The sequence below is a fragment of the Ovis aries genome, chromosome 23, assembly GCF_016772045.2.
Source record: "Ovis aries strain OAR_USU_Benz2616 breed Rambouillet chromosome 23, ARS-UI_Ramb_v3.0, whole genome shotgun sequence".
Lineage (NCBI taxonomy): Eukaryota > Metazoa > Chordata > Mammalia > Artiodactyla > Bovidae > Ovis > Ovis aries.
The window spans coordinates 61,908,833-61,970,119 of record NC_056076.1 but is presented as its reverse complement, the minus strand read 5'-3'; the positions used below and the strand labels follow the sequence as shown (position 1 = coordinate 61,970,119).

The 61,287-nt window shown below is 50.2% G+C and overlaps 1 protein-coding gene across 5 annotated transcripts; it reads left to right on the top strand.

Moving 5' to 3' along the window:
* The first annotated feature begins 19,913 nt into the window (after nucleotides 1-19,913).
* KDSR (3-ketodihydrosphingosine reductase) lies at nucleotides 19,914-60,916 on the top strand. 5 transcript variants are annotated; one of them, XR_003586743.3, is made up of 11 exons: nucleotides 19,914-20,054; nucleotides 26,258-26,347; nucleotides 28,408-28,464; nucleotides 32,310-32,375; nucleotides 32,567-32,662; nucleotides 37,963-38,154; nucleotides 46,567-46,650; nucleotides 49,541-49,624; nucleotides 53,159-53,260; nucleotides 56,748-58,577; nucleotides 59,813-60,916. XR_003586743.3 is itself a non-coding variant. In XM_027961076.3 (10 exons), the coding sequence occupies exons 1-10, from the start codon at nucleotides 19,947-19,949 to the stop codon at nucleotides 56,865-56,867; spliced, it is 999 nt and encodes a 332-aa protein (XP_027816877.1). In that variant the 5' UTR covers nucleotides 19,914-19,946; the 3' UTR covers nucleotides 56,868-60,916. The 5 variants fall into 5 exon arrangements, 3 of the variants coding, with proteins under 3 accessions (XP_027816877.1, XP_042095084.1, XP_042095085.1); XR_003586744.3 differs by having other exon boundaries at nucleotides 56,748-59,917; nucleotides 60,605-60,916; XM_027961076.3 differs by having other exon boundaries at nucleotides 56,748-60,916.
* The last annotated feature ends 371 nt before the right edge of the window (nucleotides 60,917-61,287 follow it).

Genomic DNA, 61,287 nt, shown 5'->3' with positions numbered 1-61,287 from the left:
TCTCTCGTCCCCTTCTCCTCCCGCCTCAGTCTTTCCCAGCATCAGGGTCTTTTCCAGGGAGTCAGTTCTTCTCATCAGGTGGCCAAGTACTGGAGCTTTAGCTTCAGCGTCAGTCCTTCCATTGAACATTCAGGGTTGATTTCCTTTAGGGTGGACTGGTTGGATCTCCTTGCAGTCCAAGGGACTCTCTAGGCTTCTGAGCCAACAAGTAGCGTTGACTCTCCTTTGCAGTGGCATGGTGCTTGACACTGTTTATTATTTCAAGCTTTTACTTAATAAAGGCTTGGAAAAATTAAGGGAGTTATATCCATATTTATCAACTTCCTAGATTATCTTTGAGAGTTTTCATAAAAGATAATTTGAACTTGCTTTGTTCCTGCTGGTCTCCTGCCGTGGTGGTGAATGTCAGTCTTGATTCTTGGAGCTGAAATCAGAGGTGTGCCAGAGCTGGCTGGCTCCTCTTAGCCCCAAGATCCAGGTTTTCTTCTTCCTGACCGCCTGTGGTCGCTGCCTGGGCAGCTTGAAACCCGTCACGGTGGCTGTGATCTTCACCGCAGAATCGGGCAAGTTTCCATTTACATGGCGTGGCACAAAGCAAGAACCGTAGTTTTAAATAGAAAAGTTTGTATTTACTGTGTTTACAGAAATAAAGGAGAAACGTTATGTCTCTGAAGAGTCATAAAAAGCATTTAATAAAATTCCAGCACCATTTGTGATTTTTTTTTAACTTTATAAACTAGGGATTGAAGAGAACATCTTATTTTAATAAAGAACATCAACCAAAGAAAGAAAACTAGCAAAGACCGTGCTTTATTGTGGATTATTGAGAACTTGGCTCCCCAGGCATCAGGAAGAAGACCAAGGTGCCTGCTGCCACCTCTCCTTTTCAGTTTTGTGCAGGAGATTCTACATAGTTGTAGGAAAATAAAAGTTTAGGGTTAAAAAGGAAGAAACTCAATTGTCATTCTCAGGTGGCATGACTATGTGTGTAGAAAATCCAAAGTAACAGAATCTGAATTTCACACGATTAGAAGATACAGGTTAGTAAGTAAAAACTGTACTTCCATATTGTAGCCACGATTAGAAACGGAAATGAAAACAAGCCCCACCCTGCTTTATTTTTCTCTGTACTTACCATCTCTCACATGGTGTGTGATATGCTGTCTCTCTTATTTGTGATTTCACCTCCTCACGTTTGTTCCAGGAAAGCTGGGGTTTTCTTGTCTGTGTTTTTCCTCTGCTGTCCCTTCAGTATCTGGAACAGTACTAGTGCCCGATGGGTGCTCAATAAATATTTATTGAGTGAATGAATCTTTGTATATTTCGTAAGTCTGAACACTTTACAAAGGATGTGTATAATTTTTGCCCCTCTTTCTCTCCCTGCAACCCTACAATTTTTACTTGTAAAAGAAGAAAATTAGGGATGAAAACACATCAAGAATTTGGTGGTTTAGTTGCTAAGTTGTGTCCAACTCTTGTGACCTCATGGACTGTAGCCCACCAGGCTCCTCCGTCCGTGGGATTCTCCAAGCAGGAATACTGCAGCGGGTTGCCATTCCCTTCTCCAGGGGATCTTCCCGACCCAGGGATCAAACCCAGGTCTCCTGCATTGCAGGTGGATTCTTTACCACTGAGCCACCAGGAAGCCCACATCAGGAACAATGGCTAAATCTGTGTGATAGAAGTATGGATACTTATTCTTTTCTTTGTTTTTATCTTTACAGATGTTAATTTCCCCAAATTAAAAGTCTTTAAGAAAGAATTGCAGTCAGCTTGTCAGCTGGTGACAGGAACTTGTCTCCTCTAGAACCTGATGAAATAACAAAAGGAAAGATTTTAAGGAAAAAGGGACAGGAATGATATTCACCAAACAGACGTACTTTGGGGGAGTGTTCATCCCCATCGCCTACAAGGTTGTGGGGATGCCCCGCCTCTGGATCCAGGGACCACAGTGAGGACACCCTCCTCTCCTCCTCAGGTGGCGGACCCCGCCCGGGCCCCGATCCAGGGAGCACAGTGAGGAGGTCCTCCTCAGGTGGCGGACCCCGCCTGGGCCCTGATCCAGGGAGCACAGTGAGGAGGTCCTCCTCAGGTGGAGGACCCCGCCTGGGCCCTGATCCAGGGAGCACAGTGAGGAGATCCTCCTCAGGTGGCGGACCCCGCCTGGGTCCCGATCCAGGGAGCTCAGTGAGGAGATCCTCCTCAGGTGGCGGACCCCGCCTGGGTCCCGATCCAGGGAGCACAGTGAGGAGGCCCTCCTCAGGTGGCGGACCCCGCCTGGGTCCCGATCCAGGGAGCACAGTGAGGAGGCCCTCCTCTCCTCCTCAGGTGGCAGACCCCGCCCGGGCCCCGATCCAGGGAGCACAGTGAGGAGGTCCTCCTCAGGTGGAGGACCCCGCCTGGGTCCCGATCCAGGGAGCACAGTGAGGAGGTCCTCCTCAGGTGGAGGACCCCGCCTGGGTCCCGATCCAGGGAGCACAGTGAGGAGGTCCTCCTCAGGTGGCGGACCCCGCCTGGGTCCCGATCCAGGGAGCACAGTGAGGAGGTCCTCCTCAGGTGGCGGACCCCGCCTGGGTCCCGATCCAGGGAGCACAGTGAGGAGGCCCTCCTCAGGTGGCGGACCCCGCCTGGACCCCCAATCCAGGGAGCACAGTGAGGAGGCCCTCCTCTCCTTAGGTGTCGGACCCCGCCTGGGTCCCGATCCAGGGAGCACAGTGAGGAGGCCCTCCTCAGGTGGAGGACCCCGCCTGGACCCCCAATCCAGGGAGCACAGTGAGGAGGCCCTCCTCTCCTTAGGTGGCGGACCCCGCCTGGGTCCCGATCCAGGGAGCACAGTGAGGAGGCCCTCCTCTCCTTAGGTGGCGGACCCCGCCTGGACCCCCGATCCAGGGAGCACGGTGAGGAGGTCCTCCTCTCCTCAGGTGGCAGACCCCACCTGGGCTCCTGATCCAGGGAGCATGGTGAGGAGATCCTCCTCTCCTCAGGTGGTGGACCCTGCCCGGGCCCCCAATCCAGGGAGCACCGTGAAGAGGTCCTCCTCTCCTCAGGTGGCGGACCCCGCCTGGGCCCCTGATCCAGGGAGCACAGTAAGGAGGTCCTCCTTGCGTGGCAGACCCCGCCCGGGCCCCAATCCAGGGAGCATAGTGAGGAGGTCCTCCTCTCCTCAGGTGGTGGACCCCGCCTGGGCCCCTAACTGGCTTTGGCTTTTCAGGCTCTGCTGCGCAGTCCTTGAGTCTTGAGCACCGCAGAGATGGCAGGACTTTAGAAACAAGGTCACAGCGGTATCAACAGCATCTAAGTAAGTGGATGGGACTCTGGTAGCTAATTATTGTCTGTGACCTTATGGACAGAAGTGCCCAGTGAGGGGAAGACATTGAGAAACTGCAGGAGACGGGGGTTCCATCCCTGGATCAAGAAGACCCTCTAGAGGAGGCAGTGGCTCCCTACTCAAGTCCTCTTGCCTGGAGAATCCCACAGACAGGAGCCCGCGGGGCTACAGTCCATGGGGTCACAGAGTCGGACACGACAGCATCTAAACAACGATAGTACTAAACAGAGTGAAGGCGTAAGAGCTTTGAAGGCTGCTAACTGGAGACCGGGGCCTCCATGGCTGTGCTGAGAGACAGCCGCAGCCACAGTACTGAAGTTATCAAAAGCAAAAGCCAGCATTTGATCCTGCAGGCTGCCAAATGATATGCTGGAATACACAAATGTCATCAAGATTTTTTATGTGACGGTAAGGAAATTGACTCGATGGACGTGAGTCTGAGTGAACTCTGGGAGTTGGTGACAGACAGGGAGGCCTGGTGTGCTGCGATTCACAGGGTCGCAGAGTCGGACACAACTGAGCGACTGAACTGAACTGAACTGAAGGAAATTTAGTCGAGTTGGAGCCATACTATTGAAATACTTAGATTTGTGAGGCTTTGGAAGATCCTGAGTATCAGGCAACATGTGGAGGGCTGTGTGGGAATGGATGATGTTGGTGTAGCTAATTACTGAATTTATCAGTATGGGTTCAGTTAACACATTCAGGATTTAGAATTTTGGTTTGAGCAGCTGAGAGTGATTTCAGTTGTTTGCTAGCCTCGTTGAAGAAACTGAACTTGACCGTCAACTGCTCTGAACTCCAGTAAGGTGATCCCTGAGTTGGGAAGATCCCCTGAAGAAGGGAAAGGCTACCCACTCCAGTATCACAACTGAGCAACTTTCAAAAAAAAAATGTTGTAAAAGAAAAAATCCCATATCTAGGAGACAGGAGTGCTGGAGTAGATTCATCATGTGAGAGCCACTCATAAAACCACATGTTCCTGGAAGAGACCCAGAACCCAGCCCCTTAAGAGGGCCACTGACAGGTGAGAGGCGTGCATTCCAGAGTGTTTGCAGGGCCTTCACTTTCATCGGGGCTGGAGCAGTCTCGGTTGCAGAAGTCAAGTAGTAGCAGTTAGCACAAGCCGGGGGGACTTGGTCACCACATTAAGCAGAAGGGCTGGAGTGATAATCAGGCTGGACTTTCCTGCAGAGATCGTGACCAGTGATTCGGTGATGGCAGGGTCCTTAAGACCATCACTAAGGTGCTGCAGCAATAGTATGAACAAACAGCTCCTAGCCTGGTGAGCAGAGGTCTGGCCGTCGCAATTTCCAGACCTGAATCAGGTCATAGAATCTGTGCCACTTGAAAGAAGTGGAGACTGTGTCTTCTGAGTCTTCTGCCAGAACATATCAGGTTCAGTGGGAGCTTTGCCTTCAGCCTTCCCCAAAGAGTGTGGGGCTGCTTCAGGCTGCTGTGAAATAAAGAAGGAATCCTCGGGTTATTGGACCGTGACTCTGAGCTAATATTCTTCTTCTTCTTTTTTTTTTTTTTTTAGTGTTACAGCTCTATTTTATTTAGAAGATAGCAGGAAAATCCATCTTCAAGGCATGAGGGCAGGTCGATCCAAAGATGCGAAGAGAAGAACGCCGCAACACGTGGGAGAGGGAGAGAGCGAGCTAGCTTTGGCTCCTCTCTCTATATGTTCCCCCACCCCCCACCCTGAGCCTGTCCTATGTAAATTGGGCCAGCGGGAGTGTTGTTTTACCCGAGGTCCTCACTCCGGTCCTCGGGCCTTCCTTTGTTCTATTTTCGTGGGCTTTTCCCTTCCTTGTCTTTTGTGAAGTTGCTCAGTTGTTGCCGACCCTTTACGACCCCCTGGACAGTAGCCTGCACCAAGCTCCTCTGTCCATGGATTTTCAAGGCAAGAGTACTGGAGTGGGTTGCCATTTCCTTCTCCAAAGCTAATATTCTTTACTGGAGAATCAGGAAGCCCTTGTGGTCCACTGTTCAAGAGAGAACTTATGGGGAGCAAGGGATAAGTGCAGTGGAGTTTTGACCGGACGCTGCACCATAGCAGGCCCAGGGGGACTCTGAACAAGTCAGTCGTGGTCAGGGTCATCTTGGCCGTTCGCTGGTCCAGGGAGTGAAGGTTACTGGAAAAAGAAGGGCCCCTGGTGCTCCACCCTCCTGAGAAAACAGCAGAGTAGTATTTACAGCCCTAGGAGAAATCCCACAAATTTGTGCCACCGTTCAGGACAGGAAGCAAGCTGGTGTGGTGGTGTCCAGCGGGGCCCATTTAACTCCTCAGGGTGGACAGTGCAGAAAAGGAGTGAGCTTTATAGAACATCAGGGCCTACCTGCTTACATGCTCTGCTTGTCTAATGTATCATTAAGACGTATCTGAGAGGGTTGAGAATTGAAAGAGGTGTGTTAAAAAGAGTACAAGCGCATGTTCCTTGGTGGTCCAGTGGTTAAGATTGGTGTTTTCACTGCCAAGGGCACAGGTTCAATCCTTGGTCAGGGAGCCAAGATCCCACAACGTGATGTGGCCCCCACAAAATAATAAACTATTCAGAAAATAAAAATCCTTAAAGGGATACAGGTGTTATATAAGCTTAATCTTACAAAATGGGTAGTAATGCCAGGTTTCAAAAATTGATGGAACAAGAAATAGAGATTTTTACAATGGTGAGAGTTTCAAATGTAACCAACAAGAATTCTAAATGGTGATATTTACTATGAAAAACTGGGAGTGAGAAGAGAAAGGTTAATGTAAGTGAGCTAAAACATCTATCAAAACAGGAAACAATGATGTCTAAGGTCAACAAATCAGGATATAATACAATAAGCAGATACGGTAATAACCCCCCCAAATGACTTCAGTTCTCTATTACTGCATTAGGCATTCCAAAACCTCATGGCTTGAAACACGACTTTCTCTCTCGGTGGGTCAAGAGCCTGGGGGAGCTTGGCTGAGCAGCTCTGGTCAGGAGCCTCTTGCACAGCTGGGGCCAGTGGCTGGAGCTGGGAGCATGGCTGGGACAGTGGATACCTCTCTCCAAGTCTCAGGTTCTCTCCAAGCGATGGGCGCAACACCAAACACACTCAGGAATTGTGCCCACCGGAAGTGTGTAATCTGAACCCAGCCAAACCATAGACCTGACTGCTGGTTACAGGAAATTCAGGGGAGAGTGAAATAAAGCACATCATGGGGAACCAGTCCAGCCAAAGAGCCTGTAGGACGTCTGCTAGACAGCTGGCCCGGCCTCCAAACAGTCAGTGTCACTACCAAATGGAAGGTTGAGGGGATTTTCTAGGTTAAAAGTGTCGTCTAGGCCAGAATACTGGAGTGAGGAGCCTTTCCCTTCTCCAGGGGATATTCCCAACCCAGGGATCAAACCCAGGTCTCCTGCATTGCAGGCAGATTCTTTACCAGCTGAGCCACAAGGGAAGCCCTAGGTCAAAAGAAATTGAGGACAACCCAGAACCTAATGCACGGTAAGAACATTGATTTGAATCCTGGTTTGAGGGAAAAACAGCTGTAAAAGACACTGGAGGTAATTGAAGAAATCTGACTACAAACTAGATATCAGATACTGTGGAATTACCATCATCTTGGATGTGATTGTGATATTGTGATCACGTTGGTGTTTGTGGGGCCCTTGTCTTCAGGGGACACACCTGAACGCTGCGCACACAGAGATGGGGAGGGAAGCCCATGACGTCTGCAACTGCTTTAACGCTGGGCCCACCCACAGTCACACCCCACACAGCAAATGTGCCTGAGTGAGCAGGACGGAAGGGTGAAGGGTCATTTCTGAAGGAGATGAAATTGAAGAACTTAACACAGACCCAGGACTCCCCTGTAAACAAAGTCAGGAGCTGTCCTGGTTGTATACGACTGAGCACAATCCCGGTTGAAATGGTGAGGTACTTGAGTGTAGGTACTCCTTGATATGGGAATAGTTGTGTCCTAGAATGCTGTCAAAACTCTAAGACTTATATCCTACTTTTCCAAAGACTTCTATAAAATTGCCAGTGGCTTCTTGAAAGATTTATGGCCTAAGACACCCTGTGTTGCAACATTAAAAGGCTTTCCTGTACTGGTGAAAGAAATCAAAGAGGACACTAATAGATGGAGAAATATACCATGTTCATAGATTGGAAGAATCAATATAGTGAAAATGAGTATACTACCCAAAGCAATCTACAGATTCAGTGCAATCCCTATCAAGCTACCAGCCATATTTTTCACAGAACTAGAACAAATAATTTCAAGATTTGTATGGAAATACAAAAAACCTCGAATAGCCAAAGCAATCTTGAGAAAGAAGAATGGAACTGGAGGAATCAACCTGCCTGACTTCAGGCTCTACTACAAAGCCCCAGTCATCAAGACAGTATGGTACTGGCACAAAGACAGAAATATAGATCAATGGAACAAAATAGAAATCCCAGAGATAAATCCACACACCTATGGACACCTTATCTTCAACAAAGGAGGCAAGAATATACAATGGATTAAAGACAGTCTCTTTAACAAGTGGTGCTGGGAAAACTGGTCAACCACTTGTAAAAGAATGAAACTAGAACACTTTCTAACACCATACACAAAAATAAACTCAAAATGGATTAAAGATCTAAATGTAAGACCAGAAACTATAAAACTCCTAGAGGAGAACACAGGCAAAACACTCTCCAACATAAATCACAGCAGGGTCCTCTATGATCCACCTCCCAGAATACTGGAAATAACAGCAAAAATAAACAAATGGGATCTAATTAAAATTAGAAGCTTCTGCACAACAAAGGAAACTATAAGCAAGGTGAAAAGACAGCCTTCAGAATGGGAGAAAATAATAGCAAATGAAGCAACTGACAAACAACTAATCTCAAAAATATACAAGCAACTCATGCAGCTCAATTCCAGAAAATAAACGACCCAATCAAAAAATGGGCCAAAGAACTAAACAGACATTTCTCCAAAGAAGACATACAGATGGCTAAAAACACATGAAAAGATGCTCAACATCACTCATTATCAGAGAAATGCAAATCAAGACCACAATGAGGTACCATTTCACACCAGTCAGAACGGCTGCAATCCAAAAGTCTACAGGCAATAAATGCTGGAGAGGGTGTGGAGAAAAGGGAACCCTCTTACACTGTTGGTGGGAATGCAAACTAGTACAGCCACTATGGAGAACAGTGTGGAGATTCCTTAAAAAATTGCAAATAGAACTGCCTTATGACCCAGCAATCCCACTGCTGGGCATACACACCAAGGAAACTAGAATTGAAAGAGACACGTGTACCCCAATGTTCATCGCAGCACTGTTTATAATAGCCAGGACATGGAAGCAACCTAGATGTCCATCAGCAGATGAATGGATAAGAAAGCTGTTGTACATATACACAATGGAGTATTACTCAGCCATCAAAAAGGATACATTTGAATCAGTTCTAATGAGGTGGATGAAACTGGAGCCGATTATACAGAGTGAAGTAAGCCAGAAAGAAAAACACCAATATAGTATACTAACGCATATATATGGAATTTAGAAAGATGGTAACAATAACCCTGTATGCGAGACAGCAAAAGAGATGCAGATGTACAGAACAGTCTTTTGGACTCCGTGGGAGAGGGAGAGGGTGGGATGATATGGGAGAATGGCATTGAAACATGCATAATATCATATAAGAAATGAATCGCCAGTCTAGGTTCGATGCAGGATACAGGATGCTTGGGGCTGGTGCACTGGGATGACCCAGAGGGATGGTATGGGGAGGGAGGTGGGAGGGGGCTTCAGGAGTGGGAACACATGTACACCCGTGGCGGATTCATGTTGATGTATGGCAAAACCAATACAGTATTATAAAGTAAAAAAAATAAAATTATAAAAATGAAATGGCAGTGAAAAAAATAAAAAATACAAAAATAAAAGGCTTTCCTGTATTTAATTGCAAGGTATGTTATCTTAGGCCATAAATAATTCCTTTAAGAATTCACTGACAATTTTATAGAAACCTTTAAACATTCCATATTAAAAAGCAGTAACAAAGTATCACAGGAGTTCTAGGTTATTAAATAAAAACTTTGAAAATGGGAGAAATTGGTGGCAGCCACAGGTAAGTGAGGGTTTCCCTGGTGGCTCAGACAGTGAAGAATCTGCCTGCAATGCTAGACCTGGGTTTGGTCCCTGGGTTCGGAAGATCCCCTGGAGAAGGGAAAGGCTACCCACTCTATTCTGGCCTGGAGAATTCCATGGACTGTATAGACCATGTGGTCCCAGAGTCAGACACGGTCGAACGACTTTCACTTCACTTCACTTCACAGGAAAGTGGGAAGGATGATGTTAAAAGTGTTTAACATCAGGGATACTGTGGGCACAGCACTGGCCAATCAGAATAGCCGTCTGTTCTCAGCACGGTCAGTCTCCAAGGTGACAGGTCTAGAATCTTCGTAAAAGTACACACACACACACACCTTTCCAATAAGAGGTAGAACCTGTGTTCTCACAGATTCCTTCTGCACAGGTTTGACTACAGAGTAGAGAAAACCCTTTGACAATTTTTTCTATTTCTTTAGGGGATGCTGAAATTATGGGAGCTCACTAACAGGAAGTCTAAATTTCAGTTCACAGACTCCAGACAGAAGCACCATATTTCTACACGCTCAGTAAGTCAAGCCCGAATCTGCTGTGCTGCCTGGAAAATCACTGTTGGTCTTCGCTAGACGCTTCCTCCAGGGATCACACTGAAGTTCCCTGGAGCAGGAGGTAGACCTCTAGTCCAGAACCGCTGCGGCCGTTTTCATGCCTCAGGTTCGCTGACGTCCCTCCGCTCTGGTTTCCGAAGCAGCAGGAGGCCGAGAATCTGCTCAGGCGGGAACCCGGCGCCGCCCGGTGTGAGGTCCGGCCCTGGGGCAGGAGGTAGGCCGGCCCCAGGTCTCTGGGCAGAGGAATCCCCCTCTCCTGCCCGCCCGGAGCCTGCAAAATCTCTTTCTCCTGTTGCCCCCGAGGGTATTTAGCTTAACCTCCTCAGTGACGTGAGGTTAGGGTCTCTTGGTGGGGGAGCCAGAAGGAAGGAGAAAATTGCACAAGATACTGTGTTTCTGCCTGTTTGCTCGACGTGAAGGAAGCCTGCCATCTTCAGACACCAGGGGAGGAGAAAATAGAAAAAATGATAACCCTGCCACACAGGATTAGGTCATCCCAGGAAGGTGTCTCCAGGAAAGTCTGGAGCTAAAAACAGCTCCCTTTGAATTGTGGAATTGCTAATTAAACATTTTTCTTTGTGCTCTTATTTTCTAAGTTTTATGACGGGAGCATTTTTCTATTGAGGTAAAATATGCATAACGTAAAATTTACCATTTTTAATATTTTTAAGTGTCATGCAATTCAGTGACATGAAGTACATTCACAGTGTTGTGGAACCATCAGCACTATTTCCAGAACTTTCGACCCAAATAGAAACTCTCAGCCTCACCTCCCCTTTCTCCCTTCCCTCCAGCCCCTGAGAGCCACGATTCTGCTCTCTTCCTCTGTGAATTTGCTTATTCTAGGTACCTCATATAAATGGAATCTATAGCATCTTCCCTTTGTATCTGGTTTGTTAATGCAGCATGTATTAAAACAAAACATTCAAATAGTTTCAGTAAAGATTATCCCTTATGAGTTATGCTGTTGATAACTCAACCTACATTAGATGAATCAAGGAGAAAGGATCAAGCTCATGCCTCATAATAAAAATGCTACATAGTGTAATTATAGGCGTGTAATGAAAGGTTGAAGGCAGGAGAAGGGGAAGACAGAGGATGAGATGACTGGATGGCATAACTGAATAACAATATGAGTCATTGCTAGTTCACTCATAATTTTGTTATGAAAACAGAATAACAGAAAGCCGTCAGTGTAATTGTCTTTCATTTACTGTTGTTCAGGCACTCAGTCGTGTCCAACTCTGTGTGACCCCATGAACCGCAGCATGCCAGGCCTCCCTGTCCATCACCAACTCCTGGAGTTCACCCAAACTCATGTCCATCAAGGCGGTGATGCCATCCAATCATCTCATCCTCTGTCGTCCCCTTCTCCTCCTGCCCTCAATCCTTTCCAACATCGGGGTCTTTTTTAATGAGTTGGCTCTTTGCATCAGGGGGCCAACGGTTATTACGAACTGTTGCTTCATAATAACTCCAAAATTCAGTGGCTCGAAACAATTTATTTTGCTCATGAAATAATTTATTTGACGACCATTTATTTTGCTCATGAAACTGCCAAATGTATGGGCTCCATGCGATGTCCCTGTGGGCAGAGGATGCTCTTTGAAAATGGCTTATTCACACAGCTGGCAAGTTGGTGTCAGCTACTGACTGGGAGTCCAGCGGGACTGCAGGCTGGAGGCCTCAGCTCTTCTTCGAATGGACCTCCCCATAGACAGGCTGAGCTCACTCAAAGGACAGTGGATCACTGCAAGGGCGAGTGCTCCAAGAAAACCAGGGGGAAGCTGCGGGCCTTTTCCAGGTTGCCACTACAAGCCCCGCCGGGTCACTTTGGCCACAGTCCTTTAAAGGTCAAGGCAGTCGCAAAGGTCCACCTGCGTTCATAGACCCCACCTCTCAGTGGTGGTCACACTGAAAGAACATCTGGGATTGGAGAGATTGTGGCCGCCGTCCTTGGAAAACATAGTTTGTTGCAAAAATAATTCTCTGTATTCACCACTTTTATGCATACTTTCCATGAACAGCCCGTACAATTGTGTCCTTTTCCTTCTCAATGATTGTTCAGATTACATTTATTAAAATGCATTTTTAAGTCTGTGGACTCTAATACTAAATCATTAAAGGCTGTATTTTGCAAGTCTGTTTTGGTTTGGTTTCATTTTTCTAATTGGTTGGCCACAGAAAGGAAATCAAAAAGGAAACTGGACGTGCAACACAATTGAGAAGCACTGGTCTCGTTGAAGCGTGGAAAGGGCAGTGCTGCCTGGGGGTCGCCCGTGAGTCCTGCAGAATGCGGGGATGCTGGGGACTCGGAGGCAGCACGTGCGGGGAGAGGCAGCGGCAGAGGCGCGCAGTGAAGGGTGCTGGTACTGCCCTCCCTCCACCTTCTGATTTCGCTGTTTCTCTTTGGCTGTGTGGGGTCTTCCCTGATGCGCAGGCTCTTCTCCAGCCGCAGTCCCCAGCTCCTCTCTGCGGCGCATCCCTGCTGTGGGGCACAGGCTCCAGGCTCATGGGCTTCGGAAGCGGCACCTCCGGGGCGGGCTCGCGAGGGCTTAGTTGCCCCATGGCCTGTGGAATCTTCCCTGATCAGGGATCGAACCTGTGTTCCCTGCGTTGGCAGGCGGATTATTTACCACTGAGCCACCAGGGAAGCCCCTCTCTGCCTTCTTTTTATAACCTCTCGTTAGCATAGTTTGTGGTAGTGCTATTCACCTGTATAATTACACCTCATTTGGCCCTGGATCCACTTCCTTTGATGGGATGAGTCTCTACCATAAACAGTGATAAAGTTTGCACACTTCTTTTGAGCTGATGATATGTTTCCGTTTTCACTTATTTGGCTGTGTTAGGTCTTAGTTGCAGAACTCTCTGTGGCCTCTCTGGCTGTGGAGCTGGCTTAGTTCCCCCAAGGTCTGTGGGATCTTAGTTCCGAAACCAGAGGTCGCACGTGGGTCCCCAGCATTGCAAGGCAGCTGCTTAACCACTGGCCACCAAGGAAGCCCCAATAATATATTTCTTAATGTTTACGGTGGTAAACATGTATCCTTCTGTGACTTGATTTGTCAACATTAACCAGTATCGTTGGGCATCAGGTTCAAATGAGGCGGTTAATAAAGTCATCCTACCTTCCAAGTGTTTTCCTTCTTCCCCTCCCCAAACGTTCTATTATTTCTACCTTGTTAAGGTATAACACTCATATAACGTCTTTACCCTAGACGCTACATTTGTTTTAATCTTCATTATACAGTTAAACTTATTTCATTTGCCAAATTCTCAAAGGACACTCCTTTCCCTCTACTCTGCTCAGTCACCGTGTGACTGGCTGAAGGTTCTGCTGGAAACCAAATGTCTGAGTGCCCCAGACTCACATGTGAAACCCTAATAATACCCAAGGTGATGGTATCAGAAGGTGCAGGCAAGAGAGGTGGTTTTGGCCTCACGAACACGATCAGCAGCCTCATTAGAGAGAGCTCCCTGCCCTTTCCAAGTGAGGCCACAGTGAAACCATGGCCTCCGGGGACCAGGAAGTGGACTCTTACCCAACACCCAACCTGCCAGTCCGGGGGTCCTGGACTTTCAGCCTCTACAATGGAGATAAATGGATTTCTGTTGTTTATAAGCCACCCAGTCTATGGTCTTCTGTTATAGCTGCCCAGACAGACTAATATAATAACCTTAATGCTTTTCTCAAGAGGCACTCATGGGAAAAGTATTGATCATTACATGTTCAAGGGTGAAATACAGATTAGCTGGATAGAAAACTTTGGCTCAACGTTTCCTTCCTGGAGAATCTTATAGACATATCATTGTTCTCACACATTGAATGTCATTGTGGAGAAATCTGAAACTAGCTGGGTTTTTTTTTAACAAGTGACCTGATTTTCTTTTTGTTTGTTTTTTGGCCTGATTGGCCAAAGTTTTCCTTCTTTTAAACCCAATGTGGTTTTTTTCCCTACAGTTTTACATTTTAGCCCATGATCCATTCTGTATTAGATTTCTCCAGAAAACCAGAACTGACAGAAGACATGAGCATGCATGTGCATGAAATACGATCTTGGCTCCCGTGATTATGGAGGCTGGCATATTCCACGATCTGCAGGGTGAGCTGGCAGGCTGCAGACTTAAGAAGAGCTGATGTTTCAACTCAAGTCCAAAGGCAAGAAAAATGGGCAGCGTCCCAGTTAAAAGTTCATTAGGCAGGAATAATGATCTCTTCCTTGGAGGAAGGTCAGCCTTTCGGTTCTTTCCAGGCTTTCAGCTGACTGGATGAGACCCACCCACACTGGGAAGGCTAACCTGCTTTACTCAGCCTTCTGACTGAAATGTTCTGCCTCATGAGATACACTCTCACAGAAATACCTGGAGTAAGTTTTGACCAAAGAGCTGGGTAGCAAGTGGTCCAGTCAATTTGACACATAAAATTAACTATCATATTATGAGTCAATTTTTGCAGAAGGTGTAAAGTTGAGGTTGAGTTTCATTTTTTTGTCAATGGATGTCTAATTTTCCCAGCATTATTTCTTGAAAAGGCTCCCTTTCCTCCATCAAACTGCTTTCGCAACTTTGTCAAAAGTCTGCGGCATGCATCGTGGGTTCTGGGTTCGGCTGGGCTCTGCTCTCTGTGGCTGCCGCACTGTCTTTGTTATTGTAGCCGTATAGTAAGTCTTGAAATCACGTAGACGGATAACTCCCTCTTTTCCCGCATGCTTTAGATATTTTGGTTCCTTTCCCTTTACATATAAATTCTAGAATAATCTTGGCTATAGCTACAAAAAAATCTTGCTAAGATTTTGATTGGGAAAACACACTTTATAATAAAATAAACTTTAAAAATTGAAAAAATAACAGCAAAAAAGTAAAACTAAGCCCATGACGTCCAACAATGGGCAAGCAGCTATCCCAGAAGGGGGATGTCTCACGTGGCATTCCGTCCTCAGAGTAAAGGTCTCAGAGAACTGGAATGGGGATTGGAACGGCTGTGATGGGGAGTGAGGCAGGCTCACATGCTGTCCCGAGTGTGTGCAGACGTCAGCGTGAGGAAGCCCAAGAAAGGGGCCACGAGATACGCTTCTCCCCTTTTCTGGGGGTTCTGGAAGAGAAGGGGTGCGCGAGAACGCTGCCGAGATTACGCAGCGCTTCTCGTGGAAAGAAGACGGCGGTGCGACTATGGTTTGCTCTTTTTTCCTCACAGTGCCTCAACCTTCTCATTTTCCCACCTGACGCAGTATTCCCAAGGACCAGCGCTTCAGGTGTGGGTGCCGAATCAGGGATCACGCCTAAGCGAGGGACTGTGGTTCCACCTTGACACCTTTACAGCGGAATCCCTAAGAGGCTTATGGGTGGACCACACCTTCACTTTGCCCGGCAAACTCACGAACCGGTCCGCCTGACTGACCGTGAGTGCAGACATACAGCCTACGCCGTGTTGTGCGCCATGCTTAGTCCCTCCGGTTTGTCGACTCTTTGCAACCCCAGGGACTGCAGCCTCCAGGCGTCTCTGTCCACGGGGTGCTCCAGGCAAGAGTACTGGAGTGGGTAGCCATTCTCTTCTCCCGGGGATCTTCCGGACCCAGGGGTCAGACTCGGGTCTCCTGCATTGCAGGCAGATTCTTTACTGTCTGAGCCACCAGGGAAGCTTAGTGGTTGCCAAAAGCCCACTAGGGGTATGCCTGCATCACTCTACTATACACAAATCAGAGTGGACTGAGAGGGGGTTTTTTCTAGATTAATATATGCGCCAGCAATCTGGAAAAGCAGAATACTAGGCTGAACACAGGGTCCCTTCCAATGTGTTCAGTACTAGGTTGAACAGTGTCCCTCAAGCACAATGATTTGAGCAAAAGCAAATCATAAATCGGAGAAGTGGTAACCAGAGAAAATCAATCAATGGATTATGTGACAAGGAAAAACCAGTGTTCACGAATTCCTTGAGGGAAGCTTGGAGCCCAAGATGACAGTCTCTGACGCCCGCAACCCTGAGCGGTGTGCTTCGGGAGACATTTCGGTGAGATGACGTGTTGTAAGCTGGACCAAGGGCTGGTAATCGAGTGAAGCTCTAGCAAGGGTGGCACCATCTTTTTAAACCTGGGGCAGAGCTGCTTTGCAATGTGCTGGCAGTTTCTCTTGCACAATGAAATGGATCAGTGATGCGTGTACACACAGCCTTTCGCTCTTGGACCTCCCTCCTACCTAACCCCATCCCACCCCGCTAGGCCGCCACAGAGCACCAAGCTGAGCTCCTTGTCCTATACAGGGGGCTGCGTGCCCACTAGCTGTCTATTTCACAGGCGGTAGTGTACGTATGTCAGTCGCAACCTCTCAATTCGTCACTCTCCTTTCCCCTCCCAGGCCCACACGTCTGTTCTCTATATCTGCGTATCTGTTCCTGCCTGGAAATAGCTTCACTGGACCATTCTTCTAGAGTCCACATAGATGCGTTAACACACAACATTTGTTTTTGTCTTTCTGACTTACTTCACTGTGTCTGACAGTCTCTAGGTCTGTCCACATCTCTACAAATGATTCAGCTCCACTCCTTGTCATGGCGGAGTAATATTCCACTGTGTATACATCTTCTTTATCCATTCCCATGTCAATGGACCGCTAGGCTGCTTCTGAGTCCTGGCCATTACAAATAGTGCTGCAATGAACATTGGCGTGCATATGTTTTTTGAATTATGGTTTTCTCAGGGTATATGCCCAATAGTGGAGTTTCTGGGTCACATGGTAGTTTTATTTTTAGTTTTTTAAAGAACCTCCATACTGTTCTCCATAGTCATTGTATCAGTTTACATTCCCACCAGCAGTGACAGAGGGTTCCCTTCTCTCCAGACCCTCTCCAGCATTTATTATTTGTAGACTTTTTGAGGACAGCCATTCTGACCCGTGTTTTGCTTTGCATTTCTCTGATAATTAGTGATGTGCCTCTTGGTCCTCTGTATGTTTTCCTTGGAGAACCGTCTGTTTAGGTCTTCAGTCCGTTTCGTTGTTCTTTTTCAGGCTATGTCTGCCACTCACACCCAGACAGGGCTTCCCGGGGACCCACCGGCAAGGAGCCCACCTGCCAGTGCAGGAGGCACAGGTTCGCTCCCCGGGCCGGGTAGGTCCCCTGAAGGAAACGGCGGCCCACTCCAGCATTCTTGCCGCGGTATCCCACGGACAGAGAAGGCTGGCAGGCTACAGTTCATGGGGTCACAAAGAGTTGGACAGGCCTTAGCAACTAAACAACAGCAAGAAACACACCGGGATATGACGTAACACTGGCATCATCTCAGCAGCAAGATTGCAATATGGATACCGGTAGTTACATCTGTTGTGAAATTGAATGAAGAGCCTCCTACTTCACATCGCCTCCTCCAAATACTAGGCATATGTTTGTTCTGTTGTAGAAGGGCACTGGATGGCCTGGACCCCAGAGAAGTTCTTGCCGTTTCCTTTGGCTTCTTGGAGGTGTTCTCCCTCAGACCTGCCTGATGGAAGCGTCCTTGTTCAGATGAGGGCTGGCGAAATTGGACTTTAGGGTGGGGCCTGCCCATTCCAGAAAGACCAATCATGTGATTTAGGTGGGAGTTCTCTGTTATCTGCTAACCTGGAGACTGCCTTCAGCCACAAAGGCAGTCAGTCAATTCTATTACGAATGAAGCCCCTATTAGTAATGAAGCCCCAGTATAAACTCTGGATACCAGAGGAGTTTCCTTGGTTGACCTGCCCTAGTTGGCAACTCTCCATGGGAACTGTCACACCCAGGGTTGGGAGGTCCACGTCTGGAGATTTCCAGACTGTGCCCTTGTTGTTTAGTCGCTAAGTCAGGTCTGACTCTTTTTGTAACCCCATGGATTGTGGCCTGCCAGGCTCCTCTGTCCATGGAATTGCCCAGCAAGAATACTGGACACTTCTCGGGAGGATCTTTCAGACCCAGGGACTGAACCTGCAGCTAAGTGTCTCTTGCATTAGCAGGCATATTCTTTACCACTGAGACACCAGGGAAGCCCAGACTTCGCCCTGTGTACAGCTTCTCTTGGCTGACCCTCATAAAGCATCATCATGAGCGTAACAGCTCTTACTGAGCTCTCTGAGTCCTTCTAGCAAATAATCAAACCTGAGGGTGGCTTGGGAATCCCTCCTCCAAACATTCAGTTGATGTCAGAAGTCTTGGGGACTCAAAGCTGCAGTTTTGCTAATTCTGGGCAATAAATTAAGAAGAAAAACTCAAGATCAATTCCTTTGTTTCTGAGCTGTCTAGTATTTCTAAGAATAACTTCAAAAAAGTAAAGCACATAAGTGAACAAAAAATATGTGCCTTTTGCAAACTAAAACCCTAACAAAATGTCACCTCACACCCACAGTGGAGGCTGTAATTAAAAAGACGGATAAAAACAAGTCTTGGTGAAGACGCGGAGAAACTGGTACCCTCATACACTGCTGGTAGGGACTGTAAAATTGGGCAGCTGCTTTGGAAAATGCTCTGGCAGTTCTGGTTGAACAGTTATAAGATCCAGCAATTCCACTCCTAGGCATACCACCAAGAGAAATGAAGAACTTTTGCATGAATACTCACAGCAGCATTGTTCATAATAGTCCCGAAGTAGAAGCAACCTAATGTCCATCAATTGATGAATGGGTAACTGAAATACGGTTTCTCCACACAATGGAATTTGGTCATAAAAAACACGAATTACTGATACACTGAAACACATGGATGAACCTTGAAAACGTTATGCTGACTGAAAGAAGGCAGCTACAACACGCTGCCTATTCTATAATTCCATTTATATGAAATATCCAGAATAGGTAAATTCATGGAGACAGAAAGATTAGTGATTACTTAGAGCCCGAGGGGGTGGGAGGGAATGGGGAGTGACTTACCGTGTAGGGATTTGTGTGTGTGCTTCCGGGTGCAGCTAAATGACGGTGGTGATATTTGCACAACTCTGACTATATAACGCACGTTAAACAGGTGCATTATACGGTTAGGCGATTAGATCTCAATGAAGCGTTTGGCTTTCTTAAACCCTGCCCTAGTAAAAGGTGAACTCTGAACTCAAGGAAGCTGAATGACCTGAGCGATTCTAGAACTCCCTGTCTAGGCCTTCCCGGTCCTAGGCAAGCGAAAGTGCGCTGTGACCCTTTTCTAAGCACGAAAGAAAATACGAAATGGAGCCCGGGATTCGCGGGCCTGATGCCGGGCTTCCCGCGCTGGAGCGACACCGGGAGGTCCGGACCGGCGCGTAGACAGCCCTGGGCCGCCGCCTCCGACATGGGGGAGGCTCGGAGCCCGGCCCCGCGGCCCTAAGGAGGCCCCGCCTCCCCGGCGGACGGTGCTGGGCCGGTCTGGGCGCCGGGGACGTGGGGAGCCCAGGGTACTCCCGCCTCCGCGCCCCGCCCCGCGCACGGAGCCGACGCCCGCCTGCTCCGCCACCGGCCGCGCCCGGGGCCAAACACAGGCTAAGGCTCCGCCCACTACCCGCCCCTGCCCCCGCCTCACCCAGGCCCCGCCTCACCCAGGCCCCGCCTCACCCAGGCCCCGCCTCACCCAGGCCCCGCCTCACCCAGGCCCCGCCTCACCCAGGCCCCGCCTCACCCAGGCCCCGCCTCACCCAGGCCCCGCCTCACCCAGGCCCCGCCTCACCCAGGCCCCGCCTCACCCAGGCCCCGCCTCACCCAGGCCCCGCCTCACCCAGGCCCCGCCTCACCCAGGCCCCGCCCCAAGCGCCGCCGAGAGCCCACCTCGACCTGTTTCGCCGCCGGCCTCGCCCGGCGCCAAATACCGGCTTAGGCCCCGCCCCGCCCCGCCCACGCCCCCAGCCCCCGCCCCGCGCGCCGCCGAGCCCCGCCCCACCCCGCCCCGGCCCGGCCCCGCCGCGCGTGACCGCCGAGCCTGCGCCGAGCTGCGCCCCGGCCGCCGGCCGCGCGATGCTGCTGCTGGCCGCCGCGTCGCTCGTGGCCTTCGTGCTGCTGCTCTACATGGTGTCCCCGCTCATCAGCCCCAAGCCCCTCGCCCTGTCCGGGGCGCACGTAGTGGTGAGTGGCCCCCGAGGCCGCGGCGGCGCCGTCCCCGGAGCGCGGGCCCCAGGCCGCCCCGCCGCCCCGCGCCGTCTCCTCCGCGGCCTCTGCTCCCCCGGGGCCGGCGCGGGCTCGGGGGGCGCGCGTCCGCGCCCGGGGCCTCTCCGGGGTCCGAGGGTCTGGGGGTTTTTGTGCTCGGGCTCCCCGATGAGTCCGCCGAGGGGCAGAGAGGCTGCGGGACTCCGCCGGGACCCCGCGGTCGCTGGCGGCCCGCGCGCGGCGCGCGGCCCTGGCCGGGGCCCGGGGCTCCGCCGGGGCGGCCCCCGGATGGCGGCCTGCGCAAGTGACAGCGGGCAGAGTCTCTCCGGCGGAGCGGCAGCCCTCGCCAGCGGCGTTGGGGCCCTTCTGCCCGGTCTGCACGGCCTGTCCCTGCTGGACTCGGCCTGGGGTCGGCGGGTGCCGCCCCGGTTCAGAGTCAGACGGTTGAGCCAGAGAACCTGGCTTGTGCGTTGGGAATGAAGGGGTCTGTGGGTTGGTTTGTTTCTTACCAGAAACTCCTGTCTTCGGCGATCCCTTTTCTGCAGGTAGACCACCTCACTTAAACAGAAAGCCTTCTTTTCTGCGCCCAGTATGCTGCCATTTACTGTGGCTTTCTGGGCTCTTTTCTTACTTGAATTTTTTTACAAGCCCGAGGCACGTAGAGACGGGAGCTTATGAATAAGAAAAGTTAGTTACTAAGCAGTTATCGCAAATCCTCCTGGTGTGGGAGGTGACATTTGGGTGTCCTGGCTAAGATCCGAGCATCGCTGAGATGAGATGGAATGGGATGGTCGTTGCTTTCAGCGTGTCTGACGTCCCGCGGAGAGTTTGTGAATGGAAACATATATTTTGTTTAATTTCTCTCGTCAAACTATTTAGTGTACTTCCACCTCCTGCCATTCCTGATGCAGAAGATAGATAAGGAGGTGACTTGCTAGTTCATTAGCAGGGAAGAGAGGAGCAAAATTTTACAATCATGTTACCTTCTGAAGGGGTCACATCTGCAAGAGAGCTTATGCCTCAAAAACTGTGGCTTTAAAACCTGGGTTTTTTAGCAGCGATGTTTGCAGAGCATACCTTGTAGTGTCTGTAAGGGACTCTCACTAAATGGTGACTCTGGTCCTACCAGCCCCATCATGCTTCTGCAGGCGGTGGATAAGATAACGAACATGTCTGCTGGGGTAGGTCCCACAGAATTTCTTACTCTCACCATCTCATTTGGCTGTGCCACTGTAAATAATGTGAGGACGACATGAATAGTTGACATGGTGTCACCATCTGTCTTCTTTTTTTAATGACATAAAAAGAGTAAAAGTGTAATTGTTTTTCTTGAGTTTTGTTAGGACCAGACCCAGTCGTGTCAGGAAGGGGGCCAGTGTTCAGAATGTCTTGCTGATGGGGAAGCATGAGCAGGCTTAGGTCAGAGCTAGTTATTCGTTTGTTTTTAAAACACTTCTGATTGACCAGTGTTAGCTCTCTAATGACAGTGGTAAAGCTGTGCAGCACGTCTTACGCAGTGTGTGTGTGTGTACACACGCACGTGCAAACACTTGGTCACTCAGTCGTGTCCGACTCTTCGTGACCCCCTGAACTGCAGCCCACCAGGCTCCTCTGTCCACGGGATTTCCCAGCAAGAACACTGGAGTGGGGTGCCATTTCCTTCTCCAACGCATGAAAGTGAAAAGTGAAGTCACTCAGTCGTGTCCGACTCTTCGTGACCCCCTGAACTGTAGCCCACCAGGCTCCTCTGTCCACGGGATTTCCCAGCAAGAACACTGGAGTGGGGTGCCATTTCCTTCTCCAGAGGATCTTCCCGACCCAGAGATCGAACCTAGGTCTCCTGCCTCGCAGGCAGACTCTTTACCATCTGAGCCACCAAGGAACCCCTCTTACACAGTATACACTTATTTAAATCAGCTGTTTTTTAAACAAAACTGTTAAACTGATTTGGTGAGAACTAGAAAATCAAACCCACCCTTTTGGAGAGATGGATGGAGAAGCTGTTCTGACTGCACAGCGCCCTCTCTTGCCCTTGATAAGAGGTGTGTGGTGCAATTGGAGAGATACTAGCATTTAAAACAGTAGTGGCAGAACAGTCAGAGCGAGTGATAAAGAAAGGCATTAAACTGTTATCTTTAGGGTCTCATGTCTCAAGTTACCAAAGGTCAGGCTACTCAGTGCATATTTACGGTTTTCTCAGCCATTAAGAAAATCTCTTAAGCTTTCTTATACCACTCAAGGGTAACGTAGCCTGGATTGACTTACGCCTGTTCTTAGATACCTTCTATGAATTAGCTGGCTTGGACTGGAAGGTCAGTTTCCCATGAACCATGACTCAGAAGCTAAGGTCTTATTCTTGTTTTTATGGACAAATCTTATAAAATTACACCCTGCTCTTTGCTGTGCAGCAGTTTGACACAGCTTGCTTGCCTGTTTCAGTCTAGAAACAGGACGGTAACAATCATAGTGTCTACAGAGCGCTTGAGAGCATATACATTTTCTCAGTCACCTCATCACTTCAACTTCCATGTAGTCATGGAATAACAGGGAATTTACTTACAGGCTTTTTTGGCTTTTTTTTTTTTTTCTTTTTTCACGGAAATGGCATCGTACGCCACTTTGCAAATTAATGGTAGGCAAGTACTTATTTAGCAACTGTTTATGCAGAGTGCTGTGCTATGAATGAGGATAGTAGCTCAGACTTGACACTCCTCCTCAGCGAACTCAGAGTCTGACCTGGAAGCTCAGGCAGGCGCAGAATGAACTGCGGAAGGTGCAAAAGTGGCAGAGAGGACAGAGGGCGGAGCCCGGAAGGCCTCTTGGAGGAGGAGCTGTTGGGACCCGCCTCTGCAGGTTCCATGGGATTTGGAAATGCAGGTGTGCAGGAGATGTTGGGTGAAGGGACCTGTAGGCAGCAGTGGCAGTCAGGGACGTTTTTAATGATCTTGCTAATTGGAATGATGAATGATAAGCCAAAACCGCCTGTGAAATATATATACTTTAAATATCTATCTACATTGACTCAATGGACACGAGTTAAAGCAAACTCAGAGAGATGGTGAAGGACCGGGAAGCCTGGCGTGCTGCAGTCCATGGGATCGCAGAGAGTCGGACACGACTGAGCAACCGAACCACCACGTTTATTTACATGGGTGGTCTGGGTCTTCACTGTGGCAGCCACATTGTTTCCTTGGGGCAGGTGAACCCTTAGTTGCAGCAGGTGGGGTCCAGTTCTCTGACCAGGGGTAGAGCCCAGGCCCCTTGCGCTGGGAGTCTTAGCTGCTGGACCCCCGGGGAAGCCCCCCTGCAACATATTTCATAGCAAAGAGCTCTTCAGAGGTGGCTCTGAGGCGGGATAGCAGATGTATCTTTACAGTAACTGGTAGATAATTGGTTAATTAACCCAAAGAAATCCCTTCATTAGTGAGAAGCTGAGGCTCAGGAGAGACTGGGAAGTTGCATGGAGATAGGTACATTGTGTAGGAAGGAGTCTTGACCTTTAAAGTCATGAGATGCGATCAGAGATACTCTTTACAGCAAGATTTATATCTAACAATAAAATATTCAGAACAATCTAGATGTCTGACTATAGGGGAATGTTAACTAAGTTTTGATATAGCTATCTAAGGCAATATTGTGTGTCCTTTTAGTTTTTCGACTATACATTTTTTTTTTTAAAGTAGGATACACAAATGTGTGAGGGCAGATGCCTGTCTGACTCGTCTCTTCCTCCTTCACCTGCTCCCCTGACCTGTGTTATATAATGTGTGTAGGAAAAATGAATAGAAAGACAATGTTACATTTGTATCATTAAGTTAAGTATATTTTGAGTCCTTTCTATATGCCAGGCATTATACTGAGGGCTGGGAGTACCGTGTGTGTGTTAGTCACTCAGTCGTGTCCAACTCTTTGCGACCCCATGGACTGTAGCCTGCCACACTCCTCTGCAGGAGGAGAATTCTGCAGGCAAGAAGACTGGCATGGGTTGCCATTTCCTTCTCCAGGGCATCTTCCTGACCCAGGGATCGACCCCAAGTCTCCTGCATTGTAGGCAGAGTCTTTACCATCCGAGCCACTAGGGAAGCCCAGGATATAGTGGGGAGCCAAATGGAATTGGTACTTTTAGGGAGAAGGCAACGGCGCCCACTCCAGCGCTCTTGCCTGGAGAATCCCAGGGACAGCGGAGCCTGGTGGGCCGCAGTCCATGGGGTCGCTGAGAGTTGGACACGACTCAGTGACTTCACTTTCACTTTTCACTTTCATGCATTGGAGAAGGCAATGGCACCCCACTCTAGTGTTTTTGCCTGGAGAATCCCAGGGACGGCGGAGCCTGTGGGCTGCCGTCTGTGGGGTCGCACAGAGTGGGACACGACTGAAGCGACGTAGCAGCAGCAGCAGGGAGTCTGTGGAGTGGCAATGGGAGAGATGATTGGGAATCCGATCGTCACACAGATAAATGCGCGGCTGTGTGGCTGTGGAGTGATGGAAAAGCAAGGGGAGAAAGGCTGCCGTGCTGGAAAGCGGGCTGGGGCGGGGAGGCGGCGCCGAGGGCAGCCTGCGAGGCTTTCCCAAGCTTGTGATCATTTGAGCTGAGATTGACTGGGTGGATAGATGCCAGTTAGATGAAAAGAGGGGAGGAGGGCGTTTCTGGCAGGGGAAATAGAATGTGCAAAGGCCCGGTGGCTGGAGAAGGCATGACTGGGAGCCAGCCAGTATGCTGAGCTGTGGACGGTGAAGACGAGAATCGTGCCAGAAGAAAAGCTTCACTGCTTAGTGTTTCTACGTGATCATGTATTACTTTATAATAAGCAGTCATTTGAAAGATCATAAGATATAGGCTGGTGATTATTCTTTTCATCTCCTGTAGAACTGGTCATTCATAGAAGATATATAGAAAGACAATGTTCATTTGGACGCAAAGCCAAAGTAATGTGTTTATTTTATTTTTTAATTTATTGAAGTACGGTTGATTTACAATGTGTTAATTTCTGCGGTATAGCAAAGTGATTCAGTTATATATTGCATATAATATATACACATACGTCCTTTTTCGCAACGGTTTACCACAGGTTGGATGTGATTCCCTGTGCTGTGCAGTAGGCCCTTCTTGTCCATTCATTTTGCGCATAGTAGTTCGCATCTGTTAAACCCGAACGCCGAGTCCATTCCTGCCCCCGCCCCGCGGCCGCCCTGGAACCGCAAGCCTGTTCTCTGCGTCTGTGGGTCTGTTCCACAGACAGGCTCATTTGTGTCATATATCAGATTCTACGTACCGCGGCATCATGCGATGCTGATACTTGTCTTTCTCTGTATCGCTTACTTCACTTGGTACGGTAGCCTCTGGGCCCATCTGTGTCGCTGCAAACAGCACTCTCTTACAGCCGGTGGCGTTCCGCCCCAGTCCATGCGTGCACGCCCGTCCAGTGCGTCCACACGGCTTATCGGTTCGCGGGCGTTTAGGTGGTTTGCGCGTCTCGGCTGTTGTGACTGGTGCTGCCGTGAACATAGGGGTGCACGGATCTTTTCGGATTATCAGACTGAAATGAGACTCATCAGCTAGATGTATAGGGCTCTTTCCCCGCAGTGGACTCAGAAATATATTACAGGTGTGCAGTGGACAGTTCAGCACTGGAAACAGTCAAACCCGCACGCCCTGCTGTTCTTAAACACCGTTCATTCGGTCTGGGATGACGATGCTACAGCAGCTGAAGATTTAGTTCCTGTAGGTTAGATTTTGGAGCCCATCATAGTTGTTTTATTTGTTTGCGTTGGGTCTCAGTTGCGAGGCGCAGGCTTCGTTGTCCCGGGGCGTTTGGGATCTCAGTTCCCCAACCGGGGATTAAACTGCCTCCCCTGCCTTGCAAGGCAGATTCTTTATTTATTGTTATTATTTACTTACTTTTGATGGAAGGGTGATTGCTTTACAGTATTGTGCTGGCTTCTGCCAAACAGCTTGAGTCAGCCTTAGGGAACCCACTTCCCCGCCCTCTTGACCCCGCCCCCCGTCGGTTGTTCCAGAGCCTGGGTTTGAGTTCCCTGCGTCGGATGGCAAATTCCCATTGGCTGTCTATTATCCATATTACATATGGCGGACCACCGGGGAAGCCCCCTGTCATAGGTTTTAAAAATTTCCCACAGAAGGGAAGTTTCAAGTGCTAAGATCTCTTCCTTTCTGCCTTTAGGTTACAGGAGGCTCTAGTGGCATCGGGAAGTGCATTGCTATCGAGTGCTACAAACAAGGAGCCTTTATAACTCTGGTTGCACGGAATGAGGTAAGTTCCGGTTGCGTTCTCAGGTGCTGAGTCAGCATGATGTGAGTCACAGAGGCCGTGCGAGCCTCGCAGTGTTCACCCTCGTCTCTGCTTGGAGCTGTGATTCCTGCGCTGTGCTCAGTGGTGTCCGACTCTTGGAAACCCCGTGGACTGTGGCCCGCCAGGCTCCTCTGTCCGTGGGATTCCCCTGGCAGGAATACAGGAGTGGGCTGCCATGCCCTCCTCCAGGGGATCTTCCCGACCCAGGGATCGAACCCAGGTCTCCCACATTGCATGTGGATTCTTTACCATCTGGCTGGTTATTTGTGTTCTGGGCAAAAACTCCCTGGTTGGAGTCAGGTTAGCTCCACAGATGTTTATTCAGGGCCAGGAAATCTGAGGCAACACTGCAGAGACTGCAGGCCTGGGAGAAGCAGAGACTCAGGTGTCCCCCGCCCCCCCCCCCCCCCCACCCCGGCCGGAGGCAGCCAGCCCCCTGCCCGGAGCCACCGACGGCGGCGCAGGGCGGATCTGAGTCCTGAAAGATGACTGTAGGCGTTCCTCTGTAATTTGCTTGCGATGTAATCGCCATCTGTAGTGAGACCCAGACTGCACGGGGGAGTCTCCCTCCTCCCCAGAGTCCCACAAAGCAGGGGTTTTTCTGTGCCGCTTCAGCACCAGATCTGGTTCCTTTTCTGCTCAGTGTCTGTTTCCTTGCCAGAGCCCAAGGTGGGGCGCTCTGTTCTCCCCCATAGTCCCGCATCCTCCTGCTCCCTGGGTGGGGGACCACGGCGGGCCTTCTGGCTTGGCCTCGAGCTCGGGTCACAGTGGGCGCTCAGGACATCTCTGTTGGCTGAAGACAAGAAGGGAGGACGATGGACCGAGGGGCACATGCAGCGCAGCGTCGTTGATGGGGTTTGATTCACCGGTGAACAGGGAGGGCAGCGGGGTGGTAGCTGCCCTGGGGCGGGGGCGGGGGGTGGCCACAGCTGGGCAGTGCCCCTGGGGGATGGCTGGCCACGGGGGTCCCGGGGGACCGCGCAGATCAGGCTCTGGGCGCTGTCACCTCTTTAAAAGTGAAGAAAGGCAGCATCAGCTCCTTTTATTTGCCCCGGGACTGCTCCAACAGCGCATCTGCTGTGGCAGCGAAACCACCTTCCGCGACTGAAAACCCGGCGGTGGTGACACGGCGTCCTGTGAGGTTTGTCCAGTGCTGGGGCGTGCCGGAAGACGCAGGAGACGGGAGGCAGGGCAGGCCCCGGCTTTCCGTGGCTCCTGGCGCTGCTGGGGCTGAACGAGCCTTCCGGCACCGAGAAGGCCTTCACTCTCCAGTGTAATTTTATGCTCCGATTCTGGCAAAGTCAGATGGTGCCCCTCTGTATCAGTAGAATAATGCGACTTTATTACAGGCGCATTCTTGTTTAGAAAACCTCCGCGTCTTTTGAAAGGACTCCCTTCTCCTTTTGTTCATCTCTGCCGTCATGCTGTATTTAAATTCTAGCCTTTATAGCAGATTGAGGCACTGTAAACTGATCTCCATCTTCTTGAAAATGACTAAGACAAGCACCACTGAGACCTTGGGAGAATCACTCAATTACCGGACAGTTTTGCTTGTCCTCAAAGCATAGGTGTACCTCGTCCATCTCACGAGTGATTTTTACTTTATTTGCTTTTTTGGTGGAGGAAGGGCTCTTTAGATGATCTTGCAGGAAATCACTATGCCGTGAAATCACCACACCCTTCAGTTTGGGAATATGTTTCCTGTCTCCGTAATGACAATGGAAACATTTATGAGAGTTGATGGGAGACCCTTAGCGATCAATACTGATGATTGGGACTTTGAGGTTCGTCAGTTTCTTAAACTGTCTTTCTCTGCAGCGAATGTAAAACCTCACTGTCCCTCAGTCACAGCTCAGCCTACTTCACAGCCGTGTGGTCCGTAGCTCTGCACACACAGGTGATGTCCCGTGTGCTCTCTGGCAGTTAATAAATCCTCGTACAAACTGCTTTTTCTCTCCTTTTAAACAGACAAGTGGACAAATAGACCATCACCAGAACTAATTGTTCTCTGTTGCTTTCAGGACAAGCTGTTGCAGGCAAAGAAAGAAATCGAAAAACACTCTATTAATGATAAACAGGTAAAGTCGCTGTGCTCGTGATGTATTTTCTGCCTAATCAGCACAGGTGTGCAAAGGAAGAGACCATGACTTCATCTGCGAATAGTTCGCTGAAAGCACGCCAACTGTTCCTAATTATATTGTTTCTAAAATCGTGAAATTGTTTGAGTTATCTTGGATTTCAGGTTATTACCCGAGCAATGCATAAACTCTAACACACACACACACTCAAGTGATCCAGTAACAGGATGCTTTCCTAGAAAATGATTTCATTTCAGTTATTTATTCAAATTAACATAAAGGGAAGGAGGTATTAAAAATATTTTTTGATTATGCAATTTTTTGATGAATGCAATGGTATATGTCTTATACAATATATATTTTAGGCTAAAACATAATGATAAATTAATAGCCACACACTCATCACCCAACTTCATAAATGGCATTTTCTGGGGCCCTTGAAATCTCCTCTCTTTGCCCACATCAGCCTTATCCTTCTGTCTCATTCCTAGAGGTGACCCCCAACTTGATTCTATAGTTTTTTTCTTTCGTTTTTTAGTGTTTTGGCTGTGCCGCACTCAGGCAGAACCTTAGCTCCCTGACCAGGGAGGGGCCCCCGCCCCTGCACTGAGAGTCGCAACCACCGGACCTCCAGGGAGTTCCCTTCCACTGTGTTTAAATAATTGGACCATGAGTGCCCGTCACCCCAAGAAGAGTGTTTGCTTCTGCTGCCTTTTGAACTTCATGGCATCATTCTTACTTTGATGGCTTTGTTGAGATAGAATTTCACATACTGTTTAGCTCACTGATTTAAGGTGTACAGTTCAGTGGGTTTTAGCATATCCACAGAGTTGCAGTTATCGCCAGATGCAGTCATGGAACACTCTCATCCTCCCGTAAAGGAGATCCATGTTCCTTAGCAGTCAGTCCTGGTTCTCTTCCACGCACTCCTGGCCCTGGGACATCGCTAGCCTGTTTTCTCTAAGTTTATACAACATCATTCTTTGTGTATTCTTCACCTGATATTGTTAAAATCCCTCAGTTGCTGCATGAAGTAATTGCTCTTTTTTTTTTTTTTTGCTGCTGTCTAGAGTTTTCTTGTCTCTATAGACTGTCCTCCATCCATCAGCTCTCTGTCTAGGGTTTTCTAGTCTGTGTAGACTCTTCTCCATCCATCAGCTCTCTGTCTAGGGTTTTCTAGTCTGTGTAGACTCTCCTCCATCCATCAGCTCTCTGTCTAGAGTTTTCTAGTCTGTGTAGACTCTCCTCCATCCATCAGCTCTCTGTCTAGGGTTTTCTAGTCTGTGTAGACTGTCCTCCATCCATCAGCTCTGTCTAGGGTTTTCTAGTCTGTGTAGACTGTCCTCCATCCATCAGCTCTCTGTCTAGAGTTCTCTAGTCTGTGTAGACTCTCCTCCATCCATCAGCTCTCTGTCGAGAGTCTCTAGTCTGTGTAGACTGTCCTCCATCCATCAGCTCTCTGTTGAGAGTCTCTTGTCTGTGTAGACTGTCCTCCATCCATCAGCTCTGTCTAGGGTTTTCTTGTCTGTGTAGACTCTCCTCCATCCATCGGCTCTCTGTCTAGAGTTCTCTAGTCTGTATAGACTGTCCTCCATCCATCGGCTCTCTGTCGAGAGTCTCTTGTCTGTGTAGACTGTCCTCCATCCATCAGCTCTCTGTCTAGGGTTTTCTAGTCTGTGTAGACTCTCCTCCATCCATCAGCTCTCTCTCTAGAGTCTCTAGTCTGTGTAGACTCTCCTCCATCCATCAGCTCTCTCTCTAGAGTCTCTAGTCTGTGTAGACTCTCCTCCATCCATCAGCTCTCTGTCTAGAGTCTCTTGTCTCTACAGACTGTCCTCCATCCATCAGCTCTCTGTCTAGGGTTTTCTAATCTGTGTAGACTGTCCTCCATCCATCAGCTCTCTGTCTAGAGTTCTCTAGTCTGTGTAGACTCTCCTCCATCCATCGGCTCTCTGTCGAGAGTCTCTTGTCTGTGTAGACTGTCCTCCATCCATCAGCTCTCTGTCTAGAGTTCTCTAGTCTGTGTAGACTCTCCTCCATCCATCGGCTCTCTGTCTAGAGTTCTCCAGTCTGTGTAGACTGTCCTCCATCCATTGGCTCTCTGTCGAGAGTCTCTTGTCTGTGTAGACTGTCCTCCATCCATCGGCTCTCTGTTGAGAGTCTCTTGTCTGTGTAGACTGTCCTCCATCCATCGGCTCTCTGTCGAGAGTCTCTTGTCTGTGTAGACTGTCCTCCATCCATCGGCTCTCTGTCGAGAGTCTCTTGTCTGTGTAGACTGTCCTCCATCCATCGGCTCTCTGTCGAGAGTCTCTTGTCTGTGTAGACTCTCCTCTGTTAGCTCTGCTGTGGGTGGGTATTCAGGGTATCTCCATGTTTTCTGTCAGTTTGCTCTCCTTGCTGTTGCTAGGGTTTGTCTCTGTGCATGTTGTACAAGGGTGGAACACACCTAGAAATGAAACTGTCGAGCGCATGCTTCACCAAAATGGTTACACTCCTGCCAGTAGTGACTCCTTGCCAGTACTTGGTATTAACAGACTTTCTAAGTTTTCTGATGGGTTTTAAATGGTGTTTCACTGTGGTTTCAATCGCCTCATTTTTCCCCTCCAGAAATTCATTAGAGAGCTCTGTTGTCTTTTTTGTTGTTAAGTCGCTAAGTCATCTCCGACTCTTTGCGACCCCATGGACTGCTGGACTGCAGCATGCCACGCTTCCCGGTCCTTATCTTCCAGAGTTTGCTCGGACTCATGTCCATTGAGTCGGTGATGTTAAGATGCTAGGGTAGTGAAGTGGAGAGAACGTTGCATGTCAGTCGGATAAACCTGCCTCGTCTCTTCAACAGCTGTGGCGTGACCCTGGGCGCCGCAGCGTGCCTTGGATCCGTTCTCTTACTGGCTGTTTGCATTGTCCTTCCTCTGCACTCTGTCCTGCAAGCAGATGTCCTCATCCACCTCTCTTTGTGTGTGTGGGGGGGTTTCCACCTCTCTTTGTGCGTATGTGGGGTTTTCTCTAGTACTGGCGCCTCTGTCTGTACCCCCTTCTCTGAAGCCCACAGACATTGGAAAGCACCAGCTCGGCGGGTCCCCCAGCGTCGCTGCTTCAGCTCGGCGGGTCCCCCAGCTTCGTTGCTTTGTTTTCCTGTCCCTGTAGCTCTGGTAGAGAAGGGCACCGTCTAGAGATCTGGAGCGTCCTGGTGAAGGCCAGTCTCGCTGACGCCGCGGCCGCCCCCTCTCCCCCTGGTTAGTTAGCCCTGCTCTTCACCTGGCAGAAGCCTCAGGCCGTGTGAATAGTCCTTGACTTGCACGTCCAGGAAGGGGAAGGTCCTCAGGGCTGGGGCGTGCACGAGGGGCCAGGGCAGCCTCCCGTCCCAGAGCTGGCGCGTCTCTCTGCATAGCATAAGCAGGGCCCTGGCGATGTTTTTTCCCTGGTAGTTTGAACAGTTTTCCCCGCCCTGCCAAAAATTGCCCGTGTATGCAGGCTGAGTTGCTTCAGTCGTGTCCGACTCTGTGCAGCCCACCAGGCTCCCCCGTCCCTGGGATTCTCCAGGCAAGAACACTGGAGCGGGTTGCCGTGCCCTCCTCCAGGGGGTCTCCCAGACCGAGGGATCCAACCCCCGTCTCCCACATCCCCTGCCTTGTGGGCGGTGTCTTTCGCCGCTGAACCCCTGGAAGAGCTGCCCGCCCGTCCCCCATCTGCCTCCTAGTTGCATCGGCAGCGGCTTCGATCCTGGAATTGGAGCGTCCAAACTGGGCTCCTTATCTGCTGGAAAGAATTGCCTTTAATTTTTAAAGACAGCTCTTTTAAAGCTCTGCATTTAAAGCCTTGATCACTCTTCCTCTCTCTAACAGGTGGTGCTTTGTATATCAGTCGATGTGTCCCAGGACTATGGCCAAGTGGAGAACGTCATGAAACAAGTAAGAGGGCGGGGCGGCTGAAGCTGGCCCACTCGCCTTTTGATCGGTCCTTGCCATTTTGATGTGTGGCCTGCAGGTGGCATACCTTCCCTGTAGGTCTAATCGTTCTATGGATTTTGTTTATCAACTTGATTGGCTGCTAACGGGTTCTTTGTTTCTCTTCCTTGATGCCCAATTTGATGAACTTCCAGGCACAGGAGAAGTTGGGCCCGGTGGACATGCTTGTGAACTGTGCAGGGACGTCACTTGCAGGAAAATTTGAAGATCTTGAAGTCAGTACTTTTGAAGTAAGTAAAAATTTGTTCATTTTCTCACTGTGGTAGCCCATACACTAAAAGGGAGAACTGCTGCTGCTGCTGAGTCGCTTCAGTCGTGTCCGACTCTGTGCAACCCCATAGACGGCAGCCCGCCAGGCTCCCCCGTCCCTGGGATTCTCCAGGCAAGAGCACTGGAGTGGGCTGCCATTTCCTTCTCCAGTGTATGAAAGTGAAAAGTGAAAGTGAAGTCGCTCAGTCGTGTCCGACTCTTTGGGACCCCATGGATTGCAGCCCACCAGGCTCCTCTGTCCAGGCAAGAGTACTGGAGTGGGGTGGAGGGAGAACTAGTTTATGGCTAAAAGCTTTATGAATGAAATAGGTGAAATGCATTCCAGTTTAACAGAAGCTTCAGCAAACTAGAGGAAGGCTGGACAGGGTCTTAGTCCCAGTGACCATCCAGCCTTAGAAGTTTACGCAAACCGCTGGACCTTGGCTTCCTCAGCTGTAAGATGGGAATGCAACCTCCAGCCTGACACAGATTAGTATTGACTTACTGAGGTCGTATTATCAATAGAGCTCTTTGTAAGCCAAGAGATGCTGGATTGTCTTGTCAAGTATCCGTGTTTTTAACAATGAAAACCCGAAGAAGCTGGAGAGCAGACTCTGGCATTCTCAATCCCAGAGAGGAAGGCAGCGCGCCACAGCGTGTCATGGTTCTGAAGTGTCGGCTGCAGGAGTGCACAGCAGCCTTGAAGTCCTTCCGTGCACAGCGTGCTTTTCTTCACTTGCTGTCGCGTCAGCTGTCTCTCTCCTCCTGGTCTCTAGAGCCTTCATGGTGGTGATGGGCTTTGAGTGATCTTCTCAGTGACGTTAGAGCGCACCCGCTGTTATGGAAGAGGAGCCTCCCAGAGCAGCAGTTCGGACGTCCTGCTCTGACAGGCTGGGGGAAAGCACTGTGAGCTCTGCGATTTCAAGTCAAGCTGGGCAAGGCCAGCACAGGCAGACGCAGGGTGCTGCCTTAGCTGGGATTCTGGTATTGTGAGGCTTCTTTATCAGCTCAGCAGAAAAGGTAGCTGTTGGGTCAGGACTTCCTGGTGTCCAGTGGTTACAACTCTGCCTTCTGAGGCAGGGGCTGTGGGTTCAATCCCTGGTCTGGGATCTAACATTCTACATGCCACTCAGCACAGCCAAAGGGGAGGGGAATCAAGAGATAGATGTCTTGACCTATATGCCCTTATCTCTAGGTACTGGCAGGGACATTTTGAAGATTATGTCAACGGCTGTGTAAAGAATTAGTTGGAGGAAGTCGCTGTAGTCTAGGCATGAACGGATGAGGGGAAGGACTTCAGAGGTGGCCGGTGAGAGAGAAGTGTGAGTTGTGTGCCTGTGTGTGGAAGATGATATGAAGGGAGGTCGGCAGACTCCTCGGTCGACCGTGGATGGTGAAGAGGACCAGTGTGCAAGGGGCTGTGTGGTTGCAGCACGTAAACGCAGAGCTGTGCAGCCGGGCGCCGGGGAGCAGGGTCTGTGCAGGGCAGAGGGGGAGGGCCCCCGCATCTGTGTCTAACGGAGGTCTGGAGCTCAGGGTCAGAGATGTGTGGGGGTCATAACTGAGCAAGAGGAGCAGGAGCTAAGCACATGAGACCGGGTGACTGTGCGGGCCTGCCCTGGCAGTCCTGGTCAAGGCTCCGTGCGCCTGCCGCAGGGCTTACGGGTTCAAGCCCGCCAGGGGACGAAGATGCTGCCTGCCTTGTGGTGTGGCATTAAAGAAAAAGTTCGGGCAGCGGCGGGTGGGTGTCAGTGGCAAGGAGAAAATATGAAGCGGGTGAGATGAAGGAAGAAATAAAACGCACGTATAGAATATGAAGTATGTGGCAACATTTTAAAAATGCATGAATCTAATCCTTTTAAAAAACTCACGTATTCTCAGCCTGTCTCCCATCACACTGTCTCCTTCCTCTGTCTCTCTCACTTTGCTTGAAAAAGCAGTCACAGTCCATTTCTTTTGCACGCCCCCCGCCGAGCCCCGCACCATCTCCACACCAGCACCCGCCCTGCCCAGCCCCGCACCATCTCCCCGCCCAGCCCCGCACCATCTCCACACCAGCACCCCCCCTGCCCAGCCCCGCACCGTCTCCCCGCCCAGCCCCGCACCATCTCCACACCAGCACCCCCCCTGCCCAGCCCCGCACCGTCTCCCCGCCCAGCCCCGCACCATCTCCACACCAGCACCCCCCCTGCCCAGCCCTGCACCATCTCCTCGCCCAGCCCCGCACCGTCTCCACACCAGCACCTCTGCACTTGGACCGCTCGTCACTGTGTCCCAGCAGTGGTGTCGTTCGTGAGGCACGTGGGCTCAGGCACTTCACACCATGTGGGATCTTAATTCCCTGAGCAGGGATCAAACCCATGTCCCTGCATCGCAAGGCGGGTTCTTAACCATTGGAACACCAGGGAAGCCCCAGTTCGTCTTGATTGGGATTTTGCACTGACATCATAGGTACATGTGAGGGAAACTGACATCTTAACGATATTTGGTCTTCTGACCCGTATAACCCGAGAAGGCGACGGCACCCCACTCCAGCACTCTCGCCTGGAGAATCCCACGGTCTTCTGACCCATATAACCCGAGAAGGCGACGGCACCCCACTCCAGCACTCTTGCCTGGAAAATCCCACGGAGGGAGGAGCCTGGTGGGCCACAGTCCATGGGGTCGCTAAGAGTCGGACACAACTGAGCGACCTCACTTTCACTTCTCACTTTCATGCATTGGAGAAGGAAATGGCAACCCACTCCAGTGTTCTTGCCTGGAGAATCCCAGCGACGGGGGAGCCTGGTGGGCTGCCGTCTATGGGGTCGCACAGAGTTGGACACGACTGAAGCGACCTAGCAGCAGCAGCAGCAGCAACCCATATAACATAATATATATCTCCGTTTATTTAGGTTTTTAAACAAAATCATCTCAGTCGTGTTTCATAATTTTCAGTGTGTGGAGCTTGCATGTTTTTTAGTATTTTATGTTTTTTGATGTTTGTGTAAGTGGTTTTTATATTTCAATTTCTTGAGTTTTTGTTGCTCATGTAGAAAAAACTACAATTGATTTTTGTGTATCGATCGTGCAGTGTTGCTGAACTCAACTATTAATTCTAGTGTTCACTGGACTTTCTACAGCCAAGATCATGTCATCTGCAAGTCTTAGGTCTTCCACTGCCATCTAGATACACGTATTCCGTGGGCTGGAACTTCCAGTGCCGTGCTGACTAGAGGTGGCCAAAGTAGGCGTTTCTGTCTCGCTCCTGACTTTAGGGAGGAAGCAGTTGGCCTTTTACTCTTAAGCCTGATGTTAGCTGTAGCTTTGTTTGTTTATTTTTGGTAGACACCCTTTTCCGAGTTTAGCAGTTTATCCTAATTTGCTGAGAGTTTTTTGTGGAATGGATGTTTAATTTTGTCAGGCGCTCTTTCTGCCTCTACTGGGCTGATCGAGTCCTTTTCACCATCAAATAGTGAGTTAATGTGGTGACTCACACTGATTAGTTTCCAGACGTTTCCAGCCTTGTGTTCCTGAGATAAGCCTCCTTTGGTCAGGATGTGTTATCCTTTCTGTGTTCTTGAGGGATATTAGCTGTAGCGTTTTGTAATGTTACTTTTTGGTTTTGTGTTACTTTTTGGCCTCATAACATCAGTAGAGGAATAGTCCGTCCTTTTCAGTTTTCTGGAAGAATTTGTGTAGGATTGATTTATTTTCCTTAAATACTTGGTAGAATTCACCAGTGAAACCTGAGATTTTCTTTGTGGGAAGGTTTTAACTTTAATTTCTTTAATAGATGTAGTGTGTGCCTGCTAAGTTGCTTCAGTCGCATCTGACTCTTCACGACCCCACGGACTGGAGCCCGCCAGGCTCCTCCGTCCATGGGCTTCTCCCGGCAGGAATACTGGAGTGGGCTCCCATGCCCTCCTCCCGGGATCTTCCCGGCCCAGGGATGGAACCGCGTCCCCGGGTCTCCTGCCTTGCAGGCGGGCGCTTCCCCTCTAGCGCCACCTGGAGGCTCCCCTGATAGCTCAGCAGGACACGCAGGAGGCCTGGGTTCCACCTGGGGGCCTCTGTTATTTTTCTGTTTTATATTGTGCATGGTGATAGACCTAGTTTTTCATAAGACTTTTTAATGTATAAGCATTGTGATAGTGTCATGAGACTTTCAGGTGGAAAATTTTAAAGTTTTAAGAGTTCCCAGGATGAGGGGGAAGGAGACCCTTGGTACCTGTGCCTTTCCCCCCGCATCACGAGAACCGACGTGCACTGGGTGGTTGCTGCGGTGGGGCGGGGAGGGCGCGTGCCCTCTGCTTCCTCCCTCAGTCCTTGCCGCAGGCCTGTGAGATCACACTGTGTGAACCCACTTTCCGCGGAGGAATTACGTAGAGTGTCCAGCTTTTTCACCAAATAGGCGTGAATGGTAGAGCCCAGCCCCGCAGTCCACGCTCTTAACTCCTGTCCTGGCCTCTCTGTCACTTAGAACTAGCAGGGCAGGAACAGTTTGGAAGCTCTTTGCTCAGACTGTCTCTCAAGAGGATTACCGGCACCGTGCAGTGTACTTTTCTAAGGAGAAGACTAATTTTGTCCCGGCTTCAGCAAAGACCCGAGTGCTGTCGTGAGAACGTGAGGCTAGAGACCGGAGATTGAAACAGGCCCTCACAGGCGGACACGGGAGGGGGTGAACCGGGAGGCTGAGACGGATGTTTACCGCACCGCCCTGCGTAACCAGGGAGTGGCAGGCTGTAGGCCAGGCAGTGAGCTCGGCGCTCTGTGATGACCCAGAGGGGCGGGGTGTGCGTTTGCACGGAGCTGATTCCCTCTCTTGTACAGTAGAGACTGGCGACATTGTGAAGCAACTGTATGGCAGCAAAGAAGAGGGAGAGAGAAAGAAAAGAAACGGGCCCCCAGCGGGGAGCCCTGTCTCAGTCACTTCTGGGACCCTTTAGTTCCGGTTTGTTTAGCAGCTCCGCTGAGCGCCCAGTGACCCGGGCTCCGGCTCGGGGTGGGTGCCCGTGGGGCGCACCGGTGACCCGGGCTCTGGCTCGGGACGGGCGCCCGTGGGGCGCACCGGTGACCCGGGCTCTGGCTCGGGACGGGCGCCCGTGGGGCATACCGGTGACCCGGGCTCTGGCTCGGGACGGGCGCCCGTGGGGCGCACTGGTGACCTGGGGCGGGTACCCGAAGGGTGCGCCGGTGACTCGGGGCGGCGTACCCCAGGGGCGCGGGCGCACGGGTGACCCGGGGCAGGTGCCTGTTGCGTGCGCCCTGCTCAGGCTCCAGGCCTCTTTGTTCCCTGCAGAGGCTGATGAGCGTCAACTACCTGGGCAGCGTGTACCCCAGCCGGGCGGTGATCACCACCATGAAGGAGCGCCGCGTGGGCAGGGTCGTCTTCGTGTCCTCCCAGGCCGGGCAGCTGGGCCTCTTTGGTTACACAGCGTACTCTTCATCTAAGTTTGCCATCAGGGGACTGGCAGAGGCTTTGCAGATGGAGGTAAGAGCGTCTTCACTTTTGCGTTGTTCCTTTCAACCTAGGGGAACACGTTCCCCTTTCAGTTCGGTTCAATCACTCAGTTGTGTCCAACTCTTTGCAACCCCATGGACGGGAGTTTGAGTAAGCTCCGGGAGTTGGTGATGGACAGGGAGGCCTGGCGCGCTGCAGTCCATGGGGTTGCAAAGAGCCAGACACGACTGAGCGACTGAACCTAACTTAGCAGCACCAACATCTTCATGGTATTATGGGCAGACGGCAGAGCTCTTGTGTTTCAGACACCTGCAACAGAGAGAGTATCACACTAAAGCGAGTCACAGGAACGTTTGGTTTCCCCGTGCACGGGAAGGCTGTGTCTCTGCTGTGCTGTGCTGTGACGTGTGCAAGGACGTTGAAAGAAACAGTATACGTTCTTAATTTAAAAATACTATATTGCTCAAAAATGTTAACCATCTTCTGAGCCTTCAGTGAGCCCTTAGTAGTAACAGCAAAGGCCACTGATCTCAGATCACCGTAACAGATACAGTCATGACGAAATGCTTGAAACACTGGGGGAATTACGAAAGTGTGTCACAGAGTCATGAAGTGAGCAACTGCTGCTGGAAATCTGATGCCGGTAGACTTGCTCAGTACGCGGTTGCCACAGACATCCATCGGGTAAAACATGCAGTGTCTGTGGATGAGTGTGAGTCACTCCAGTCGTGTGTGACTCTGTGCGACCCCGTGGACTGTAGCCTGCCAGGCTCCTCTGTCCACGGGATTCTCCAGGCAAGAACGCTGGAGGGGGTTGCCGTGCCCTCCTCGTGGGGATCGTCCTGACTCAGGGATCGACTCCTCGTCTCTAATGCCTCCTGCATTGGCAGGTAGGTTGTTTACCACCTGGGAAGCTCAAACCTGCAATTAATAAAAAATGCAGTGTCTACAAAGTGCAGTGAAGTAAAACACGAGAAAATAACTGTGTCAGACTTCCTCGGTTTCCCAGTGGTTGAGACTCCAAGCTCCCACTGCAGGCAACACGGGTTCAGTCCCTGGTTGGGGAAGTTCCACATGCTTCACAATGCAGCCAAAAAGTAAACAAGAAAGATGCACCTTGATTAAAAAAAATAATAATAAGTAGATAATTTTAAAGATCCCGTAAGCTGTGACTGTATTGACCTGATACCATGTGAGTATGCGTAAGGGTAACCAGATACTTTATCCCCTTCTTTGTCATTGTTCTTTAACATTCTTTAAAGATGTTCCTTTAACGAGAAGATCCTTCCTTCATGCATGTGTATTCAGGTGTTCAGTTGTGTCTGACTCTTTGCGACCCTGTGGACTACAGCCCGCCAGGCTCTGCTGTCCATGGGGATTTCCCAGGCAGGAATGCTGGGGCGGGTGGCCATTTCCTCCTCCAGGGGATCTTCCCGACCCAGGGATCGAACTCGCGTCTCCTGTATCTCCTGCGTTGGCAGGCAGATTCTCTGCCACTGAGCCACCTGAAAGGAAAGGAAAGTGAAGTCGCTCAGTCATGTCTGACTCTTTGCGACCCCATGGACTGTAGCCTACCAGGCTCCTCTGTCCATGGGATTTTCCAGGCAATAGTACTGGAGTGGGTTGCCATTTCTTTCTCCAGGGGATCTTCCCGACCCAAGGATCAAACCCAGGTCTCCAGCATTGTAGACAGACGCCTTACCGTCTAAGCCACCAGGGAAGTCCTGACTAATAGAATGCAGATGTGTGTGAGGGAAGAGCTACTGTGTAGCTCTCAGTTTTTAGACAAATCATTTAACTTGATCTCATCATCCTTGTTGGTAAAAATGAGAATAAGACTTGGACTAAAAATTGCACTTGGCCCTCCTGATACTTACGGTTTAATACCCTAAAGAAAGACTGATGAGTGGGCGTGGTCACGAATCTGCATGGTTACTGAGGGTGTCGTGGCAGGAGGGTGCTTGGGGTCAGCGTCCAGTCGGCGCCTGCCAGGCGTGTGCAGCTCCGTCCTCCTCTGCGCTGCTGCCACCGGGGGTGCTTAGGGAGCACCTCCTGGCCCTTTCCCAAACCGTGTACTTTAAGGTGAAATTCCTTCTAATTCTATATATAGTTGCCCTTGAACGTCACGGATTTGAACTGCACGGGTCCACTTGTGAATGGCTTTCTTCCAGTAAAGATGGTAGAGCCACCTGACCTGAGGGTGGTTGGACCCTCTGATGCTGCACCGTGGGTGTGGTGGGCGCCTTGGAAAGCTAAGTGCGGATTTTAAAATGTGGTCACGCAGGGAGTCAGTGCCTTGACCTCCATGTTGTTCAGGGGTCAGCTGTGTACTGAAATGTAACACTACCTCATGATGTTAAAAGCCCAGAAGAAAATTAACTGTGGCCGTTTCTCTTACTGGAGAAGGAAGCCCACTCCAGTATGCTTGCCTGAGAAATCCCATGGACAGAGGAGCCGGGCGGGCTGCAGTCCGTGGGGTCGCAAAGAGCCGAACATGACTTAGCGACTGAGCAGCAGCAACCCGCTCACAGCAAGTGTGGCTTCAGGCGCTCATTTCATGGTTTAGGAGTGGGCACTTTTTTATCCCCCCCCCCAAAGCACCAGAGTGAATATTTTAGCCTTTGAGGGCTAGATGGTACCTGTTGCGACTGCTCAGATCTCTCATGATAGCAGGAGAGCAGCCTTGTGAGTGGTTTAAATAAACAGGTGCGAATGTGTGCCAGTAAATCTTTATTCGTGGAAACAGGTACAGGGCCAGATTTGGTCCTCAGGCCGCAGCTGGCCAACCTCTGATTCAGAAGCCTGCAGAGAGCCCTGTGTGGTGCTGAGCACAGTGCCACGCTGCCCTAACACTGGAGGAGCTCGTGTAACGCAGACACGTCCCGGGCCACTGAGAGTCCCCACCGGCCTCTTTGGGACCAGCACTCTGTGCTCATCTCATCCCGCAGGAGTCAGCCGCAGATTTCACTGTCATCAACGTCCTTGATACGCTTAGTTGATAACAAGTCTCTGTAACATATGCTTAGCCAGTGGGGCACATATGGCTGTGAAATTTCCAGCAAGAACACCAGTAATTTCTTTTGTAGCTTTCACTTCCATACATCCCTCTATGAATAACCACCTTCTTTTATAACAGTTTCCCGAAATAGATGAGGCAGATGGCCTTGTGTAGCTTTCTAGGTAATAAAGCTGAGTTTTCCAAAATTCTGTCCAGTTGCTGAAAGCTGCATCATGACTTTGTAACAGAAATAGTAGCAAAGTCTGTGCCTTTTGGTCCTGCCTTCCCGCTCCCTGTCTGTGCTATGATGTGTCTGTAATTTAGGTCAGAGTTGCCTCAGCTCTTCCCTTTGGCCTCAGAAACACAGCAGAAGGCACATTTTGGGATTGAAAGGCATGTACGACAGCTTTCTGTCCCTAAGCCTGTCTCGTAGAAGGACTCCAGGAGTCACTCAGGGCACATGTTTGATCTGTGCGGCCTGTTTCCCTTTTGGGTGGAAGGAAGATGCTAATAAATAAGAGGGAAGAGACCGGAGCTGCCCTTCTGGGCGAGTCCCCGAAGGCTCTCAGTGACATGTGTGATTCACAAGCTGCAAGTGGCCGGTCTGGGCTTGCCAAGTGGCTTAACTTTGCTCCATATTTGGACTCTATTAAAATAAAATGTCCTCATGTAAGCAAAAGCTGAAATCAACATGTCCCATGGAAAGTAGAGTTGAGGGGAAGTAAGTTCAGTCATCAGGATCGAGCATGTTCATAGCAGAGCTGCCTCCGATGCACTTGTTTCCTCACCAGCTTGCACGGCTCTGTTCTTGTTGGTCTGTTTAGCCAAGGTGGTTTGTGTTTTCTGTGAATGAAACGTTCTGTACTTAAGACTCTAAGTGCCTGTGATCATTGTTTCTGGTTTAATGAGCTCTTCAGTCTTCCTCCACCGCACTCTTGCTCCCTAGACGAGAGCTGGATCTAGAAATGCTCTATGTGCAAGGACTAAATTGGAAGATGCTCTGTTGGCATTTTTGGCTTTCTTTTCTAAACCCAGTCTTTTAGGTATAAAGACATCACTTGAAGACGTTAGAAGTTGTTCTTTTAGGAAAGCAGGCTTTGGCGGTGGGAGTGTAGCCAAAGATACAGTGGCAGAGACCAAATAAAAGAACCCTAGGTGCCTGCTTTGCACATCCCTGCTCCCGATCACCCCCACCCCCTCCCTCACCTTTTCCTGCTCGGAAAGAAGCTGAAGCTGAGGTTCTGAGCTTCACTGTCAGCAGCTCTAATGCTTCCTCCAGCTCCTCGGTCTTCGTCTTCACTTTTCTTCTTTAATGGTTGGTTGTTACTTTGTTTGGCTGTGGCGGTTCTTCGTTGTGGCACGAGGGCTCTCTGGTTGGGACCCGCAGGCTCAGTGGTTGCAGCTCAGGCTCATTGCCCCGCAGCATAAGGGATCACAGTTGCCCGAGCAGGGATGGGCCTGAGACCCTGCGCTGGAGGCAGGGTCTTCACCCCGGACCCCCAGGAAGCTCCTCCCTGCTCTCTGCCCCCTTGTCTTTGCTTTGATGGGGTGAGGAACAGCACGCCTTTAGGTGAAATTGTTTGGGTAATAAATTAGGTCCTGAGTAAGTGGGCATCTCTGCGACTGAGGCCAGGTGGAAGGGAGGAAATGATGGTAGGCTGGGACCAGGCAGACCTGGGGTGGAAGGGAGAGAAGAGTTGGTCAGCAGGACCAGAGAGACGCAGACTGTAAGAGACGCCGCGGGAAGAAAGCGCCACCCCTATGGACCGTTGATCAGGGCCTTTCATTGGGCGGTCGCTCTCGGGCAGAACTCCCCGGGGCGGGTGAGCAAGGAAGCGAAGGGGGTCTGCGAAGCAAAGGGAGTCTGCGAGGTATGAGGGGGTGGGGAAGGGTTTTATAGCCCGGGCTGGGCTCCCATATAAGGAAGAAAACGCGGGCTCAGCGGTGATTGGTGTCCAAGGGCTCCGTGTCGGCTCCTGATTGGACGGCTTGGTTGTTGGCCCGCCTCCGGGGCTTGTCTGCGGCTCTCTGCCGGGACAGGTCCCGGCATGCCTCAACACGCCCGACCTTGCCCTGACCTTTCACAGACAGTGGCTAAACCAACAGAGAGTCAGTGCGGTCCTGGCTTGAGTTCTTCGCAGAGGTGGTCCTGAGGGGCCGGCACTGTCCTAGCGAGAACCAGTACCCTCATTTCCTTTTCTGCCGGGGCCAGGGGGTTGATGTGTCCCCACACACAAACCTTCAGGCTGTGAATTTTCAGAGACGCAAACGTGTCTTTGGTGCACCCGGTCCGCACGCCGTGAGCGAGGCTGTCCCTGGCCCTCTGTCCCCTCCTGCTGACGATCCTTCCGCCCTGCCATCTCCTGCCCCTTCTCCCCCCTCTAGTCAGAGATGCTCCTTGCTGTTCACGCAGCGCCAGCCCCTGCATGCCACTTGAGTACTTTCCAAGGTACTGTACTGTAAGATTTAAAATGTCTTATTTTTTTATGCATAATTTTTGAAAACTATTCTATACCTGTTACAGCGCAGCACTGCATAGCCGATTGTGCTGGTTGGGTACCTAGCTAACATCGTTGGACTTAGGGACAGACTGCACTTAGGCGGACTCGCTTAGAGTGGAGCTCACCCGTATGCAGGGGACTCACCGTAGTTAATTGGATCAAGATGTGGAGTTAATTTTGGGGGCTTCCCTGGTGGCTCAGAGGGTAAAGAATCCACCTGGAGTGCAAGACACCACCTCCAGCACAGGAGACCTGGGTTTGATCCTGGGTCGGGAAGATCCCTTGGAGGAGGAAATGGCTACCGTCTCCAGTGTTCTTGCCTGGAGAATCCCACGGACAGCGGAGCCTGGTGGGCTACAGTCCAGGGGTTCGCAAAGAGTTGGACACGACTGAGTGACTAAACCACAGCCAGAGTCAGCTTAGTTAGATTTTCACAGACTATTTAACCGGGAGTTTCTGGCGCCTGTAAGCTCCATGAGGGCATGGAGATAGTGCAGCAGCTGCTGGGTTGCTGCTCTTGCTGACTCGCTCAGTCGTGTCCAGCTCTTGCGACCCCACGGTCGCGATGCGCCAGGGCCTCTTGTCCTCCATCGTCTCCTGGAGTCTGACTCACGTCCGTTGAGTCTGTGATGCTGTGTAACTGTCTCACTTTCACTTGTTGGATAAATAAATACAGTGGGGACATCCCCGGTGGTCCAGTGGCTAAAACTCAGAGTTCCCAGTGCAGGGAAAGTGTGTTTGTCTCTGTCGGGTCTGACTCTTTGCAACCCCATGGACCCTAGCCCGCCAGGCTCCTGTGCCCATGGGATTTTCCAGGCAACAACACTAGAGAGAGTCGCCATTCCCTTCTCCAGGGGATCTTCCTGACCAAGTGATCAAACCCATTTGGTCAGGAAGTGGGTTTCCTGCATTGCAGGCGGATTCTTCACTGTCTGAGTCCCCATGGAATCCCTGAGATTTGGCACAGCCAAATAAATAAACAGCCATTAAAATAAATAAATACAGTGGTTAAGTTTGTAGCCACAGGAGTTGCCCAGCCATAGGCTGAGAGGGTCATCTGGCTCCAGGATTATACCGAGGATACCAGTACTCAGAAAGGGGTTGGACTGGTTTCTCCCAACCCCACCCCCGGGAGAAAGCTGTTCTGAAAAGTGGTAAGCTCTTCTGGCAGCTCAGCCGTAACCTTGAGTTGGAGAAACGCCACTCTGACGTCCTGCCATGAAGCTCACAGCCCCACCATCCTGGCCCATGGCGGGGGACAGGAGCACTATCCCTGCAGCGGCCTCGTCCGAGCCACCAGCTTCACGCTTCAGGTGGGCGGTCTGATTCCCACTTACTGACTTTTGTTTTTTGATGGCGGTGGTGTTTTTCTTCTGTCTGTGCCCAGCGAAGGGCAAGGCTGTGGGAGACACTTTCTAAAATTGCTATCATGAGAACAAGTGGAAGAGAAATTGCTTGCTCATCAGCCTCCCTGCCTGGCCTGAGTCCAGAGCCGTTATGAGCTGGGCCTTGGGGCTGCCTGCCCTGTGACGCTGAGCAAGTGCGTCTCACACCTGGGTGTCTGGGGCCCAGCCGCTGGGGACCGCGTCCCCTGCTGGTGCCCCTCCCAGGCTGAGTGGTTTGGCGCCCCTGCCCCTTTAGCTCCTTCCTCGGCCTCCAGGGCTGCGCATCACGGAGGGAAGCAGGGGGAGAAAAGACCGGATCAGACGGGACCCTGGAGCGCTCCAAGGTGTCGTGTGACTCACCTGTCGGCCTCCTTGAAACGCGCGGGGTCTCCCTCAGGACCAGTGCCTGTCCGGGTCCCCTCGGTGTTCCCGTGGGACTCAGCAGTGAGCCAGGAGCAAGCAGAGTCGTGGCTGAGGCTCCGAAGGTTTGAATCACCCCCCTTAGCGTCACTGAGCCACAGGGGTGCGCAGCAGGGGCCCGTGGGGTGCTGCGTTCCAGCTGGGCAGTGTGTTCTGAGTGGAGAGGTTCCAGAGGGGACACGCGGCAGAGAGGGAACCAAGCCTGGGATCCTGTTCGAGATAGGGCAGGGTTGCTGGAAGAGGAGCTGGGGAGGAGTTTCCGTGCTTAGAATCGGGTGAGGTGGTCCTGGTCTGACCTGGGGGAAGCCCCAAGGAGCACCCTGTTTGCTGAAGAAGTGAGCCCTGAGCCCTCCCTGGCGCTGGGCACTCCTGGGCCAGCAGACTCGGGATGGGGTCACTCTCCACGTGGGTCTGGGGCAAAGGGGAGGGGTTTGAATGGTCTCCGCCTGTATCGTAGGTGAGATTAGCAGAGCCGGCAGTTTGAGAAGCACCGTGAAGGAGAGCAGCTTTGCAGCCGGATGGCCAAGGCACAGACTTGCCTGTGGCTGTGGCCGCCGTGCTGAGCGGTTGGGGTCGGGGTCGGGGGACAAGCGGGCTTCCTTTTAGCGCCATTTGCTGTCCTCACTGCAGCTTCCAGGCTCTGGTCAGTGGGAGCAAAAGAACCTTAGAAGGAGGCGAGCGAACCTCTGTAGCTCAGGGCCCGATGATTTCTAGAATAGAGGCTCGGGTGAGCTGTTTATTTCTAAATGATCTTCACGGCCAAGGGTTTCCTGATTCAGCCAGTGGTAGGGGCTTCTCTGGGGTCTCAGTGGGGAAAGCACCCGCCTACAATGCAGGAGACGCCAGAGACACAGGTTCAATCCCTGGATCAGAAAGATCCCCTGGAGAAGGGAGTGGCAACCCACTCCAGTTCTCTTGCCTGGAGAACCCCATGGACAGAGGAGCCTGGCGGGCTGCAGTCCACGGGGTCCTGCACACACAGCACTCCTCTACAGAGCCAGCCTGTTGGTCTCACCATCTTTTGAGAAAATCAGGGCCACGTGCAGAATGTCTGCCTGGCAGCAAGTGCGGGTTGATACGGGAGGGTGCGAAAGTGTCTTGTTTTACTAAAGGGCCCGATGTTGTCTCTGAAATGCAGGTGAAGCCTTACAATGTGTACGTCACAGTTGCCTACCCACCAGACACAGACACCCCTGGGTTTGCAAAAGAAAACCAGACCAAGGTGAGTAGGCCTCTCTGTGCCCTGTTTCCAGTCTTGAACGCTGGAAACCCCTTTTCCTGTTTTCTCTCTTTCCGTCCTTCAGCTTGCAGGCATTTTCGTCAGAAAATTGAGCTTCTTTGAACTTAAGTGCTTGCAAGAGGCCTCAGAACTTTCTGGAACTTTCACTTGAAATCTTGGGGGCTATAGCCCTATTTTCTTCGTTATTTTTTGGTAACGACACACGGCTTGTGGGAATCTTAGTTCCCAAACTAGAGATTGAACCCAGGCCCCCTGCAGTGGAAGCGTTGAGTCCTAACCACTGGACCAGGAGGAAAGTCCTGGTGTGACCCTGTTTTCAAAGGCCGTTTTTGCTAAGTCTTCAGGTTTGATGTGATGAATAAAGTGTTTCCTTTCTGATGGAGAGTATAGCTTGTATTTCTAACTAACAAGTTAATAGTCTTCGGCTTCCCGGGTGACACTAGTGGTAAGAACTGGCTGCCGATGCAGGAGACGCGGGCTCGATCCCTGGGTCGGGGAGACTTCCATGGACAGAGGAGCCTGGCGGGCTGCAGTCCACAGGGGCCCCGAGAGTCCGCCGTCACTTCCTGACTCAGCATGACACATAGTACTCTTCAGTGATCGTCTCCTCTGGACTGAATTTCATTTAAGGACTTGAAGTGGTTGCTGATCCATTGTCTCTGCCTGGAGGTCTAATGGGCGCCTCAGACGTAACATTTCAAAAACAGCACTTTTGACTTCCCTCTCGTTCCCGCTTACTAGTTTCCATCTCATTTCTGGTGCCCCCTATTCCCACAGCTGCTTAGGCTGGAAACCCTGAAGCCAGCCTTGATGCCTCCTCTCACACCACCCTGGGCTCTGCTCTCAGGACCTATCCCCAGTCTGACTTTTCTAAAAAAAGGGCAGGTGTCACTACCATCCCAGCAGTGTGAGTCACCGGTATTTTCTCCTGGACTGTTGTAATGGTCTTCAGCTTGGTCTGCCTGCTGCTAGCTCTTACCCCGCTGGAGTCTCATAGCTGCTAGCTCTTACCCCGCTGGAGTCTCATAGCGTAGCTAGTGATCCTTTCAAAGGACAAGCCAGCTCTTGTCACTCCCCTGTGCAAACCCCTCTTGTGAGTAAAAGGCCAAAAGGCAAAACTTAAACCCAAACCACAAAAGATGAAAAGCTCCTGTGCAGCATGGTCTGATAGAATGTTCTAGAATGGCGGAAACGGTCTGTGTCTGCAGCTCTGTGATGCAGGCCCATTGCGGCTGTTAGACACTTCCCAGGCAGCCAGTGGGACCAAGACATGGAACGTCTGATGTTATTTAACCTGAAGTTGGAAGTAAATGCCGCATGTTGGTGTTGATAGCATTCTGCGGCATGCGGCTTCCCGGGCACGCTGGGAGTAGAAGCCAGGGGCCTTGAGCCGTTTGGGACCCCGTCTGGACCTCGGCCACCCGCCCTCTGCAGTTTCTCCCCTTCAGGCCTCAGCCGCGCCGGGGCTCCGGCCGCCCCCACGTGTGGGCTGCACTCTTGCCGCCCTCTCTCTGGCTGTTCGAGTGGGTCTTCCTCATGTGTTTCTTTTTGTTGCTGTGCAGCCGTCATCCTGGAGAGGACTCCCCTGACTTGCTGTGTCTCAGCGTCCCTCCCGCGGGATGCTCACCATCCTCTGCCCTGGCCTCATTGTTCTCCGGGGTATTTTCTCGCCTCTGGACTTTCACAGTAACACAGTGACTGTCAGTCATCCCGAGCTGAAAGCAGGCCCTGTGCTCTGTTCACGTGAACCTGCCTTGACACGTAGTAGGCACTCTCTGAGCAAGCAAAGTGGGGAAGAAAGGAATCAGTCAGAACTTCCCCTCTTGAACTTGGCGTTGACTGGTTTTCTTCTTTTTTGTAGTGATTCTCACTAAGTGTGAATCTGTGCCTCATAAAACTAGCACTGATGCTCCATGGGCTGTATATTTTCAGAAAGATGTCTATGGTTTAGAAGCCTTTCCCCCTATTCATTTCGTTTTGACTCTGCTTCCTAAAATGACTACTATTTGAAAGAAATAAAGGTAACCTGAATGCTCTGTCTTAGAAGAAGGGAAACCCGCTAAGCCGATTTGCAGCATCTGATAAGTGATCTTTTAGGTAGAAGCAGAGCTGGCAACAGGCGGTGATTTCCCGGCGAAGATTTGATTCGCTGGTGAACTGCTGTTTGTCTTTCCTTGGCTGGCGTGTTGGGCTGACTTCTGCGGGTGGATGGCGTTCAGCCTTGCTCCGTGAGCCCTGTAGAGGGCGCACAGTGCTCCGCCTCTGCTGTCCGTCTGGCCACGTCTGGTCGTGTTGGCCTGGGGACGTGGGAGACTGGTGGCACCTTCAAAAGGACTTTTCTCTTAATTCAGGTTCATCAAGAAACACTTTTATGAGCTCTACGCTTTTCTGTTTTAAGGAAATGTGTTCTGGTTTTTATTTTATTTTTTCAAGCCCACATGGTAAACAAAGTTTATTGTTTCATACCATTTAAGGCTTAAGTTTTGAAACTTCTAACTGAAACTCCCTTCTAAAGAATTTTTGAGCACATGGGTTGCATGTTGCTCCAAAGATTTAAAAATAAAAAAGACAAGGCAGGGTCTTTTTTTTTTTTTTTCCATATTTTAAGTGAAGTTCTGATGGTTCTCACTGGAATTAGGACTCTCGTCCCACAGAGTAACTGGGGTGCTGAGGGGCTGAATTTTACATGGTAACCAGGTAGAAACTGATCTGGAATCCAGACGGACTTAGTTCTAAAAATAGGAATCTGTTCAAAGGTAGAAAACTAGAATTATGTAAAATTAGGGGAGGAGGACTCTCAAAATTACTTACTTTTTAATGCAGTGGATAGTAATGGTATCGATAATGTCTCTTTTTTTCCCCACCTTTTTAGCCTTTAGAGACACGTCTTATTTCAGAGACCACATCGGTCTGCAAACCAGAACAAGTGGCCAAACAAATTGTTAAAGACGCCGTAGTAAGTAAAACCCTTGTTCCCTTGTGAATAGTTACAGTACTGTATTTCCAAAAAGGTATTTGTCCCAGGGTTTATTTCAGAATATAAAATGACTAGCATTTGCGTGTGTGTGTGCATTAAATTCAGCATATCTAATAGCATAGACTGTTCTTTTCTTCCCTGGTTAATTCCATATTAATTAATAAGTTCTGGAAACTCGTTATATCTCTTATTTTTTTCCACAGTAAAATTTAAATTTATTTATTTTTTAATTTTATTTTTACTTTATTTTACTTTACAATACTGTATTGGTTTTGCCATACATCAACATGAATCTGCCACGGGTGTACACGTGTTCCCAATCCTGAACCCCCTCCCACCTCCCTCCCCATACCATCTCTCTGGGTCATCCCAGTGCACCAGCCCCAAGCATCCTGTATCCTGCACCGAACTCTTTTGAATCTAACTTTGTGGTTGCACTGGGTCTCTGTTGGTGAGCACAGGCTTTCCCTGGCTGTGGCGAGTGGAGGCTCGTCTTCCTCGTGCTGCAGAGGCGCCTCACCGCGGCGGCTTCTCTGCTGAGGAGCGTGGATACTGCAGGCGCCCTGGCTTCTCTCGCTGCGGCCCCCGGCTCTGGAGTCTGGGCTCAGCAGTCGTTGGCACACAGGCTTGGTTGCTCTGCAGCGTGTGGGGTCTTCCCGGACCTGTGTCCCCTGCACTGGCAGCCGGGTCCTTGCTGGACCACCAGGGAGCCCCATGGCTGTGTCTCTTAATCTCAGGAGCAGGTTGAGCAGTCTGAGAGCCTCAGCTCTTTGAAAGGAGGCCGAGGGCTGCCCGTGGCGTGTGGGCAGTTCGCACCACGGCCTACCTGGCATGCTGCCGTCTCCCTTCTGCGCCGCAGTGTTTTCAGTCCTGGATTATTTCAGGTGTCCCACTGCCACACTGGTTTAAGGACTTTCCTTTCCCTTTCCTGCTTCCCGGTATAATTTCCCAAACGTTTACCAGCAAGAAAGTGCTGCCAGCCCCCTCGGCCATCGTCCTGGTGCCCCTCCGCGTTCCAGAGTTTATTCAGAGTCCAGAACGGTCTTTCTGGAAACCAGGTGCTGCTCTGTAGGATGACGTGTGGGCCACAAGCTTTTTGGCAGCGTTCCTGTTAACCCACATGCAGAAAAATATGCATGTCCAGGGGACAAGTAAACATACATGCAATCCTTAGGCCCACATTGGATTTAGGAAACCTGGGGATGATCGGAATGAGAAGTGTCGGCTGGCTGGACCTCGGCCTTGAAGTAACGTCCGTTGCGTGTTCAGGCCGAACCCAGCAGAATACAGGAAGCCTTGAAGACTATTGAAACATCTGCGGAGGTGGGAAGGACTTTGCCCTGATTGTGTTCAAAGGCGTAGGAAGATGGCACCAGTGGACTGGGCGGACTTTGTTTTTCCTGGTTATCTCAAGTCAAAGCAAACACGCTCCATGTTTTTAACGATTCGAAGCAGCTCTTTGTATTTTGGCAGGATTCCGTTAATCTGGAGGTTCTCACGCTTTTTTCATCTCTCGAGCACTTTCCACCCTAAACTTGTCCAGGGCCCCAGAGAACTTTTGGTTCCATGGCTTATCGTTATCAGTATTTGCTGCATCAGAAAGTGAAACTGTATCATTTAAAAAGGACTTATTCATTTAAAATGACAATGATAAATTCAGTGTATTTTACTGTAACATTTTTATAACAAAAAGTATTTTTCAAAACAGAACCTAGCGGGAAGGGGGGCATTGTTTCTCGTCCGCCCAGCCTCTTTAACGTCTGTGCTGGTGGAGAGCAGCTGCCCCGTAGCCACTCCTGCACGCCATCCGTCAGGTCATTCTGCATGCAGGGTGCAAAGTGAGGCTGGCTGCGCAAAGACTGTGGCTGGGAAAGGGAGGGGGATGCTCCAGGCTTTTCAGATGATTGTGGACATTCCTTTTTTTTTTCGATATAAACCTGAACTGGATGAACAGTAGTTTCTTAAAGGTGAGTTGCGACGTGAAATTGGGAATTCTGGCAGCGAACTCTTCGTCCTCGGTTCTGTGCACGGTTTTGTACCCATTCATGATTTTGTAACATTATGTATTCATCCTTGGGAAAACATGGGTTCCCTGAGTTACCCCCCAAATCGCATTCATTCATATCACTGCTGATCTTACGATAGAAGTCTTTCTGTGACTGAGAAGCTGACAGCCTCAAAATGGCAGGCGCACGTTTTTCCAATTCTGGCTCAGACTTGCACACGTACTACAAAAGCTACCCGCCTGCCTTGAAGCGACAGTCGTTTCATTCATTTTCTGCTGGGACTCTTCCAAGTCCCCCCGTCTGAATGACCACAGATCGTCAGTCCTGGTTCTTGCTGCAGAAGCGGTCTGCGGAGCAGGGGGATGCTTCCTGACGCGCACGGCGGGCGCAGGGCTCGCCCGAGAGGCGTCCGTCGCCTTCCGCTGGCGCAGAGCGCGAGGGGGCGCCCGTTGCTCCTCTTCGTCGTGCAGAGCTGTGAGAAGCCGCGTCCCGAGTGCGTGCAGTGGGCTCCCGTTGGTGTTGAGCAGCGTCCTGTGCGTGCACTGGGCTCCCGTTGGTGTTGAGCAGCGTCCTGTGCGTGCACTGGGCTCCCGTTGGTGTTGAGCAGCGTCCTGTGCGTGCACTGGGCTCCCGTTGGTGTTGAGCAGCGTCCTGTGCGTGCACTGGGCTCCCGTTGGTGTTGAGCAGCGTCCTGTGCGTGCACTGGGCTCCTGTTAGCGGTCTCTTGCCTCACAGCAGGGTGCGCATGTCAGTCCTGACATCCCCGTTGGTCCCACGCCTCGTTTCTCCCGTGGTCGTCTGTGCGTTTGTTCCCTACAGCTGTGTCTCTATTTCTGTAAATAAGTTCATCTACCATTTTTCTAGATCCCACATACATGCATTAATATGCGATGTTTGTTTTTCTCTTTCTGGCTGAGTTTTCTGCGGGGACCTAGATGGGAGGAAACCCAGGGGAGGAGAGGGCGTGCGCACGCGTGTGGCTGAGGCACTTGGCTGTATAGCAGTTGGCGCTGTAAAGCAACTATACTCCAGTTAAAAAAAACAGGAAAAAGAAGTCCTCCAGGGTCGTGATTGAACAGAACGATTCATTCTACTGCTAACGAGTGCAGTTTTAAGCAAAAGTTTTGGAGATTTGAGCAATTAGTTTTCTTCCCGTGTTTACTGATCATTATAAGCGCTGGGGTGGTCCGGGCCAACCAGACAGCGGCATCTCCCATCAGTGCAGTGCCCCGGGGTGAAACGAGGCGATTCACGTCTTAGTGTTGGCATGACTGCGGGTTTGTCTTCGGGGAGGGTCTCCCGACACTCAGGGTCCGTGGCTCATATTTTGAGAAGTGTCCGTCCAGCCGCCCCAGCCTGTCTGCCACAGCCACGTTCATCCCGAGCTCGCGCGTGTGCCCGTGACCGCTCCTCCCCTCGACGTGGACGGACACGGGACATCATTTCTGGCGTGCTGAGCTGATTCCTTTCCATGATGCTACCACTGCCTCTTTCCTTTCTATTTCAGCAAGGAAATTTCAACAGTTCCATCGGCTCCGACGGGTACATGCTCTCATCACTGACCTGTGGAATGGCTCCAGTAACGTCCATCACTGAAGGGCTCCAGCAGGTGAGCCGTGCCTGGGCCTCAGGACAGACGGACACCCAGACAGACAGCCAGGCCCTTCACTGAGCCTCACTGGGCAAAGGCTGAGGGGAGACAGGGCAGCTTTGTCTGGGGGTGTGAAGAGTTGTTACTGGAGTATCAGCTTGTGTCTTCCTCTACCTGGGAGAAGTAAACAGGAAGCATTTTAAAGTCGTTTAGTCGCTAAGTCACAGCCCTCCAGGTCCCTTTGTCTGCAGGCTTCTCCAGGAATACTGGGGTGGGTCGCCGTGCCCTCCCCTAGGGGATCTTCCTGACCCAGGGATGGAACCCACGTCTCCTGGGTTGGCAGGCAGATTGTTTACCATCTGAGCCCCCAGGGAAGCCAGGTTAAAGATGTAGCGTGAGGAATTTAGACTGGGAAGAAGTCTTCCACGTGGCGCTGCGGGTGTAGAGAGAAGGTACCTGCTACTATTAGGGCGTTCATCTAGTTTTTCTCTGAGAACGCGTCCTTGTCTGGAATTGAAAATTGGAAATCTCTGTCTTTAGGGGGTGCGTGCATGATGAATTGCTTCAGTCATGTCTCCCTCTTTGTGACCCTGTGGACCATAGCCAGCCAGGCTCCTCTGGGATTGTCCATGGGATGTCCATGGGATTCTCCACGCAGTAATACTGGAGTGGGTTGCCATTTCCTTCTCCAGGGGATCTTCCCCACCCAGCGTTCAAACCTGGGTCTCTTAAGTCCCCTGTACTGGGAAGCAGGTTCTTTACCATTGGCGCCTCCTGGGAATCCTGGTAGGTCTCTAGGGGTTAGAGGTGGTCCTGCCTGAAAGTCCCAGGATGTTAGACCAGAAACTCTCCAGTGAGTCAGACCACAGGAGCTCAGGGAGGTAAGTCCAGGGTGCGAGGCAGTCCCTGCCCTCACAGCGATTACGGTTCATCCAGAAGAGACATAAAAATCAGCTGCACCTTGAGCCTGGCGCTGTGTCTGCTGCTGGAGAACCAGAGGGAAGGCGGCAGCCTCTGGGCGCCAGGAGGCTTGCGGTCTGGTGGGAGAGGCTGAGGAGGCTGATTCGACAGTGCAGCGCCGCGTGATGAGGGCTTCCACAGAGGGACCACTCTGGAAAGGCCGAGGCAGGTGCCGGAGGGGAGATGGGGCCGGGGCAGCCCCTCAGGGGCGGCTGATGGCAGAGCCTCATTCACCCCAGAAAGTCCCAACGAGTCGGGTGGGGAGAGGCTTCTCTGCTTCTCCCAGGAGGAGATCCTCGGACGCCCCAGGGGGTCCAGTGGTTGAGTCCGCACTGTCGCCGCGGGGCATGCAGTCAACCCCTGCTCAGGGCACTGAGACCCCACGTGCCTCAGGGTTTTGCCAACAGTAACAAAAAGAGCATCTAAATTTCTTTTAGATGCTTATGGAGAATGTGAGTAGAAGCCCATGAGTTCCCGCAGACCTGTCTCCAGTCCCTCCCGATGCTCCTGCCAGTAACGTCTTGCGCGTGGGTGTGGCTCCGTCACGGCTGAGGAGCTGGTGTCCGTGCGTTACTGCCGCCCGAAGTCCCCAGTTGGCCTTGGGAGTCACTCATGGCGTCATCCACCCTGTGGCTCTGACGGCTGCAGAGAGACCCCTACCCAGCATTGAGGTGTCCTACAGATGCTTCCCTGGCCTGAATCTTGCACTGTGCGTGCTAGGTCACTTCAGTTGTGACCGACTCTTTGTGAACCTGTGGACTGTCGCCCACCAGGCTCCTCTGTCCATGGGATTACCCCAGCAAGGACGCTGGAGTGGGCTGCTGGGCCCTCCTCCAGGGGGTCCTCCTGACCCAGGGCCTGAGCCCACGTCTCTTACATCTCCCATGGTGGCAGGTGGGCTCTTTACCGCTAGGGCCACCTGGAAGCTCCGAGTGTTCCCTTGGGGCCACCTGTTTCTAAAACCCTCGCAGCCGCTGATGTTTTCACTGTCTCCAGAGTTTGCCTTTTCAGCTTCCCTTTGGTTTTTACACTTTTCAAAATTATCCTTCTGCCTGCTTGAGCGAATGAGGTCATTTCTGAGACTCGATGTGAGACACGGCAGACCCTCACCCGTATCCACTGTCCACCCTTCTCAGAAGCGGTCTGGCTCCAGCCTTTACCTCCTTATCTCTGGAGCAGACACTTCCATGGAGGCTTTTAGCTGGTTTCTTGGTTCTGGATCAGGTTGATATCCTTGCTGAAGGGTGCACGTGGAGCTCCCCTTTCTTACCCTTCTCTCCTTGTTCACACCTACCCCGCCCCGCCTCCACCAGCTCTTACCCTCCCTTTTTAGTGATACTGTGATTTTGGTTAGACTGTACTGAGCTAACCATCATTAGGGCTATTTCAGTGCTGTTCCCAGCTGAGCTGTGTAATACACAACCCATTCTCCTTTCTTCCGCAGTCTTTTTTAATTCTTCCCTGAAACTAAAGGTTAGCTGGCCTTTTACTAGGTATTATTCATAGTGATTGTGTTCGTCTCCTCTTAGAAATATCAGATAATCTGTCAGTTTCACCTGGAAGGACTTCCTCACGGAGCCTCCTTACCTGCCATCAGGACTGGCTGCCACCCCCGAGTCTGGGGCTCGGGGGACCCCGGCCCCCTTCTCGGTCACCCCAGGGGCGCTCCGCTGCTCTTCAGTGCCAGGTCCCCTGCGTCTTCGTATCACAGGGCGTTGCCGTTCTCTGCTGACGCCTTTCTCTTGGGCTGCTTCCCTCTTCTGGTAGCTCCTGAAAAACAGGTGCTGCTTGGGAGGCAGGTTTTTTGTGCCATTTCGGCATGGCTTGTGGGATCTTTGTTCCCTGACCAGGGATTGAACCCAGGCCCTCAGCAGTGAAAGCATGGAGTCCTAACTGCTGGACGGCCAGGGAATTCCTGGGAGGCAAATTTTTTGATGCTCTGAATCTTTGAAAATGTCTCTCTTTGTAGTCCCCTGCCTTTTAAAAGTTGCATTTGCAGGCGTTACAGTGGGAGTCCCTTACTGGAAAGGGCAAAAATTAAGGGTTTGGTTAATCGCTCCCTAACCCTGAGCCAGTAATTGCTGTTCTTCAGTTGGTTCTCTGCCCAGGTCTGGAGCGAGCTGGTGGCGGCTGGCACTAGGCATTCTCAGCGCCTGGCGTAGGGTCTGCCTTTTACGATCAGTACATAAACCTTGAACCAAGAAGCCTTGGTTGTAGTCTGGATACTGGAGATGCTTCTCTGGACCTTCCCGAGCTCGGAGAACCCGAAGGCTACTGAGCATCTCCGTTTTGCTCTTTGTGTAGCTGCATGTTTTCAGTAGCTGGACGACGACTTGTCGCCGCCTGGCTGCAGGCCCCGTGTGTCCAGCGGTGCAGAGCCTCTGTGTTCTGCTGGTGCTCACCACGTTTTCATTCTATATCCTTATCCTCGGAGCAGATCAGAAGATGTGTCTTAGGGACTGTGTATCAGAGATGGACCCGAAGAGTCCCTGGACGGGTGAGTGTGCTGCCCTGCCGCGCGCGCTCACAGGCCTCTGTCCCGCAGGTGGTCACCATGGGCCTCTTCCGCACGATCGCGCTGTTCTACCTGGGAAGTTTCGACAGCATCGTGCGTCGCTGCATGACGCAGAAGGCAAAATTGGAGACTGTAGACAAAACTGCCTGATTCTCACCCCCTGGAAAAAGACTGTCTGAATAATCTACCAGCTTGCTGCTAAGTGGGACACAGTTTTGGGCTTGCAGACACTTATGTCTTGCTTTCTAATCTGTGAGATTGGACCAGTGATCTTCAGAAACCTGGCTGCAAGCAAGGGGATCGCTGTTCAACTCCAGACTATTATTAATACTATGCAAATACGGAGGAGACTGCTTGATTCTCCGAGGTGGAGAGGTGATGGTAAGGGAACTCACACCATGTGAGCAGGATTCCAGAAAGATCACTGAAATGTTTCTTCTCTTCTACTTTTTCCCACTAGAAATCATGTCCAAATGGGTTTCTGGGACCTTTTCTTTTTTTCTTGTTCTCTTTTTTAACTTGGTGTGTTTTATTACAGATGCATTTCGCACATTGCCGTGGGGGCTGAATGCATAATAGTACCCCTGACTCACTCTGATGCTGGTGGCCACTTGTGGTTTCTTTCTCTTTGATCCCATAAAACTACGTGGGGGATGGGAGAGGACCATACAGAGGAACGAAGGAGATAAATATTTTCCAGTAGGAAAAAATAATGATTTTTTGTCTTCTTTAGGCTCGAATGCTTAGGGCACGTCTCATTTTTCATTCATGGAGAAAGGCAGCCTCCTAAAATATTTTCTGAGGAGAGAGATAAAACCTTAGAAGCTTAAAGTTTACAATTTCTTCGATAGCCGTAACGGCCCAAAGCTCACCCATTCTGCTGTAGTTTCTTATTCTTCCCATGCCTGCCTTTCCACTTTTGCTTAGACTGCTATAATATTTTTATAAAAAAAGAGAGAGACCAGTTTTTTTTCCCTTGACTTTTAAAATGAATTAATGAGTTTATTAAAGCAAATGAAAAAGTTAGAAAGTGTGACGTTTGTCTCTTTGTAGCATATATGTAGCTTTTAAGAAAGACTGAAAGGGGACTTCGCCAGTGGCCTAGTGGTTAAGACTACCCTTCCAATGCAGGGGCACAGGTTCAATCCCTGGTCCGGGAACTAAGATCCCACATGCCGTGTAGCGCAGCAAAAAAAACAACAACAAAACACGCTGACAGCATGTTTCAGCTTGGGGTTTTTCCTGAGACGGTCGTGCGGGTTCTCCCCCTCGTGTCCGTGTGGTGCCTTACACTGATACATGCTTGTGTCGAACCTGCCTTGCTCGGCAGAGGTAGGCTCCATCTGGCCAAGGTGTGTAACCGTTTTAATATGCAGCTGAAGCAACACTTCCACGGACCCACCTCCTTATAAGTTAGAAAATGCCCCCCCTCCGTTTTCTGCCAGTGTTTGGGGGGGCTCCTGCGGAAGTGCCGGTCGGCGCCCTCGAGGCGCACACTGGCAGCAGCCTCAGCTTACTCCTTAAGAAAAAACCATAGGACGACAGGGCTGCCCGGTGTTGAAGACGCTTCTTTGTGAAATGAAATGATCGTCCTGGTCTTTCCATGTGGTCTTTCCATGACTCCACTGACCTTGAGAACATCTCCGACCACGTGTTAGCAAGCCCAGCCGTCGTTGCTGGCACAGTGGAGGCCTGGACACGCTGTTCCTCTCCGGGCGCAGCCTGCTGTCCACGGGCGGAATTCCGCGGCGAGGCCCGCGAGCCGCTGCCCACGAGCTGCACCGTCTGGGATGCGCCCTGCAGACCTGAGCCTCGAGGGCGGCGCCCTCACGGTACCCAGCCCCGCCCTCTCGCACACAGGTGAGTTTATGCGTTTCCAGATTCCAGCTCCTTTTAGTGAGAAAAGACCACTGCTTTGGAAGAAGGAATTTTTTTTTTCTTGTTCAAAAACAGCAGCTGTACAAGAGATTAAAGACCTGAACACTTTGACAAACCTTTTTTACTCTTGAGTTTTTGAACTCTTGACTTTCAAATGACTCAATTTTTACAAAGTAAGATGTTGAGTGGCTTTTATCCAGTGTCTTTTTGAAAGGCATGAGAATGGCACGCGTTCACACAGTGAGCGACAGAAGAGATTGTTATTTAATATGTAAGTTGCTCGGGATGACTTCACTGCAGTCTGTCGGGGTGGGTTGAACCCATAAAGTTTTCACGAATCTTTCAGCCTTCAGGAGCCATCGTCTGCAAACTCTGCTGAGTCATATTGGGTAGCTTCTAAAAGGGAGTATTGACTATATTTTCCTCATTGCAGAAAACAGATACAAAGTAAAAGCTGAATGCTTCTCAGTTTTATTCTTTTTTCCTAAGTGTTTCTTGAATGTGGGTATCTTCTACTGATGGTCTGTATTTAAGTCTAGTCCAAAATGGTGCATTCTTTGATCAGATCAACTCTTTCACAGTAGTTATTTCAATATACATCTCTCAAGGTAGCCTCAGAGAGAGCTCAGTCATTCCGGGTCACGTACGACCCGAACAAATCTAGGAGCCCCTGTTCTGCAACAGGGAGATGTCCCCAACTGAGGCGAGGCTCAGGCGTGAGAGCAGGTTCGTGGAAATCATAGCACCGGGGAATTACAGCATGAGGTTCATGGAAATACAGCCTCTGTCAGAGATGGCAAAGGTCTACAGTTTCGTAGACAAAAAGGTTTGGAAACTGAGGTGTTCCTTTGCTCCTGCCTACACTTGGTGCCGTAATTTACTTGATAGCAAAACCTGACTTGAGATTCGTATAGTTTTTCTTCATGTCACACCATGGGCTGTTCACTTATCTGAAGAAATACCAGTGGTTTAGATGACAGATTGCCCCAGACTCTGTGGAGATGTTTTTTATAATGTCCAGTGTAGACCTCATATTACCTTTTCAAAATGTTAAAAATCTTTTTTTTTGGATGGGGGATTGTAGACACGTAAGAAGCATCACACAGTGACCTGGCTTCATCCAAGTTGTGAAACTGTTATAGGCAGATTCTCTTTTTTATCTTTTTTGGCTCAATTCTTGTTAAACCTTTCATTATACTGATTTCTTTTTTGCTCAGAAAGAAGAGAAAGACTGACTCAGACTGCAGATTGTTAGGGAAACTATCGGCTTTTTTTTTTAAGGATCACATTGATTGAACACTTTCTGTTGTACCCAGAAGTGGGTAAGTCTTACTTGTGGCAGAAGAAGTTTAATCATAATTCTGTTGAAAGGTGGATTCTGTGTATGTGACCAACAGTAGCTTATTATGTGAGTTTCAGGTCTGATGTGCCTGCCTCTGCTAGGTTGGGTTGTATTATTTTATTATAATGTATTTGTGAGTATATTTATTTTAATGTTTAACGTTATTCAGCCATTGAAATTGCAAAGTATGTTCAAGGACCCTATATCATTGAAAAAGGTATAAAAATTCTCATTTTTGCCAAAACAAAGTCAAGAGAGTTGTTCTTTTCTATAAACTTTAAAATTTAACTTTGACAGCTGAAAAGAGAAGAAATTAAAAATGCTGTTATTGATGGCCCCTTTATATGAAATTATATTTGTTTCATTATAAGTCTCTGTTTGGATCTGGTAAACCATTTATTGTTGATTCTTGGAAGTAAAAATTTGAGAGACCATTTCTAATAATGACAAAACTTTTTTCATAATAGTTGTTTGATTCAAAGAATTGAATGTCTTTTCTTTTCAGAAGAAGGTAGTTCCATAATAATTTTTAAGAAATGAAGTGTATCAACATATTTAATTTTATCATATCATATTCCAGTTTAAATGTGTCTTAACTTACTCGAAGACGCTTAAGCTGTTCATACTTTTTGCCCTGAAATGTTTCGTGTCTTTCTCATTTCCTTAGCTTCTTAGTGGCTCAGCGCTGAAGAATGCCTGCTAGCCATGATCTCCCGTATTCCGGATGCAGTCTTGCCTAGTTCAGCAGAGCTGGCAGGTCTGGTGTTTTGAAGAGGAAAGACTAGCTATTATATTTTACACTTGCTTGAGGTGACAACTCTAAAGGCATTTTTAAACTGATAAGAATGCATATGGCTATTTTGATATATAATAGAACCTGTGTTTGCTACTTTAGAAGCTTTTGTGGCAGAATTGTAACCTAATTTTCATATCTTGTATTTCTGAATCATGACAAAAAATAAATGGGGAACATGCTTTACAGATTTGAAAACTTCTTTCTTAGAAATGTGCATTTTTAAAGACACATTTAAGCAAAACACCAGTCTCTTTCATGATATTACCCTAACCTTACATCTTAAACACTTGACAAGGCTTTATTTTTATCATTTTTTAGGAAGTATTATTTTCACAGTAGATGTTTTAGCCCTTGTTTCAAATATGTTCTGGATTTGTGTGACTCTAGTGTGGGGTATATGAATAAAAGGAAGAAATATGGAATTTAAGAAAATTTCTTAGGTAATTATATTTCATACACAAATTGATTTCTATGCTTTAAGGCTTCATATTCCAACAAGGAAATATCTTCTAGACTCTGAAAGGCATAGAAGAGAGAGATGGGAAAGAACACGC

What these genes read in the sequence shown, in the direction of transcription:
- KDSR (XM_027961076.3), top strand. Translation starts at nt 19,947, where the DNA reads ATGCTGCTGCTGGCCGCCGCGTCGCTCGTGGCCTTCGTGCTGCTGCTC. An exon ending in TGTCCGGGGCGCACGTAGTG is followed by an intron (nt 20,055 to 26,257) that starts GTGAGTGGCCCC and finishes TTCTGCCTTTAG; the next exon opens with GTTACAGGAGGCTCTAGTGG. An exon ending in TGGAGAACGTCATGAAACAA is followed by an intron (nt 32,376 to 32,566) that starts GTAAGAGGGCGG and finishes ATGAACTTCCAG; the next exon opens with GCACAGGAGAAGTTGGGCCC.